This window comes from Adiantum capillus-veneris, chromosome 21 (genome assembly GCF_014529385.1).
Source record: "Adiantum capillus-veneris isolate H3 chromosome 21, ASM1452938v2, whole genome shotgun sequence".
In the NCBI taxonomy this organism is placed as follows: domain Eukaryota; kingdom Viridiplantae; phylum Streptophyta; class Polypodiopsida; order Polypodiales; family Pteridaceae; genus Adiantum; species Adiantum capillus-veneris.
Window position 1 is genome coordinate 20,634,061 of NC_140951.1, and position 72,089 is coordinate 20,706,149.

A 72,089-nucleotide genomic window follows, 5' to 3' on the forward strand; every position below is an offset into this window, starting at 1 on the left:
TGCTTCTCTTTTCCACTCAAGCTCAGCTAAGGTAAGAAGTCGATCCATCCATGCTTCTTGATCATCTTGTGCTACTTTGCCATGAAGTCGCATTGTTGGAGTGTTGAGGTCAATTGGTTGTAAAGCCTCTTGACCATAGACCAGGTGAAATGGTGTAAACTTCGTGGCTTCCCTATATGTGGTTCGATACGCCCACAAGGCACCATCCAAGAAGTCATCCCACAACTTTGTCTTGTTTCTCACCATCTTGCTAATGATGCCTGCAATGACACCATTAGCTTTTTCTTCTAAACCATTTGACTGGGGATAGTAGGGTGTATTGTGACGATGTAGAATGTGAAGTTCTTCACAGACTTCTGTGAGCAAGCCCTTCCTAAACCCTGGACCATTATCATAAACAATCTCCAAAGGTGTGCCAAATCTACAACAAATGTGAGTGTAGACGAATTTTCTCACTGTCCTCTCGTTTACCTTTGCCACACTTTGCGCTTCCACCCACCTAATCGTATAGTCTACAACCATTAGAATGTAGAGTTTACCATTTTTTTTCCTAGGCAGAGGACCCATAGCATCAATGCCCCACTTTTCAAAGGGTCCATTTGCAAGCACGATTTGCCTTGGACCATAAATCAATCTTCTATTCCCATTTACTTGACAATTGTGACAACTTTTACACCAATGTTGGACATCCGCATGCAGACTTGGCCAAACATACCCCGCAAGAAAAATCTTCTTCACAGTTAATTCTTGGGCAAAATGACCACCACATGTTTCTTCATGCAAACCTTTTAGAATGGCTGAGATTTTATCAATAGTTCGTACTCTTCTGCACACTTGATCCTTCCCTCTTTGGTAGAGGGATCCTTCTGGAAAGAGATACGCGCTTTCCTTCTTCATGAGTCTCCTCTTCTGAGCCTTCGTGAAGTCTTGTGGAAAGTCACCCTCCAAAATGTAGCCAATAATGGGAGTCAATGACTCCAATCCCTCGTATCTTGGTTGCTTCACAGCAGTTGCCACCATAATGACCTACACTTCTTTCTCAACACATGTAACTACTTGTTGTGCAAGTAAATCGGCATCTTCATGTTTTCTCCTAGGAATATGATATAGCTGCACTTCTTTGAACTGATTAAACAGCCTACGAATGGCATGAACTATTGTCCTTAGGTTTTCATTCTTGCATGCCCAAATGCCTAAACTATGTTTAACAATGAGAAGTGCATCTCCCTTTACCATGAGACGTTGTATCCCTTGGCTAATGCACATCTTCAAACCATGAAATAGTGTGTCGTATTCTGCTTCATTGTTGCTAGTTGAACCTGGTAGATTGACCTTCTCTTTCATGACCACCTCTCCACTTGGGTTGAGAAATACTAGCCCTCCCCCTGCTTTTCCTGTGGCTCGTCGAAAAGCTCCATCAAGGGTGAAAGCATGTTAACATGCCATGCTTTTTCATGTCCCGGACAATGCTAACTAGCACAATTTTGACATATGCTAACTAGTACAATAACTTAAGCTACATCTCCAAGATCTATGACGTATGATATATCAATAGAAAGCACTTGAAACAAGGAATCCAAATGTACAAAGTTCAAAATTTTTTGATATTATTTGTAAAAAAATTACCGGACGCCCAACTTTTCGAAGATGTGTTCACTTGAAACTGCTAACTAGCACAAAAAGCGCGACAGGTTAACATGCTTTCACCCTCAAAGAACAAGGTAAAAGCATTAGGAATACTTTTAGGTGGTGGCAATGGTAAGGTCTTTACCTCAGGCACCTTAATTTCCTTCTCATGTACCTTATAGGTGAGAAACCTTGCCAATTGTGCACGCACACTATCTTCTACCTTGAAAGAGTATTGAAACTCTTGCAACTCCATAATCCACTTCGAGATCCTAGTACTAAGATTCATCTGAGATGACACCCAAGGGAAAAAATTTTCTGCAGTGAGAATAACAAAAGGTTTTGGTAGCAAGTAGGATCTAAACTTTCTCACTGCAAACATGAGAGAAAGCATGCCTCCGTGTAGCCTCTCTCCAAGGCATTCATGACCCTACTAGAAAAGTAGATGGGTCTCATTCTCGTACTGTGGGGATCTTGTTGTAGCAACACAACACCAATTTTTTCCCTTCCAACACTAGAGCTAACAAAGAATGTGTACTCCCAACAAGGAGGCATGAGTGTTGGTAGCTCTGACAGAATGACTTTAATGTTACAAAAGTACTCTTCAAGCTCATCAGACCATGCAAATTCTACTTGTTGTGTCAACTTTTGCAAAGGATGAAGCAACTCCGAAGCTAAGTGAATAAAGCGTGACATATACTTCACCTTTTGAATGAATGAGATGACCTCTTTGAGATTCTTGGGTGATGGGAGCTCAATAAGAGCCTTTGCCTTTGAAGGATCCACCTCAATGCCTTTATAGGAAACCTTGTGACCAAGCAAGATCACTTCATCCTCACGTATGTGACACTTGTCGGGGTTGAGCTGACCTCCCATGTCGTAGAGCTTCTTTAAACCTTCTTCTACCCTTTGTAGATGCAGTGATTTTGAGCTATAAATGCAAAAATCATCAATAAAAACCCTAATGGACTTTCCAAAGAATGCTTGAAACACCATGTTCATGAAGCGTTGCAAAGTTGCAGGAGCATTGGTCAGGCCAAATGGCATGACTCTAAAAGCATAACAACCCCAAGGAGTGATGAAGGTTGTTTTCAATTGGTCCTCCAATGCAATCCCTATTTGAAAGTAACATGAGTAGCCATCACACACAGTTTACTTCTCATGACCAACTACCTCATTCAGTATCTCATCCTGAAATGGGATGTAAAGAATGAGGATGCAAGAGAGCTACACAAGACAGGCACAAAGCACACAGAGATGGAAAGCTTCTTCTTCTTCTTCACAGAAAAGAGAGTACAAAATGACTAAGTGCTAAAGCTGAAAAGTAGCACATATGTACATGCGGTCACTAAGTGTGAACTCGCTAGAAGCGTACTAGGCTGGCACTATATGTGTAGTCCAACTGTAGAATCACTGGCAAAGATCCTCTGTATCGGTCACCTAACGCGCCAGTGAGTAAATGCCGTAAGCGGCCAAGACCCGTAGTGGATGCCAGCTCAAGGTGTAGAGCTTGACATCTCAACACTCCCCCTCGAGCTCTGCATGTCGTAGAGTCCAAGCATAGTCCGGAAATGTCGAAGATTCTCATCTCCGAGGGCCTTTGTAAAGATATCCGCTATCTTCTCCTCTGTGCTGACGTAGACCAAGTCGATGTCGCCCGCCAACACTCGCTCTCGAACGTAGTGGTAATGGACCTCTATGTGTTTGGTCCTAGCATGGAACACTGGGTCCCTAGACAATTGCATGCTGCTGAGGTTGTCACAATGAATGACAATCTGCTGGTCCACCTGCACTCCCAAGTCCTTAAGTAATGTGCGTAGCCAAGCTACCTCGCACGCCGCAACTGCTGCACCTCTGTACTCGACCTCTGTGCTCGATAAAGCAACCGTAGGCTGCTTTTTGCTGCTCCAAGTAACAGCAGCACTCCCAAAAGAGAACATGAAGCCACTCGTAGATCTCCTATCAACAATGCTACCTGCCCAATCTGCATCTGTATACCCATACAATGCTAATGGTGCATCTGCTGTATAGAACAATGCGTAGTCAAGAGTACCTTGCACATACCTAAGTGTGCATCATACTCCATCCAAATGTGGCTTCCTCGGAAGCTGCATGAACTGACTCTCCAAGCCTACTGTGTAGCTCAAGTCTGGCCTCATGATAATCAAGTAGATTAGACTACCCACAATCTTCCTGTACATGTTGACATCCTCAACAACATCACCCTTCTCTGCACTCAGCTTTGCATTCACATCCAAGGGAATAGAAATTGGCTTACAATCAGCCATACCATACTTTGACAACATGTCCAAAGCATACTGTCTCTGTGATAGCCATACACCCTCTGGAGTCCTGATCACCTCAATTCCAAGAAAGTAGCGCAACTCGCCTAAATCTTTCATTTCAAACTCCTGTTTGAGAAGACCCTTCACATGGTCAATCTCCATAGCATTGTCACCACAATAATAAGGTCATCTACATATATGGTAATGACCACAATCCCCACATCACTCTCACGTACATAGAGTGAATGATCAGCATGAGCTCTCCTAAAACCAATACTGACAAGATACTTGGAAATCCTGTCATACCATGCTCTAGAGCCCTGCTTCAAACCATACAAAGCTTTGAGAAGTCTGTATACATAATCTGGGTAACCTGGATCGACATAACTATGTGGCTGATCCATATACACTTCCTCTTGCTACTCACCATTCAAGAAGGCATTCTTTACATCCATTTGATGCATAATCCATCCTCTAGATGCAGCCACTGCTATGACAACTCTCACAGTCGTCATCTTTGCCACTGGAGCAAAGGTCTGCTCATAGTCTATGCCATACGTCTGTGCATAACCCTTTGCGACCAGCCTTGCCTTGTGAAGCTCAATGTTACCATCAGCCTTATGCTTGGTTTTATACACCCATTTATAGCCAATAGCTTTCTTGCCACTTGGCAATGGCACCAACTCCCATGTGTTGTTTGCTTCCAATGCAGCCATCTCTTCATTCATTGCATCATTCCAATGCACATTTCCAACTGCATCCTCAAAATATGTGGGCTCCACATCCTGTATCACCTTAGCCATGTAGGCTTGGTGATGCGCTAGATACCCATCATAAGTCAATTTCTAAACTGTATTTTTGACTCTGTTAGATCTGCGCGGTCCTGGGTCACTCCTTTGTCCTCTAGCATCTTCTTGTACTTTCCTTACACCAGGTGTCCTGACAGCCGGAATTTCAAATTCCTCATCAAGACTTTGTTTAGAACCATCTGAATCCATGTCTACATGTGAAAAATCTGATGATGCATCAGCCATAAAGGGAGGTTCATCAACCTTTTCCTTTCCTTTTCGTGATACATTCCCTGTACCAGTTGGTGGAGTAACTTGCGTACGTAGTCTACCATTCCATGGTTTCTCAACAGAGCCACGAGAAGAGGACTCTTGTGGTCCACTCAAAACCTGTGACTGTGGCCTCACATTTTGTACAACCACATCATCTTTTACATCAGCCCCAAAGTGCCATGTGCATTACTGTACCAGCTACTCATCTCATCAAAGACTACATCTCTGCTCACTCGTAATTCTCGTGTAGTAGGATTGTAGCACCTGTACCCCTTTTGTTCAAGGGAATATCCCACAAGAATACATTTCTCTGCTTTAGGATCCAATTTCCTATGCAACTCATCTGGTACATGCACGTAAGCCATGCAGCCAAACACTTTCAAGTGTGCCAAATTAGGCTTTGTACCTATAAACTTTTTCTCAGGTGTTACATCATGCACCGCAGCTGTAGGTGTCCTATTCATAATGTACACAGCTGTATTTACGGCTTCAGCCCAGAAATGATGAGGCATGTTCTTCTCATTCATCAATGCATGTGCAACCTCTGCAATGTGCCTGTTTTTCCTTTTTGCGACCCCATTCTGTTGTGGAGTATATCTGCATGTAAACTGCCTTCGTATACCATGCATTCGCAGAAAATCTGAAAAATCATTGGAGAAGTAATCTCCCCCTCCATCTGACCTCAATGTCTTGATTTGCATATCTGTCTCCTTCTCAATCATGACTTTGAAGTCTTGAAAGTGACCAAACACTTCACTTTTGTTACGCATGAAGTAGACCCATACTTTCCTTGTATGGTCATCAATGAAAGAGACATAATACCTGAAACCATGTATACTTGCAGTATCGGTTGGACCCCAAACATCTGTGTGCACCACCTCAAGTGGCTTTTTACATACATTGCGCTCATGTGGAAATGAGCCCTTTGACTGTTTTCCAAACTGGCATGTTGCACACACTTTATGCAAACCATCCACCTTGAATTTTGGCAAACCTTTTACAATCTGTTTTGATTGCATGCTGTGCAATCTCTGCTCATTGACATGGCCAATGCGTTTTTGCCAAATGTCAACATCAGCCACAACACCTATGCCCCGTGCAAATAATGCAGCTTTTACCTCAGGCATGTCTACATTCAGCGTAAACATTCTGCCCACACATTTGCCCTCTGTGATCAGCTTACAGCCATTCTAAAAATCTTCTACATAACAGCCATTTGGATTGAAGTGAACCTGCAAACCCTGCTCAACCATTTGTCCAACAGAAACAAGATTCTTTGTAATGTTTGGGACATGAAGTACATCTGCTAAGTAATTTGATTTCTCACTCTTCGTATTTAGAGGTATGTCCCCTACATGAGCAATGGGGTGAGCTGTGTCATCTCCTGTCTGCACATAGCTTGACACATCTAGTTTGCGCATATCTCTAAACCACTCTCCACGAGACGTCATGTGATTAGAGGCACCTGAATCCACGTACCAAACATCATCTTGGGTGGAATTCTCTGTAGTCATTGTATTCATTACATGCTGCATAACAAACATGCGCTCGTTTTTGCTGTCATCTACATCTATGCTAGTAGATGCATAGTTGCCCTGTTCTCTCTTTCCACTTGCTTTTCCCTTTGGACAGTCACGTGACATGTGACCTCTTTCACCACAAGTCCAACATTCTCTGCTATCTGGAGTATGTTGCTGCCTGCTTGATCCTGCACCACGACCTCTTTGACTCCCCCTGCCTTGAGACTGGTTTCCCCTGCCACCTGTATTGTTTTGATTTGATTGGCCTTCCAAAAATTGGCCCGTGCAACCCCTTGGGCCTCGACCACGACCTCTACCTCTACCTCTGTTGGAGTTAGAATAGAAGGCCTGTTCAGAATTATTTCTGCCATGAGAAGAAGATGTGTCAAGGTTCTTCTCCTCAAGAATAAGCATAGAAATCAAATCTTGGAACACGGGGATGTCGTCTCTTGTATTCATGGAAGACCTAAAATGTACATACTAATCTCCTAGACCATCCAAGCATGCACGGACAATGTCATCGTCTTCCACTGAGACTTTAATAGATCCAAGAGCCTCAATGATACTCTTGATCTTCAAAGAATAATCATTGATGGAGAGGTTGTTCCTCTTAACCTGATTTAGCTCCGACTTTAGTTGAAGCTTCCTGGCCTTGGTGTTCACCTCGAACACTCTGTCTAAGTTTTTCCATGCAATGGCGGGGGTTTCAGCATCCTGTAGATAGCCCATCATGCCATCTGTGATGCTCATAGAAAGCTAATACATCACTTTTCTCTGGCCTTGTTGCCAGTCCCTCAAAGCTTTCCTTTGTTCTACTGTAGCATTTGCCTCGGGAATCTCTGGTTCCTTTTCATTGTCTCCTTCTACATAGTCCCAATAACCTTTTCCTTTTAGGAAATTTGTTATTCTGAACTTCCATGCAGGGTAGTTATTTTTCTCAAGCTTCTCAGTAACAATCTGACTGAAACCGTCAGACATCTTGAAGCACTAAGACAAAATAGATGCAATCTGCAAAAACCTGCAAATCTGTTGAACCTGCTATCGTGGTACCTATAACGCTTTCTACACTCAACGAGTGTCCACAATCAAGCGTACATACAGCCACTGTACTTGTACATTAAATCTCTGTATAGTGCACTTTGGAGACCTGGTCGTGGATTGCGAACGAAGGGATTGTGATGCTCTTGCTCTCTTATCCTCTCTTGCCTGCACCAGGCTTTGATACCATGTAAAGAATGAGGATGCAAGAGAGCTACACAAGACAAGCACAAAGCACACAGAGATAGAAAGCTTCTTCTTCTTCTTCACAGAAAAGAGAGTACAAAATGACTAAGTGCTAAAGCTGAAAAGTAGCACATATGTACATGCAGTCACTAAGTGTGAACTCGCTAGAAGCGTACTAGGATGGCACTATATGTGTAGTCCAGCTGTAGAATCACTGGCAGAGATCCTCCGTGTCGGTCACCTAACGTGCCAGTGAGTAAATATCGTAAGCGGCCAAGACCCGTAGTGGATGCCAGCTCAAGGTGTAGAGCTCGACATCTCAACATGGGAGGGGAAAGTGATCTCTTTTTGTTGCCTCATTGAGTGGACGGTAATCCACACACACCCTCCACTTGCCGTTTTTCTTAGGAGTGACAACAATGGGAGAGAAACACTCTGAATTCTCCACTAGATAAATGAAACCTACTGCTAGAAGCTTTCTTATCTCCTTGAGTAAAGCCTGCTCCTTGATGACTCCAAACCTTCGTACCTTCTGAGCCTTAGGTGTGTCCTCTGGCTTCAACTCAATTTTGTGTTGAACAGCATCTACTCCACGCCAATCGGTGTTGTCTTTAGCAAAAAGCCTAGGAAATTTCCTTAGCACACATTTGAACTCCTCTCTTTTGTCTTTGTAAGTGTTGTAGACAACATACCTTCTAACATTCCTTCACCTTGCACATTGGGTCTCTTGGGAACCTACCTCTTCCAAACCTGGGCAAGAGGTCTCTTGGTTGTTTGGCTTAAACCTTACCCCCATGATTTTGATGGAAGACTCCTCTTCAGTAATGCTGCCGCTACTTTCTCCTTCTGAAGTGCTATCGGTCCAGCCTTCCTCCGTCTCACTTTGAGATGATTCTTCATGGAGCTCCTCTTGGCGTTGCTCCTTCAAGTCAAAGACAACCTTTTTATGATTGTCATTCCTGCAAATTAGCTTTCCACTCTCCCAATCTGTAAAGCTCGCATTTTCATTAGCCATGGTCTCCCTAGGATAAATGGGTAACCATTTCCTTTGGTAGACATGACATAGAAATCCACTGCCTTCTTAATGCCAAAGGCCTCCACAAAAAAATTTTTACAAATGCCTACGCACCTAGCCTTGCTATTGTTTTCCATCTTGACTTTAATTTCAAGTGTCTCATGGATCTGCATGCCTAGTTTTTGCATGAGTCCCTCTGTAATGATGCAAATTTGTGCACCCCCATCCACTAGACCTTTCCTAACTAATCTTCCTTTGATGTAACAATCTAGCACACGTGTTATATCATTCATTTCAGCATGTGCTATATAACAAAGGGAGAAGGGCTCTATTTATAGGTGAGGAGAGCCTTAATTAAAATTATACCTAATCAACATTTTCATAGAAAACCATGTTTATGAAATTTTTTATATGTTCTTATGAGAGTGGGGCTCTCTTGCCTCTTGAATCACATGGATGTGGGCTCAAGAGGAGATAATTATTGAGGTGAAATAGAGAAGATTCTAGAGAGGTGAGCGATTTTTTGTGTGAGGTTGCCTACTCCACTGTAGACTAGAGTGGGTGCAATTTACAAAAAAAGGGTTAGTAGTTAGTGTTAGTAGTTAGTGTTAGTAGTTTGAAGTTAGTAGGATGGGGTAAAATTACATGGAATATGCACTCAATGTGCATTATATGATTTATACAATGATAAAAAGTAAGAGAAGGATGAGAATATACACAATTTGGTGGATGTGCGCTCCTTGCCGCACTGTCGAAGCAAGGGACTTGCCAATACACCGTATGCGAGCCACAAACGGCTCCAAGCACACAACAAGCCTAAACTAGCAAGCTCAAGAGAACAAAGGGTGTGTCACTCACCGCTCTACGCTCGCCTTCGTGGTGGATTCCTCGCCGCGATGAAGAAGAAGCTGCAGTCGTGCCGCGCTCAACCGCTTCGCCGCCGTCGTGCCTTTGTAATGCTCGATCGCACACACACTCTCCCTCTCTCTCTCTCTCTCTCTCACACACACACACACAAGAAGGTGAAGAAGAAGAAGATGGAGATGGAGCAAGAGCACTCTTCAATTGCACAAATGAGAGAATGAGTAAAAATTAGGTTTAGTTGGCTTTTATAGGAGCTCACCCCATTCACACTTGGGCGCCCATGCTTAACCAACTAATCCCTTGAATGTCCAAGTTAAAGTGCGCCTCTCATCGACGATCACTCTACCTTTCCCTATTGGTCCGACAAGCCCGGTACCTGACTCTACCAAATACATAATACACGTCCGTCGTAGGTGATGGGGTGTCCGTGTGCCGTGAGGGTTAACATGCCCCCCTTCCTGATGTAGATTCCGTCCTCGGAAGCTATTGAGTTGAAGCTGGTTCGTCGAGGTGGAAGAGCATTTGAGATGAATGTCCTTAGCCTTCTTCTGTCACTGCAAAATCAAACAACATTGGCACAGTAATGGCATTCTCTTAAAAAGCATATGCAGTTTTAGGTAGACACATTGATTGGTAAAAGAATTTCAAACAATTTGTTAGCAATGAACATTAAATTTCAATGTAATCAAATGCATAAACAGATGTAAAGGTAAAAAATTAAACAAGTCTGGGGTCGCTAATTTGACGGTCGAAAAGCACTAGAGATCGAATATTAATACCATGGGTAAGCTTCTTAACTTTCTGTGGTCAATTAAGTTGTTTAATCGCGAGAGCCAAGTATTCATGTTCGAGGGCTGACTAGAGGCTATATCTAGAAAACTTTGTAGTTAAGCTACCATAAAAGGAATTTCTCATGAAATCATCGCCTGACTGATTACTTTTTCTTTGACCCCCCAAAGTCTTTTCACATTGATTCAATTATGATGTGTGTGCTTATTTTGTATGCCTTGGGTTTTTTGCTTTTCAAGGAAAAGCGCCCACACTGGGAACCTCTAGGGCTCTAGTACCATAGGCGATACATGTGAGTGAAGTACCAAATCAAGCCGAGATTTCTTTTCCAGCTTAAAATTTTACATTGTGGCACTTTGATTTTTTGTTTGTTCATTTTCATCATTTTAATTTTGTAACTTTGGGGGGTCATATAACACTATTACCCTCCCCAGGCTCATCACATTAGTAAACTCCCTTTATAATACTTAAGCTAAAGGTCAATAGGGTTAAGCCCACTAGAAAGCCCTAGTACATTTCATACAATGCTGCCTAAATCGGATTAAGAACCTAAGTAACCATTGTTTATTAGGAAGGCATTCCCCATGGTATTAAGAGAAGATTTCTAATACCTAGCTTGGTCAAACTAGCTTAGTCGGACTGCTTGATTTTTAAACCTAGACAAGTGACTATGACAAAAGATTGCATTGAATTAAATGTTTGATACTAAGCAAATGCGGTGAATATTATGCTACCAATCACAATCAAAGCAGACAAACATGGATGCAAAAAGATAAGGGCAATGCTAATGGACAAGAAACACCTGTTTGTGTTGATGGTAGTGCTTGATTTGAAGGTTCCATGATGGTCCAAATCCTATCAATAGCAACACGCTCCTGTACACACTAGAAAACAAAAGGACTACCTCCAGGAGGCACATTAGTGGGAAAAGAGAACTTCGCTAATCTCTCAACTCTAAAACAGAAACACTCCTATCGTACTAATCTTACCTACCCTCCATCACTCAAGTGATGAGGATCAAAGGTGTTTTATGGCATAGGTTTCTGTTTCATTGTACCAAATGTGACATGTGTAGGTCTGAGTCAATGTTTTGACTTTAATGTGCATACTCGTTTGCTAATTGCTCTTGCTCTCTTTTTTTTTTTTGTGAGTATAAAGCTTTATATGTACATTCCCTAAGATTGGAATTGAGAGGTCAGGGAAAAAGGTTGAGAGGGAAACAAATGAATGATGACTGTCAGCAAACACTTCCCCCTTCCTTGGGTAGATCATACCGTTTGAAATGAGCTTGTCACCCTTTGAAACCAATTGTTCCAGTTGGTAATAGGTGAGGATTTTTGCCAGTAGTTTTCTATTACCCTAGGTGCCTCGTCAAGTTGCAAGGGTGGTAAGGTACTCTCCCAGGATCGAACTTGAAGTGGTTCATCAGGTGATTCTTGAACACTGGGAGGTGTGGATTCTTTTGTAGCTTCATGGAGGTCCACTACTATAGATGGAGGCTGTGTAGAAGCTTTTACCTCTATGGATGTATTACATGAGGAGCTAGAATCTTCATGGGACTCCCCCCTTCCTGAGCTAGGTGGAACAAATCGTTCTTTCTTTGGTACCCAAACTAGCTCGGGAGCGGGTGTGTAGCATTTTGTGATTTTTTTCTTTCCACGATCATTGATTCGTTTTGGAGCTACGGGATTGGGTTTACATGGGTCAGGTGATAGGTAAGAGCACAATCTACGTTTTGGCCCCCAGATTTGATCATTTCCTTGATAATAGCCTTGGGCTTCCAATAGTCGTTTAGGGATCCATCGCAACATTTTCTTACTTTTCTTGGAGCGAGTGGTACGTTTCTTACAAGGCTTCTGTTTTTTAGCACTAGCTATGGTCACTAAAGAAGCTTTAGGGACCCACTTGTATGTTTTCTTTGTTACCTTAGGATGAGTCTTGTCGGAAGCGATATGCATTGCTTGTAGCATATTTAAGGGTACATGCATTTCATCCCCCTCAGGTGTTACCCAGGTCGTCCCCCTATTTCCCCAAGTGTCTGTGAAGGAAAATCACTCACCGGAAACCAAATTTTCACGGACAAGAATCAGGGGCAACTTTAAAGGCCTCGGGGGCGCCGGAATATTCCTTTTCGCCGGAATATTATGGCCGGACGGCGGTCGGAAAGTGGTCAGAAAACAACCGGTCGGTTGGCCGGTGGCCGGTAGTCAATGGCCAATGGCCGGTGGTCGGAAGTCAATGGCCGGTGGCCGGTGGTCGGAAGTCAATGGCCGGTGGCCGGTGGCCGAATTCAATGGCCGGTGGCCGAATTCAAAAGCGGACTTGTCTTCTCAAGGGCGGCCACACATGGGCGGATTGGAGGGTCCGATTTGGACTTATTCGCACAAGGGCGGCTACACATGGCTGTCTCTCATAAGAGAGGGCAACCCTTTTGGCCTATAAAAGGAGGCCATTTCTACACACATTTCATAGTGTGAAGTTGATGCAACAAGGTGAGTGTGAAGTTGATGCAACAAGGTGAGTGTGAGGTGGTGAGAGTGAAGCAAGGCGGGAGCTCCATTAAGGGTATAATCCCTTTGTAAACTACTTTTTGTTTTGAAGTACCAAAGCCATTGAGTGGCTGCTTTCCCGTGGACGTAGCCCACATTGGGTGAACCACGTATATCGTGTGTACTCTCTCTCTCTCTCTCTACACTATAATCTCGTGTATATAAATTTGTCTCTCTCCATTAAGTAATCTACTCAATTATCTATTTAGCTACGTCTTATTTCCTAACAGTATATAGGACATTCTTCCAATGTATCAAGTCCGTAGGCAATACTAGTGTCTATTTCCTCCTCACAACCATCTGCATAAGCATTAGATGGCTCGCAACCCACTTGGTTCATAGGGGCGACTCTTGGATGCGGGGGCTGCAGTCCTAGCACAGGAGGTGGTAACGGTGTAGCTTGTACAACATTTTGAGATCTAGGGACCATGTGTTGCGGTAGTTGCTCAACAGGTGGAGTAGGCATCAATACAGGAGCTCGAGGCGCATCCGCCCAGGCTACAGGTGGTCTATTTGCCATCATACGTTTGATCATTAAACAATCCTTAGCTTGGTGACCATACCTACCACATGCGTTGCAAGTTCCATTAAATTTTACTCTAAACGTAGGGCACTCACTAGTGCTATGTGGACCTAAGCAAGTGGAACACCATTGTTGCTCCCTTCTTGGATACATGTGACTATTTTGAGGGGGTCGATTATCCTTAAGAGACTCTTGGATTGCCTTGGTGAGGTCTGTCAAGAATGTCTCAAATACCTTTGGCTCATTGGCAATGGGCTTTGCAGTCATGGGTTCATACTCAATGGCTTGTGAGCTAGTGGATCTCGTGTCAGTAGACACCCTCATGCCTGCTATCATCAAGTTGTCCTCTAATTGGATTGCATTGGCAGTGACATCTTCCCAGGTTGTGATACCTCTAATCACTAGTCCATTATAGATTCCTTCATTCCTCAACCCTCGAATGAATCGATCAAGCAGTTGGTTATTGTTGAAGCGCTCATTTACAGGGCAACGAGAGTTTAAGTGCTTTAGACGACTAATGAAGTCCCTTACTGACTCTCCTTCCTTACGTTCGGCCTTCTGTAGCTGAGATGCTACACCCCAAAGCACACCTTCTCGTATGTACTCCTTTAGAAACAACCTTCGAAGGGTAGGGTAGATTGTTTTCTCGTCCACCCTTAGGGTCCTATACCAATCTCCAGCCTTCCCACTTAATGTCAAGCTTAAGGCATTGCACTTATGTAGTTCGTTGCGTTCCCCTAAGGAATCACATACTTGTTCAAACACTTCAATGTGTTTTCTAGCATCTTCGTCCCCATTGAATTTTTGCGTGAGTTTGGCAATTTGTACTGCCTTACTTCTAGGCTCTCTATCAGATGCGTGACGCATATTTTCCGCGATAGATCGACCTATGGTTTGAGCAAACGCTGCCAAGTCACCTATGTGAGGAGGTAGGGCCGGTGGAGGTACTCTTGGAATCATATGTGGGAGAGGGACGGGTACCGGTCTTGGCATATGTGTGGATGATGCAGGATATGGAACATAACCGGGCATAGGTCCACTCGGATAAGAGCTAGGGAGCGGCACTCGAGGAGCATAAGCAAGTGGTACAATTGGAGGTGTGGGGGCCATGTGTGCATAAGGGGCTAGAGGCACATACGGTCGAGGCCCCATATTAGGTACTACGACACTAGGTAGTGGCACTGCGCTAACCGTAGATGTCATCGGTACATTCTCTGTCAGGCTTATCCCTGGAGTGAGCACTGTGTTTTCCTTGATAGAGGGTTGAGCCAAGTTAGGGAAGCTAAAGTTGTCGCTCGGAGGCTCAGATTGCATAGAGACCCCAGGTGAAATGACGTAAGATGGGTCCATGGGACTCATTAGAGGAGTCTCCATTTGTGATAGAGTAGGCTGTTGAGCCTTGCTCGTATCCAGAAATCTCATGGGGCCAGTTGAGAGTATATTTACCCCTCGGTTTTGCCTTTCTGATTGAATAATGCCATGAATAACATTACAGATCATTTTCTGTTGATCTTCGATGCTCGTGGCACTAGAGGTGGATTGTACAATCTCTATCCATCCTACATGGTAGGCGTGGCCAGAGTGTAGATCCGTCAACACCTCAGTGTGGAGGTCATATGTCCAATGATCATTAATGAACAATCCTTCTAGAGTCGACGTGTTAACGGTTTCTTGTGAGGTAGAAGCAATGTGGCTCCCCGTGGTTTTACTTGTCAGCAACGGTACTCTAGAGGGAACTTCTGAAGGAGGCAGCTCAACAGGGCCTTCTTGGTAAGAAGTTGGTAGGATATCCACATGGACACTCTTTGGGGGTGTGGGGTCCACGTGCGATGTGAAAGGAGAGTCCACTTCCCCACCCCCTTCGTGTGCTTCATTTGCATCAGGTTCCGAGCGAGTAGCTCTACCTAATGTTTCCATGAAACGGCTAAACATACTAGTATTAGGCTGTGGAGCTTCGGGAGGTGCATGGCCTTCTCTCTCAGTGTTTTGGGTAGGGTATGCTTCCATGATTTCTGAGTCGGAGGAGGAATCACTAGCGGCTATTTTAGGGTCTTGGGTGGTGCTACCTTGTGTCCCCGCTGAGGGTCTAGAGCTTATCGTGGATGGGTAATGGGTGTCCGTATGAACAGAGGCACCCTCAATATGCTCGTGTTCTAACACTCGTCCAGAGCGTAAGTGCATGTGCTTCTGATACCCTAAGGTGTCAAAAAGCTGCTCTAGGAGGCCTTGTGACTAGTTTTTAGCGTGTTTTTTGTTTGTTTTTTTGCTAGATTTTTTAGAGCGTGTCGTGGAATGGGCCGTGTGATAGCTCGAAACGAGCGTATCGGTCAGAGGGTCGTGCCGTGCTTTACAGCCCTCCGTTTGGTCACTCTATACCCTCGGAATCCCTAAAACTGTCAATTTCCAGTAGGGAACTAGGCCCAAACTAGAAAGTCTAAGGGTGCAAGTGGGAAGAGAAAGGAGGAGAGTGGAGGACTTGTCCCACATGCTCTCATTCTCTCTTGAGGGAGTAGGGTATATATATAAGAGTGAGTCTAGTATATATCATAAGACTGAGGACTGAGGCCTGGGCCTGGGCCTGGGAAAATGATCCCGATCTATCTTTTATACAAACCAACCCGTCCGTTTTAAGAGTCACGTTTTTTATTTTCGAAAAATATCGCCGCTCGCTCGCGTTTTTCAAAATTATTTTTTTTTTCCTCGAAAAACTTTTTTTTTCCAAAATTTTTTTCAAATTTTTTTTTTGTTGATGCAGAAAATACAGAAATTGAAAAAAACGCAGAAATGCAGAAATTGCAAAAAAACACAGAAATTGCAAAAAATGCAGAAAAATGCAAAAATTGCAGAAAATGCAGAAAAAACGCAGAAATTGCGGAAAATTGTAGAAATTGTAAAAAAAACGCAGAAATTGCAGAAAATTAAAAAAACGCAGAAAATTGCAGAAATTGAAAACGCCGAACTTGAAAATGCAGAAATTGCGGAAATTGAAAAAACGCAGACAATAGCAGAAATTGAAACTTGACAGCAAATCCAGAAAACGCAAAAAACAGAAATCTCCACACACTCCTTCCCCGCCTTTCCTATGATAGAAATTGCACCACAAGGAAGCGTAAAGTGCTAACCGAGCTTAGTGTAGGGCATATCCCCGGCAACGGCGCCAAAAATGTGCGCTCCTTGCCGCACTGTCGAAGCAAGGGACTTGCCAATACACCGTATGCGAGCCACAAACGGCTCCAAGCACACAACAAGCCTAAACTAGCAAACTCAAGAGAACAAAGGGTGTGTCACTCACCGCTCTACGCTCGCCTTCGTGGTGGATTCCTCGCCGCGATGAAGAAGAAGCTGCAGTCGTGCCGCGCTCAACCGCTTCGTCGCCGTCGTGCCTTCGTAATGCTCGATCGCACACACACTCTCCCTCTCTCTCTCTCTCTCACACACACACACACACAAGGAGGTGAAGAAGAAGAAGATGGAGATGGAGCAAGAGCACTCTTCAATTGCACAAATGAGAGAATGAGTATAAATTATGTTTAGTTGGCTTTTATAGGAGCTCACCCCATTCACACTTGGGCACCCATGCTTAACCAACTAATCCCTTGAATGTCCAAGTTAAAGTGCGCCTCTCATCGACGATCACTCTACCTTTCCCTATTGGTCCGACAAGCCCGGTACCTGACTCTACCAAATACATAATACACGTCCGTCGTAGGTGATGGGGTGTCCGTGTGCCGTGAGGGTTAACAGTGGAAACCACAAGATGTAAATAAAATTTTCCACCTCCTCCAGTGAATGAAGCGGTTGTAGAACTTTGTCGGTGCAGTTCTTGTGACCATGGGGAAGTTGAATTATCCATGACCAAACTCCTCCTTTTGCAGGGATTGAGCTTGGTTATTTGCTGATTTTTTCTCTTTTTATGAAAGGATGAAGAGATTATGGTAATATGAATTTGATTCTAGAGAGAGAAATTGAGCTATAGGTGTGTAGAGATGATAATCTTTTGAGCTATGGAGTAAGGAGAGATAGAAATGGTGAAGAAGATGAAGTAATCCATGAAAGTTGCAGGTTTGGGATGGAGATGAATGAGTGTATGTGTGTGGAAGTGGGAAAGGAGGTGAGAGAAGACTATGGGTTACTTTGTGAGAAAAGTGGGCAGACTGGGGTCCACTCAAAAAATCCTATCTCAACGCTGGTAACTCTAAAAATCATGAAAAAATTTGAGGTGATTACTCGGATCAAAAGCTACATTTTCTTCGTTGATTATGTCTTCAAATTTGGAGCGGAGATAGGTGCCAAAATTCGCACCAAAAAGCATGTTTTTTATGCCTGCCAAAGTCTTTTAGTGGCCCCCTCCTTTGTTGAATTTGTACAATGTATCCAAGAGTGAGCCCCTCCTTTGTCATATCATAATACAAAGCATCCAAGTTGCCCTTTACACATGCATGGAGGAGAATTATTGGTGAATAAAGCAATATATACATGGTGGGACTAGTGTATGGACTATTCATGGATTTTAGCTCAATGAGCACATGGTGTTAGAATAATGAGTAAAAATAATAATACAAATATGAAGGAATTATGGATATGGAAAGAGGAATTATGGATACCTTTTCCTCTTTGTATTGTTTTGGGTGAAAGAGGAAAAGGTATGCAAGTAAATGAAAATAATATAATAAACATGACTAAGAAAGTAGAAATCAATTTTTTTGTTTTCACAAGGGTGAGGATGAAAATGTGGAGGTAGTTTGTATAAAAGAAAAAATATGAGGTTAGAGTATGTACACATTGGCAAAAAATACACTTATGGTGCAAGAGGATGAAAGAAGGCATACATAAGTTTAATAAAACACACACCTAGGTATAAATATTTAAATAAAATATCAAAATAATTATAAAAATCCCTATATTTAGGTCATATATATAATGAAATATTTACACACAAAGAGTCCATAATATATCTTTTTTTAATTATTTTTTTATTTTTTTGGATCAACTAACCTAGTGACTAGCTAATTGAGGTTTTTTAAGGAAATATGGGGAAAGTCCCCTAACTCACACACGCCTATATATAGTGAAATGGTAGGGATAGCCATAGTGTTTGGGTGAATTTGGTAGGGTGAGGTAGCTCACTATCACAATTTTCAATAGCTAAAAAACGTCTATCAGTATATATCCACAAAGTTGCCTTATGAGCTGAAAAAAAATTAGCATTTTTTTTGGAGTATCGATCTCACCATTAACCTTACTCTTGCACAACATTTTTGAACCTAAACTGTGTGAAAAAACGGGTCCTGTTTTTGGTTTTTTTTCAATTTTTGGCAACTATACCACTCTAAACTTCATGTTTGTGACGTTTAGATGGCTAGAGGTTAGGCCTTCATAGTTCTCGACATGTTTTGATGCTTGTAGGGAGAGCTAAGTGTTAAAATTGAAAGTTATGACCAATTTACAGGAATTGCATAATCCTGTTTTTTGGCCAAAATTAGCACTTTTATGAATTTTTTTGGTGGCTTTCTTGATATCCAAATTCAATTTTGATTGTGCAAGTGTAATGTATAACATAAATCTAATCTTCCTTGAGTTTTGGGGGACCTAATATGCTATATAGTATAGTATATGATAATGGTTGAGGTTTTTGATTGATGAAGAATACGATACATTTTAGAGTAGCAAGTATAACTTTCTCAATATTGCTAGTTTCTTAGGCCATTGTGTTTATTTTGTAGGTAGTAACGATATCTAATCATAGACTACAAACTTGGCTAGATATTGAGTAGTTTCTATGGGTTTTTAGAGGTCATAATGCTAAACCCAGTTTTTTCATGTTTGGTGTATTTAGCACTTTATCATTGCCCCCAAGGTTCCAATTGTAAGAGATCCATTATCCTTTTGACATGCTCCATGGCTCCTTTTGAATCCAAAGGCCCAAAGGGAACCAAGAAAACATGTATATAGTATCTGTATTGAGCATGACTATAGATACTTTGATGATAGGTCCGCAGAATGGCAAAAATGCAACTTTTTTGTACCTATTTTTTGTCCCAAAAAAAATTAGTGAGGTAAAAGAAACCATATGTTTTGGTCACCAACCCATTGAAGTTAACGGGTCATTTTGTCTCATGTCCTATAAAAATCCCCACTCTTATTTATATGCAATCAACCGTAAGAAATTGCTGTTTTGGGAAAAATGCACTGGTCCATCAACTTTGGAGGCTTGTACTGACCAAGGGATGAGAAAAATTACAAGTTTCTCATTTTTTCCATATGTAGTAGTTATTGAACTATAAGCTCATGAAAGGATTTTTTATAATGAGTAGATCTACTATGGTTTTGGAATTTTTTCCCAAAACCCTGAAAGAACACTTTTATGTCCTGTTAGGTTACCATTCTAGTGCTAATACATCAAATCCTGTAAAAGCCTAATGACAGTCGTTTATGTCAAGTCTAAGTCAAAGATGTAATTTTTCCAATGATGTATGTAAAGGTCCAAGAGAAGTTGGCCACTGGCCACTTTAGAAAGCCCTAGGTATATAATACACTAAGGTTAGTTGGAAAGGGAGATTATTTTTTGAAGATAAGTGACTATTGCGTTACGCACAGAGAGCTGCCTCTTTGCTCAAACTTGTAATCATTGCTTCTGTGGCTACGATAATACAAATTCAGTTTTGTTTCTTGCATTGTGGTCCTCTTACTCTGCTCTTTCATTCAAGTGTAAGCATTCAAGTTTCGGTGAAGGTTTCAAACGCATCCGTTTAGGCCTTAAATCGCTGTTTTGAGTGTTTATATGCGTATTTTATGTTGTTTTGACGCTAGGAGAGGCTTTAGGGACCCAAAAACGACCCTTTAGGATCATCCATTTACTGTTTTTGCGTACTGTGGGACGAACGATCGCGATCGTTGTACCTCTCCAGAATGCTGTGACAGTGATAGGATATGTTCTTGATAGTCACCTATAGCTTCTCTTCAAGTTTCGTGCGATTCCGATATGATTTGAATCGTGAACGGGCGTGATGACTGTAGAGCTTTGTAGAAGGACATATGCAGATTACCTGGCTTTGGTGCGATTGATTTGGTTGTAGAGTTAGTAGTTGCATCTCTTCGTGTTCACTTCATTAGGGTTGACATCCTAATGAGTTTCCATGACTCATCCGAGTCGCTTCCCCTGTATCGATAGTTTTATGTTGATTCTTGAGAGCTATGCTATGGACGTCCGTCGCGGCGACCCACAAACATTGGCGCCGCTGCCGGGGAATGAATCTTAGGTGATGAGTGTTTTCTTATTGTTTCAAAAGATAATTTCCATTCCATTTACATTTCAGTGAAGCATCTAGACAGGGGTTTAGTGCTTAGTGGAGTCTAGGGTCGGTGGATTGGCTAGATCTACTCTTGAGAGATATAGGGAGTTGTGAGTGAGATTGCTTTAAGCATTTTTTCTCTTCAAATTTCTTTGTATTGATTGAGTACTAATCCATCATCCGTATTTTATTTTGTTTGATTCATTTTCTTACGTTATTTCATTTCTGTACTTAGGAGTAGGATAAGTAAATCACATTCCAGTCAGATTTGGGGTAAAAGTTAGAGTCGAGAAACCAAAAAACCATAACTTTGGCAAAAAGGCCATAAGACTCTAAAATTTTGAAAATCTGACCAAACACAGCTGAAATTGATTCAAATCACAAAGTGGTAGCACCAAACACTAGGAAACACTTGTCAGAGGGAGCAGACAAAATTTCATCAGATTTGGCCCAGGTACTACGATCGTGATCGGTGTACCTCAGTGTCAGAATTATTCAAGATTTGACATGTGCCTTTCTCATAAGATTCTAAACAGGTTTCTCTAAAGCAACCACACCCAAAAACATCAAAAAGCAAGGAAATCAGGCCACTTGGGTAAAACTAGCTTGACAAACCCAGAAACTGCAAAATCTTGACTTTTGGTGATCCAAATGCAAAACGATTTAGGGGATAGCCTTAAAACATCAGTGTCTACAAGCATGCCAAATTTGGTCTAATTTGGGCTCCAAACTACGATCGCAATCGGTGTACCTCAGTCCCAGATTTTGACCAGATTTCATCTGTGGGATTCTTAGGTGTATACAAACATAAAAGTCTAAAGGACCTAGGGTCAAAAACCACAAAAAACAGGTCAAAACCACTGAATATAGATCCGAGTAAAAAACTACTAAACTGGCATAGAAATTGACTTTCAGTAGACCAAAACACATCAAAACTGAGAAGAAAGCATACATAGGGATAGCCTGTACACAGGACAATCCCAAATAGCTTTCATTTTCCAAAACAAACACCAAAATCAAGTCAAAATGATAAAATTGGGAAAACAGACACATCCAACCAAGAAATGGTAGAAACTTGACTTTTTTGAGTCCAAATTCAAAAAGATTTGGCAGGTAGTCTTAAAATAGCCTAGTGAACAAGCTGGTGAAGTTTCATCCTATTTGGGCCTTGAACTACGATCGCGATCGGTGTATCTCATTGCCAGATTTTGACCAGTCTTTACCCACACATACACCTAGGTTATATAAGATACCAAGAGTTTTCAAAATTAAAAAAAAATCACAAAAATAGCCAAAAACAGCAGACAGTCAGGAAACCACTGCAGCAGACCAAGATGTGGTAAAAATTGTGTCTTGTATAGTGATAGCCAAAGCGCTATCCATCTTGCGAAGAACTCAGCCTTTCATTCAAGGACAAAGCACATTGAGGTGAGATATCACTTCATACGCACTCTTTTGGAAGAGGGACAACTAAAGCTAGAAAGGTGTATACAAGTGAAAATCCTGCAGACATGTTTACAAAGGTGATCAACAAGGAGAAGTTTAGCTTTTAATCATCTTCAATCGGCATTCAAGGATAAGAAGCCAGAATGGAAAGCAGTCACAGGTTTGGTTTGGATATCAGTCTCCAAGTGGGAGATTGTTAAGTATGGAGCCTGATTTACCCTTGTAATTTTCTGTGGTAAAAGTGCACATTTGTAAGGCCCCCATTATGAGGAGAAGCCATCGTGCGTGAAGGAAAATCACTCGCCGGAATATTATGGCCCGACGGCGGCCGGAAAGTGGTCAGAAAACAACCGTTAGTTGGCCGGTGGCCGGTGGTCGGAAGTCAATGGCCGGTGGCCGGTGGCCGAATTCAAAAGCGGACTTGTCTTCTCAAGGGCGGCCACACATGGGCAGATTGAAGGGTCCGATTTGGACTTATCTACACAAGGGCGGCTACACATGGCTGCCTCTCATGAGAGAGGGAAACCCTTTTGGTCTATAAAAGGAGGCCATTTCTACACACATTTCATAGTGTGAAGTTGATGCAACAAGGTGAGTGTGAGTTGGTGAGAGTGAAGCAAGGCGGGAGCTCCATTAAGGGTATAATCCCTTTGTAAACTACTTCTTGTTTAGAAGTACTAAAGCCATTGAGTGGCTACTTTCCCGTGGACGTAGCCCACATTGGGTGCACCACGTATATCGTATGTACTCTCTCTCTCTCTACTCTATAATCTACTCTATGTAAATCTGTCTCTCTCCATTAAGTAATCTACTCAATTATCTATTTAGCTCAATTATCTATTTAGCTACGTCTTATTTCCTAACATGATATGGTGAGCCAACATTTGAAGTCAATATCCTCACACACTGCTAAAAGCGCAAGCAGCTAGCTGCACTAATGAATCCGCTGGCTTGATTACTTGAGGATTATAACCATCATAAGCTTTTTTTCCCTCATGTCCAATTTGAAGTTTAATCATATTTCTTTGCCCTCTATCGTCTGCATTGCCAACAATGTAATGTACCCAACATTTATCCATATAAGTCATTTCAATTATTTTGCAAATTAATTGAGATTCTCAATTTTGTGAGTCATCATGAGTTTATCAGAGCAATTGGATTGAAAATCGGGTTGAGAATCCATTTATTTATGATCTTTCTTTATGTGGAGCAATAAGTTTATGTGGGAACCTAATCTATGTGTGAAGAAAAAGCTTAGAGATAGTATTTTTAGGAAAGAAAGAGAGGTGAGTCAAAATTAAGATACTTCTTTCTTTCTCTCTTTCCAAATAGAATGGGAACTTGTAAGTATAGAGCTTTTTAGAATCGCCCATAGGATTCGCGTACCCAAATTGTTTAATTTATTATTATTATTATTTTTTTAGAGCCGCGACGATGCGCGAGCTTTCTCCTTCTCCTATTCTTGAAACCTCTCAGTATTCTTAGCACCCCCTAGGGCCTATATAAAGGACCCTTCTCCTCTCACTTTGAACATACACATCTACAGAAGCGGAAGATCTCTCGCAACGACGCGCCGAAGGAAGCCTCTCTCCCTTAACCTCTCACCTTCAAGCCATCTCCATCTCCAATATTTGACGTGCCTTCACCCGATTTGTGAACTCTCTCTCTCTCTCTCTCTCTCTCTCTCTCTCTCTCTCTCTCTCTCTCTCTCTCTCTCTCTCCAACAACGTGCTTTTCTTTTATCCATTCCGAAGCTATGGCTCCGAAACGTGTAACGCGAAGTTTTAAGGAAGCCCATGCCATTGCACCACCAAGGAAGGTGGGAAGAAAGGTGTCAACTCCAAACGTATCTTATGCGGAAGCATGAACCAAAGAAGAAGTCGAAGCCGTACAAACTCTAGCACATGAGTTAGCCGCACGCGCTTCAAATCCAGTACGACAAATTTATAATTATGCATAGTTGACCGATAAGATGAATTTAGACCTTAGTCTAAACCGACCGGAAACGTGATTGTTCAATCACATGAAACAAGCATATGTTTTCATAGATTAGTAAAAGAACTGTTTGATAAATTGTCACTGTTGTTGGATTGTTATTGTTTAATCAATTGTTATTGTTTGATAAGCGGTTTCTGATTGATATGAAGAATTGGTTGTTTGATGAGTCATTTAATGAGAAGAATTGTTGAAAGAATATATTTTGTCCTCACGGGTAGCGGAGATTAAGATGAGGCTATCAACTCTCTTTTGTTCCTCACGGTTAGTGGGATGCCTCGGGGTTAGCAAGATGCCTCGCGGTTAGCGAGATGGAAAGGTTACGCGATTTGCGGTTAGCGAATAAATCCTTTGCAAAGGCTCTATTGGTTAGACAGAGAAAGTCCGCGGGTAGCGACAAAATCATGAGAAATCTAAAAAATTGTTGTTGTTGAATAATAGGGTTGCCTTCATTAGCATTGTTTGAATTGTTTTGGTATTGTCTAAAGGGCTATATAAAAGAACCTGTGTTTGGAATTAATTAAGGAACACTGTTTGTATATGTAAAACATTGTGGAAAAAAGTGTGCGTGTGGGGTGGAAAGTGGGGAATGGCTCAGGTTACCAGTCAAGGATGGGTGGACTTGATTAGTCGAGTACTTTTCACTTTGTCTCAGTTAGTTAGAGATTTATCCCATGTCATATTTTGGATTTAAGGATGGCGGCCGTGCCTCTTGAACGCGGGGAAAAAGGCGTTGTTTTTGGATCGTTAATATGTGAAAGGGATTTCTTCTCTTATAATGTAAGATCTAAATTCCATAGAACCTTTAACCTCATCGACCTGGCTTGTGGCGTAGGGTCTTGTAACTATGAATACATCAGGTGGAAGTCTTCTTCTCTTTCGTTGCTCGTATCCTTGCTTCGCATTATCGGAGTAGGGTGTCGTCAACGGATTTAGAGGATAAAGAAGGCTATCTTCCAAGTCGCCCCGATCTTTTAGGATGGGGACTTACAGTTGGTATTAGAGCCTAGGTTAAAAAGATTTAATTGGCTACTTCAAGCTTCCTCATGTGCATGGTTTTCTATCCCATTATGAAACTTGCAGGGATATTACAATATGCCGATTGATGTGTATCATAGTTATGGTTGAAACCTCTATTATGTTTGCTCTTGGAGAGATCTTTTGTAGACTACTATATGACATTTTGATGACTTTATGATTAAAAGATTGAGTTTTTTTCTACAAAGACATTGTTTGATTGGTAAGTCATGTAAGTGAGTTTTTGTGTAGATTGGATGACCCATGACTGGTTAAGTCATGTGATTAAGATAATCATGACTGGTTAAGTCATATGATTGAGTTGACAGATTGGATAAGTCATGACTGGTTAAGTCATACGAATAAGTTTTGACGGACTGGTTAAGTCAAGATTGGTTAGGTAATGTGATTGGGTTTTAATGAATTGGATAAGTAAGGATGGATTAAGTCATACAATTGAGCTTTTAGTGGACTGGATAAGTCTAAGTTTCGAAAGTACCCCATTGATTTGAGTTATTACAAACATTGATCTACACTCAAGGGAATCCTCAAATCACTTCTATGTTGGAAAACCCTCAGAACAATGCTCTCTATACGGAGATTCAGAAGAAGAAGTTGTTGCTCAAACAAATGCAACCACTTTCTTTTAAAGGAGAGGGTGATGATATTGAGAAAGAAGCAGAAGTGGCGATAGCTCGCTTGCTCTCGACGGTGGAGTTCGATCGCGGAGTTTCACGGAGAGCGATTTTAGCTTGAGGGGCATTGTCTTTGGAGCTTAGGAGCTTGGTGTGGTCAAGCTTGGTCGAGGAGGCGGTTGCGGCTTCCTTGGTGAGAGGAGCTTTTGAGCTCAGTGGAGCTCGTTAGAGAAGTGCTCGGCGGAGGAGAGCTTGACATTCTAGTGCTTGGATGCTGTTGTGGCAGAGATCTTGCGTTGGAGCTTGCATTGATAGGACATTGCATCACGCAGAGTGGAGCAGGAGCAGGTTCAAGACTGTGTGCAACTCGTTTTGGCCATTTTCGGGCTCTAAAACGCAGTTTTTTGCATAGCTTCGTCATACAGAGTCAGATCTGCATGATACAGGAGTCTAGGTCAAAGTTTTGGCATGCTCCGAACACGATGGTGATGTTTATTTTCTGAAATTATGCTTTGAATTACAGCAGGTACAGCAATAGGTTTATTTGTGCACTTTCGGGTCCCAAAAACACTGTTTTTGGTATATCTCACACACACGGAGTATTTTCTGTAGCAACCAACAAATTCATAGTTGTACACAGGTTTTTGGATATGCATTTGTCCAGAGAGCCACTCATGCAAGAGTGAGCTATGTTGCCATGGTCTTGGCAGTTTATGTATGCCATATATGGATTTGTGTATTTGTTTATGGCTAAGATTATTTGAGATTTGTCTCAATTTATAGAAGAAACTCTGTTGGATTTTATCCAGGTTCTCGCCATAGCTTCTACGTATCCGTAGGTTGCTCTTTGACAGTTAAGTGGTTGAGTTTACTCCCACTTTGACAGGTGATTTTCAGTCATCATTTGGTTGGAGTTTGGAGTCACTTGTGTATGCCCTTGTGTGCCGTATTTCCCATTGCGAATAGCGACAGATCTTGCAAGGTTTTGCGAAATGTTGCTATAGTTATCTGGCGGACATTTGGTCATCGATTGAAAGGTATTTTGGCAGCAATCATCACTCACATGTATGTCATTTGCGGTGCCGTTGAGTGGTACTCCGGCAAGAGCGGGTATGCTCATATGTATGACTTTGTGAGGTGATTCCGGTCGAGTTTATTCCCGGATTGGCCATTGTGTCATATATTATTGTCTCTTTGAGGTTTACTGTTGAGATTTTGCTCCAGTTACAAAGGAGACTGCCAAAATTTTTTCAGATATTTATGCGCGATTGAGTCATAGACTTGTGATTTTGTGCAAGGTTTTGCACGGTTATTGGTGCAACTTTGCATCAGGTTTTAAGCCAGATTTGCAGACTTTTGTTGATGCGATTCGAGCCAGTTTATGGCTGATTTGGTTGACATTTGCTACTCATTGTTGATTGCTCTTTTGCGAGCATTATGGCTGATTTTTCATTTGACTTCCAACGTTATGGTATGACACAGTTTGATGGTGTAGATTTTGTTGCTTGGAAGGAACGTATGCTCATTGCATTGGCGGATTTGGGACAGGATAAACCCTTGCATGGTTTATCAGCGAAGCCCAATTCTATGCGTGATGATGATTGGCAGGATCTTGATGAGTTAGCCATGTCTACGATTTGTTTGCATCTGGTTGAGTCTGTTTACTGGCAGGTCTCGAGGGAGACTACAACTCATGCTTTATGGCAGAGTTTACATGCTATGTACGCGACATCCATACCTACAGGGGAGTCTAGTCCCACTTCTAAGTCCATGGGAGAGATTGGTCCCACACGCAAGTCTCGACGGCATAGAGACTTGACATGTTGGCATTGTGGACATAGAGGGCACATTAGGCGTCGATGTTTCAGGCGTTTGAGACAACGGAGGCGACAGATGCGTGATGCAGATTTGGGCATGACAGATGCTAGTGAGATCAGTACGGTGGTTACTGAGTATGCTTGTGACGGCGATGTCACATTTACATCTAGCTTGTCTTCAGACGATCTTATGTCTACAGATTGCACATTGTCTTCACAGTGGTTACTAGATTCAGATGCTACATTCCATGTCACGTCGCATCGTGAGTGGTTTAGCACGTTTTCTAGTGGGAGACTTGGTTGTGTGCACATGGCTGATGGTGTTGTGTATGACATTGAGGGTGCAGGAGACGTATGTTTGTCCTTGCCCAGTGGTATTAGATTTACCCTACGTCATGTGTGTTATGTGCCAGATCTGAGACGGGATTTGATCTCAGTCAGACAGCTACGGGATAGTGGATGTCGGGTATCGCTGCTTGAGCGATCTTTTGTGATGCATTTGGGTTCGCTAGTGATTGCGAGAGGTGCCAGGAGTGGTACAGGTTACCCATTGCATGTGGATCACTGGAGAGACGGTGTTGTCTCTGTGATCATGCAGCCAGGTAAAGAGCGAGAGAGCAGGCGAGTCTCTTTTGCTCATGGGTTGCAAGATGCTTTGCATGGAGTGTAGAGCAGTGACCTTGTTGTGCAGGTTGCATCTACGGATGCACAGGTAGAGCGGGACAGCTCTAGTGAGTCACAGCAGGATGAGTCATCAGAGGTGATGACAGAGATGACTCACATGGATGCTGAGATGTCAGCTATTGTGGAGTCATTTCTTGATATGATTATGCCAGAGCTTGATGCAGATTCAGGACAGATGGATACTCTTGGTACACATGTGATATGTGGTGGGCACGAGGAGTCACTCCAGAGCTCGAAGTCAGAGTGCCATGGTCTCTATGATAGGGGACAGGATTGCCATGAGTTGAGTTCTGAGTTGGAGGTGGCAGAGGTTGCCAGGGTTGCCTCAACGTTCGGTGTCCTCATGTACGAGATGCTGATCTCGAGGCCCGACATAGCAGCTGCAGTGGAAGCATTTGCAGTAGGGTTGATTAGTTGTTCGATGACTGATCTCGACATAGAGCATAGGGGAGGTTTGCAGGTATTGGACCGATACTTGCAGGAGTGCATGAGCTCTTGTAGACTCTTTGCAGAGCTTGGAGCTAGCTTTGTGTGGCTTCCTCAGCGGGACGTTTGTCTATCAGTAGAGCCGGATGCACTAGCTCATTGAGAGTCAGTGGGCATAGGTTGAGAGAATATCTCACCTTCTATTAGTTGTATACTAGTAGATCTTGCTTAAAGGCACATTGGCCTTTAAGTGGGAGGTTGTTGGGGTTAAGGCCTATGTGCCTTCACCGGTCGCCCAGGTCATGGGCGCCCGCCCACTGTTACCCTATACTTATAGTGAGTATACTGTATAGGGGGAGCGGCCACTTTCAGTCTCCCCACCCATATCTGTGTGTCGTGTGTCGTGTGTCTCCTTCTCTCTCTCTCACTCTCTGTTTGTGGTGCTCCCCGATCCCCTTCAGATGGAAGTAGCAGCAGTCGGGACGGATGGTGTTGGTGATGGTGTCAACTGTGAGGAGATGGGTGCAAGAGGTGGTGCAGGAGTGTTGCCGATTGGCTGTGCATGAGAATGCGGGACACGAGGAGGTGGATGGGCGATGAGGAAAGGCCTTTTGATGGTGAAGGGAGGCTCAAGATTGTTCCTAGAAGGGTGGAAAATTTGCATGGGTGTGTGTGTGGGTGAGGCCATCAACAAATATTGATGAGAAAAGTGGACTGGTGATGAGAATGTAGGGTGCAATGGTGGAGAAGATTTAGCTGAAATGTTGAATTTTTCATCAAAGACAATGGTGCGGAAAAAGATAAACTTGTGATGGTCTGTGATATAGAGGCGGTATTCCTTGATGCCAAAGCAATCACCATAGCCAACAAAATTCATGCGTTGAGCACGTGGTGATAGTTTTGATAGAGGTTGCATCACAAGTGGGTATGCAATGATGCCAAAGATGCGAAAGTGGCTGACCATGTCAGAGGGTGTAGTAATAGGATTGCGGGTGGATGGAATGCGGTTTTGAATGTAGCACGTAGTGGCGGTAGCTTCTTATCAGTAGGTGTCTGGGAGGTTAGCTGAAGAAGCATGGCACGAGCAACTTCAAATAGTGTGCGATTCTTGCACTCGGCACAGCCGTTTTGTTGTGGGTGGCCGGTGATGGAGAATTCATGTCGAATGCCAACAGAAATACATAGATCTTTGAATGCATGAGAAGTATTCCCCACCATGATCTATGCGGAGAGTTTTAATGTGGCAGCCATGTTTAGTCTCCACTAATGCCTTGAATGTGCAAAAACGAGAGAACGTTGAGGATTTCTTGGCCATGTAGAAAGTAGTCGTGTATTTTAAGAAATCATCTATAAAAGTAAGCATATACTTATTGCCAGTGAGGGAGTTGATGGGCAATGGGCCACAAACATCAGAGTGGATGAGGTCGAGAGGTGCAGTGGATCGTGATGATGCAGTGGGGAATGGGACATGATGTGCTTTAGCAAGAATGCAACCCTCACAAAGTGTGGTGCGAGTGAGGTGCTTGGGAAGACCTAGTGCAAGTTGGCGGTGAGTGAGTTGGTGAAAAACATATTGAGAAATATTTCCTAGTCTATAATGCCATTTGAGTGTGTTTTCTTGTGTTTTTATGGATGATGCTGATGCATGTGCAAGCGATGAGTCACCCAATGGATAAAGACACCCAATTTTGGGGACCAAAGGCGTGACATACTGACCATCTTTGTTTAGTGCCAAAATGTGGCAGCCTTCTCGCATGAATTTGATGATGATGCCATTGTCGGTTAGCTCGCTGACAGAGACGAGATTTTTCTTGAGACCAGGGACATAATATACATGAGAAATAGTTGTGTGTAGGCCATTAGGTAGGTTAATGACAGCATCTCCATAGGCTTTGGCGAGCTGGATGTTGTTATCACAGGCATACTTCTAGAGGGTGTTCTAGATAAGTGATGTTGGATAGCCAGTGTAGGTGATATGTCATATGATGGGTGGCGCCCGTATCAAGTAGCTAGATATTGGGATATGAAGTAGCTATAGTGGTGGCATATAGTTGCAAAGGATAAGATGGGCTATCATAAGTAGATATGTCAGCATAATGAGCTTGACCATAAATAAAAGGAGATGGCTGGCCATGGCGTGGCCCCCCTTGAGGGTAAGAAGGATATAGATTAGGGTGAGAGATAGGACGATTACCTTGATTGCGTGTGGGATTGCGTGGTTGCCGACAGTCCTTGGTGAGGTGTCCAAAGCGATGACAGTTGGCACATTGCTTTTAATTTTGGTGATTGTGGTGGCTTGAAATTGCGACTTTCTTCTAGAATTATTGTGTTGTCGAGGAGGGCACGAATGTTGAGGGTTCTTGCCATTATAAGGGAGTGAGTTTCTTGTCATAGTGACAAGTGTTGTGGACTAATGCGAGCTGCTAGTGTGGTCGCGAAGCGTTTCCTCCTGATGGATCTTGGCTACAAGATTTTGTAGCTGCAAGTTAGTCATGGTTTGACTCTCCATGATGCAGGTAGACAAGCCAATAAGAGCATACTTTGAAGCTCTTCAGGGATGGCAAGCCCTGAGATAAGTACTTCATCTAGAAGTATTTGCCACGTTGGAAAGGGGGAAATGGGAAAACCACCAGCACATAAACTCGATGCCTCTATATAGCTCAGTGGAGTCTCACAACACCCCTATCCCCTAGAAAACACACATCTAGATACACAATCTGCAAACAACTAATGCCCAAGCCCGACCAAACCTGACTAGATAGATCTGGTTGCAAAGCATGTTATGATAACCTCCATATAACACTCTAGAGCACCATGCAACATATAGGAAATTCAATAGCAATAGATACTAAAAAAACCCTACCGAATCTTTGACACACCTGTTTGTCCTCAAGCTTGCAGACTTGTACACACCAACATCCGTATAGAAAGCATTTATACAACCATCACCCTTGGGAGATATACATATACGAGACCATATTAGACGAGACAATGAGAGAGAAAAATTGAACAGTGCAAGGATAGAGGACATCAAAATTAGATAGAAAACACTTCCAAAAAAGGGCTACCGCCTTCTTCCTATGCAACTTCCAAAGTCAACCCCTGGCAATTTCTTCCTGCAGCACCACCTCTTTTGGCAGCCTCCCTCGGCCTCCTCATGCAACTTGTAGCGCCCCCTTCCTCATCTTTGGATATGGCAGCCCTTCCACCCCTTGACTGGCAGCCCCTTGAGGTCCCAGACCATGCTACTCCCTCTCTCACCTCGTGTGACCCCCGGCCACCTCTTCTCCCACTTGCAACGCTGCCCTCCAGTGCTCAGGCCCGCCACCACTGCTGTACCCAGTTGGTGAGACCCCTCAGCCCCTGGCGGCCCTTCACTGTCCAACCCCGCCCCTCAAGGAACCTTCTACGGCCTCTTGATGCCCTGGCGGCCACCATGATGCAGCACGCCCCTGCTGTAGCCGTAACTGGCGGCCTCTTCAGGCCCCCTCAGCCTGTACTGCAGCCACCCCGTGGCTCCTCTTCGTGTAGCCACCACCACCACACAGACTCTCGGCCCTCCTTGCCAACTCTCCTCCTCCCGTGACTGGCGGCCCCTTGTGTTTGTAGCCGGCCCTCGAGCGGCCCCCCGTCTGCAAACCTCTCCATTCTCATGCGCCCCCCAAGTGGCCCTTCTCACCCCCTCGTTCGCTCGTGCTCCCCTCCAAGTGGCCTCCACCACTCACATGGCGTTTTTTTACCTTCACATTGCTCGTCCACTGCTTGCAACTCGCCATCTTTTTTATTAATACCTTTTAAAAGCTTTTGGGCTTGACCCCCTTTCACACGCCAAACATAGCCACCTTCGGTCGTGCTACGAGTGAATGCACATACCAGAGTATACCAACTGAAAGCAACCACATTGCTTGTTGACGAACATCAAGCGTTTAGTACCTAGCATAAAAAGAATCCCTCAATTGTCATGCTTCGATTAGAGGTTCCCAACACGCCTATCACGATTGTTTGTTCCTTGGAGCTTGATGCGATATCCAATGGATGAATGGCATAGCACCTTCACCCGAGCACATGAAAAACTTTGAAGCGTTGACCTTGATCACCCATCCAACATAAATACCACAACTGCACCACCTTTAAGCTTCTTGATTCATATAGCTCAAAACCCACGACTTTACTTGCAAAGGACCGCACTTGGCATGCAGACCACTGTGAGGCCCGGCTCCAAAATGCAGTTGAGACCTGCCCAAGCCCGATGTCATCAATATGTCTATTGCCATGCACCTGCTGACTGGCTTCTCCCTGTGTCAACCAAAACTGACTGCAGCATCATTGTCCACCCCCTCGTTGAGCATTCATGCTCAACCACAGTATTAATTAGGAAAAATAATTCTGTATAGAGAGAATGATATAACATAGATCTATAGACTGCATAAGAAAAATGATAGTGGCTATATAGAAAGGATAGATATAGAGAGAAAAGCATCTACTATTGCATCACCGGCCAGGGTCAAATGGAAAGCTCACAGCTCCCCAAGCATGACAGAGTCCACCTGGATCAAATGGAAATCCATAGTCTCTCCCAAGCATAGTGTAAGGTCCACCTGGATAAAAAACATGGTTTTGATCATCGTCATCCGTCTGTAAAACATAGGCAAGTACTCCTTGCTTTGCACTTGTAACTTTGTCAGCCAACCAGTCTCGTAGAACTTCATAGCAACACCCTTCAAAAAATTGTATACATGGACCATTTCCACACCCAAAACAAACCTGCACACCCTGCATATCTTCTGCATCCTATGTCTCCCAGCCATCGGTTAGCGAGCTCTCCATAGCTTCATCGTCTTTGAAAAACACAACTTGTAGCAAGCAGCATAGTGGTGCTTGCATAACAACCTTTATCAACAGATCCATCAGCAACATGACACCAACCTGCGGCATCCGATCATCCAAAAGAAACATTGGCAAAACCTCATCTGTAGGCTCTTCAAGCGATAATGGAGCAGGCACACAACCTCGCATATCTTGTATCCTCGCCATAGCTTTAGCAACCAAAACCTGCGACTCGTCATCAACATCGACCACCGGCTCATCGAACCCCCAATCATCTTCATCAAGACATTCTTCTTCAGTCAACATGGCCTAACCACCACAAGGCACGAGAGAGGATTGTCCAACCCCCTAGTTTTCGCAAATTGGCTCTTCACCTTCAACCTACTGTTCTTTGACCAAACTATCGACATACATAACATCATAGGTCTCATACCTTGAGAAAGCAAACTCCGTTTCCCATGTGCTATCTGTATCCAAGGCACTACTATAGCTCAAACACAGCTTGGATTTCTCCACAAAGCTCACTGACTTTGGCACTTCAGCTATCTTCTCCCTTGCTTCTTTTTCATAAGGCACTTGGTCAAGCACATCAGGCGGTACTCGGTAGACTTCTCTTTGCAACTGCTGAGCCCTGGTTGGCACTTCTTCTACCTCTTCTACCCTGGCATCAGCTTCACGTGCTTTGATCACATTCACATCAACAAAAAAAGGATCTTTTACCTCATGATGCTCTTCAATCTGTTTGGGCCTAGGTCCACTGGCTACTATTATTGCCGATTGTATCAATCATACTTCCATCTCCTTCTTCATCTTTTGGCTCTTTGCTCTGGCAACTTTGACGGCTTCATCATAAGTGCTTGGATCTTCATATTCCACCCTCTCACGAACATAGGGATGCAAACAGGATAGAAACCTTTGGAGCTTCAAATATCCCGCATTGGTTGCTTGGGTAGCAACAGCCAAATCCCCCCAATAAGCTTCAAATTTATCAACAAAAGCATCAAAATTGGCACTTATGTCCTGTTGCAAACCTTTGATCATCGCATCTGCTTCCGAAGTCGACACCACCTTTCTATACCTTTGTAGAAATTGCTCTCGAAATCCTATCCAATTTAGCTTGTGCACATCTTCTAAGCCATCGAACCAAGCTTTTGCTTTACCTCACAACTCCAAAGGGAGAGTCTTGAGCTTCGCTTCATCACCTGGCATCCGCAGTATTGTCAGCATAAATAGCTCAAAATCGGCTATCGAATCGTCAGCATCTCCATCTCCTTTGAACACTGGACCAAACTCCTGCTTCATTTTGACTCAGGAGCACCTTATTAGGAAGCAATCAGTGGCTCCTCAGGTGGGGGCACCACAAGATGGAAACGGGGAAATGGGAAAACCACTAGCACATAAACTTGATGCCTCTATATAGCTCAATGATCTCACAACACCCCTATCCCCTAGCAAACACACATCTAGATACACAATCTGGAAACAACTAATGCCCAAGCCCGATCCCGACCAACCCTGACTAGATAGATCTGGTTGCAAAGCATGTTATGATAACCTCCATATAACACTCTAGAGAACCATGCAACATATAGGCAATTCAATAGCAATCGATACTAAAAAACCTCTACCCATTCTTTGACATACACCTATTTGCCCTCAAGCTTGCAGACTTGTACCCACCATCATCCGTATAGAAAGAATTTATACAACCATCACCCTTGGAGATATACATATACGAGACCATATCAGAAAAGACAATGAGAGAGAAAAATTGAACAGTGCAAGGATAGAGGACATCAAAATCAGATAGAAAACACTTCCAAAAAAGGGCTACCGCCTTCTTCCTCTGCAACTTCCAAAGTCAGCCCCTGGCGATTTCTTCCTGCAGCACCACCTCTTTTGGCAGCCTCCCTCGGCCTCCTCATGCAACTTGTAGCGCCCCCTTCCTCATCTTTGGATATGGCAGCCCTTCCACCCCTTGACTGGCAGCCCCTTGAGGTCCCCGACCATGCTACTCCCTCTCTCACCTCGTGTGACCCCCGGCCACCTCTTCTCCCACTTGCAACGCTGCCCTCCAGTGCTCAGGCCCCCCACCACTGCTGTACCCGGTTGGCGAGACCCCTCAGCCCCTGGCGGCCCTTCACTGTCCAACCCCGCCCCTCAAGGCACCTTCTACGGCCTCTTCATGCCCTGGCGGCCACCCACGCCCCTGTCTAGCCTTAACTGGCGGCCTCTTCAGGCCCCCTTGACCTGTAATGCAGCCACCCCGTGGCTCCTCTTTGTGCAGCCACCACCACACAGACTCTCGGCCCTCCTTGCCAACTCTCCTCCTCCCGTGACTGGCGGCCCCTTGTCTTTGTAGCCGGCCCTCGAGCGGCCCTCTGTCTGCAAACCTCTCCATTCTCATGCGCCCCCCAAGTGGCCCTTCTCACCCCCTTGTTGGCTCGTGCTCCCCGCATGCAGGCTCCAAGTGGCCACGCTCCTTCTGCAATCGATCCCTCTACCACCCACATGGCGTTTTTTTCCCTCTCACGCTGCTCGTCCACTGCTGCAACTCGCCATCTTTTTTATTAATAGCTTTTAAAGGCTTTTGGGCTTGACCCCCTTTCACATGCCAAACATAGCCACCTTCGGTCGTGCTACGAGAGTGAATGCACATACCAGAGTATACCAACTGAAAGCAACCACATTGCTTGTTGACGAACATCAAGCATTTAGTACCTAGCATAAAAAGAATCCCTCGATTGTCGTGCTTCGATTAGAGGTTCCCAACACGCCCATCACAATTGTTTGTTCCTTGGAGCTTGATGCGATATCCAGCGGATGAATGGCAAAGCACCTTCACCGGAGCACCACCTTTAAGCTTCCTGACTCATATAGCTCAAAACCCACGACTTTACCTGCAAAGGACCGCACTTGGCATGCAGACCACTGTGAGGCCGGCTCCAAAATGTAGTTGAGACCTGCCCAAGCCCGATGTCATCAATCTATCGGTTGCCATGCATCTGTTGCTGCTGGCTTCTCCCTGTGTCGACCAAAACTGGCTGCACCAACGTCTCCAAAAACTTGGAGAATGATTGACCCTCTTGCATGGTAGTGTTTACCAATTTCTTGATCAAGGAAACTTAGGGTAGACGAGGTCAGTGTGCTCATAGTTCTTCTTGAAGAAATTCCAAATGGCGCTAGCAGTAGTGAGATTTTTCACCATTTGGACTTGCCGATCTTGTCAATGGAGAATGAGCTCCATCTTGGCACTATTGTGTCTACTTTGCCAATTATTATAGGTGTCGATGAAGTATGTTGAATCTTTGTATTCGGGGTCTTCGGGGTGGTCAAGTTGCTCTTCGACTCCTGACGTGACGTCCCAAAGTTGCAGCTACGTGATGTAGAGTTCCATCCGAATCTTCCACATTTGGTAGTTGTGTCGTTAAGCTTGTGGATAATGTAGCGGGGCTTGTAGGTGGACGCGGAAGACGAAGAAGCCAACTCAGCCATCTTTCGAGGTTCCAGATTCCTTGAAAAGAATGGAGAGTGAATCTTCAAGTGTGGGCTAGAGAGATGGAATACTCTTAGTGCTAATTAGAAAACCTAATCTTAAGTTCTATTACTCTAATACCATGTGAGAACTTAGAAATTAACTTAAATGTGATTAATATCACTGTTTTTTAATATGTTAATGTCAAGACATAAGAGAGTGCAAGATAGAAATAGAGCAATGACAATAGATTGCACTTGAATGGAGAAAGGAACACCTTGTTACAAATGAGGGCAGCTAATGGGATCTATATACAAGTTGAGGGAGTGAGGATTACCCATCACATGTGAATTATAGGTTGGTGGGAATAGATATATGTTGAGACTTACATAGGTGGAAGGGGTCCATGTGGGAATTAGGTGTAAGGAGTTTGGGAATAGGGGTAGGTGGAAAGAAGTCCACACTTAATAAAATAATAAGTTACTTTTATAGGACAGAGGCTCAATGCCAATTAGAGAGTCAAATGTGGTTGATGTGATTGCTGCAGCAGAACAGACAGGTTCAGCATCACGTCCAAGGGTGTGCTTGTGGGTCTGGTAAGAGGGGCCCAAACACTCTTCGTCAATTGCAAGAGCATAAAATCTTTCGAACAGGGTGAGGATTATCTCAGGAGAATGATGCACAGTGGTTGCAAGTGGGCATTCGGCCCAGACCACTTGAGAATTACAATCAAAATGAGCCACATCACAAGCTTGCTCATGGAGATGCTTTTCAGCACCGCAAAGAGCATGGCTAGAGGAAGTATCGTCATTTCCACCAGAGGGAAATAATTACAAGGCTGCAAGTTTAGCGTTAATGCGATTGTTGAAGCCTTGTGCAATATCTTTGATAGATGTAGTCTGCAGGTCTCAGACACGTACCCGACGATTGATACCATGTGGGAGTGAAAGGCGAGGAGGCCTCCCACTATCAGAGGCACAGAGATTGTGCATTATATGAGAGATCCCGTTAGTGTGTGTGTGTGTTACACAGAGAAGGATAAGAGAGAAGGTAGAGAGAGAGAGAGAGAGACAATCCATGCAGATAGGTGGTTAGGTGTTATTGGATTGCGATGATATGTGTGGATACATAGGGTAGTTAAATAGGATGATGATGAGTGATCTGAATGGATGCTTGTACCCTTTGGGTTCTCAAGGCATGATAGCTGGCATATTTTTATTTTATTCCAACAGTATCTAGCACCAAACGAGGGTTAAATCCTCTTGTCTTGATCCTCGACAGTCAACATGTAACGCACCCTCGTCACGTATTATGAGCGCCAGTATTGTGGAAAAATGTGTCTTAGCTCAATATGGTGTCATTTCCCATTTTAAAACTGTCGGTTGGGAAAAGGGAAAAATCCCCCCTAAAATAGAAAAATCTCCCCTAAACCCATTTTTTCAAATCTCCTCTTAGCTGTGTTGAGCTATATATTGTATCTCTATATATAGTTCAACATTAGAGAATTCAAGGAAAGGAATTTTGTATGTTTGAGAAAATGATTTTTTCCTATCATTGATGAGCGTGTTCTCACACAAGCCGTGCAATGTGTTGGTGACTAGAGAGTTTTTTGGCTGCTTCTATGAAATGAAGTTCTTGCCAGTGTTTGCAAAAAACATTTTTAGCAGCCAATGGGAAAAAGCATTGGTAATCTCCCGGTTAGTGATGGTTTTAGTGCATTTACCAGTTTTTACACCAAAATCCTAGTCAATTTCCATCAAGTTGATCCTCCTTCCTAGCCATGAATTTTCAGTTGTCGTTTAAAACAACATTAAAGGTCAATTTTTTGTGAAGGCTGGCTTTTGCAAGCTAACTCTATTAAAAACAACAGAGTTAGTTGGAACAAGGATTCGTTTAGCGAGAAAACATCAGTATATTTTTCCATGTTCAATTTATTCAAGGTCAAGGAAAGAATGTAGCTCCCGTCTGCTTTACCTTAGCCATTCACACATGTGAATGTCCTCTATGTTGAATCTAAATCCCACATTAGGTGCTGTAATGTATAGAGCACTGAACGAGGTGTGTTCGTTCCACTTCTCCCATCGTCGTTATCAATACGACAATACAAAACAAGGATGCATTTAAATACCATCCTTATAATATGTCTTCTCTGCAACCACTCCATTCCAAGCACTTGTTAGAGGGATCGCATCTAGCTAGGGGAGGCTGTGCTAGCCAGGAAGGCTCATTCTTGAAGAGATACCATAGTCCTTTGAAACTTTTGATTTACCCTTTCTAATCATATATTTTAGGGTAATTTAGAAGGGCGACTTGTAGATTTTATTTATCTCGTGCTTATTTTGAAGGGGTACCATTTTGTCTTACTATTCTCTTTTTTCTTTGGAGTGCAATGATTCAATATTGTTCTTTTGAAAGGGCAAGGGAACTGGAACATGCTCATCACCACCTAGCCATGCCCTATATAGGCCCTTGGCCGTGCCTGGTCCTACCATTGTCATGACATTACTCCCCCCTTGGAGAAGCGTTTTCATCCTTGAAAACACAAGTGATGGATCTTCATAAGAACACTAATGTTTTCTACCGTGACATCCCTCATAGATCCAATGGTTCATTTGAGCAGAACCCGGTTCAGTAAGAGGTTCAATGAAACCAAGAGTAACATCTTGATTTGCTACATTCTTGTCCGTTTGAAACCATCTGATGGTACCGGTTCTTATCCAAACATAGTGTGTAGACTCCATTTAGAACGCTCATGAGCATGGTGAACGAGTTTATCACAGCAAAGATGTACCAAAAATAGTACCTCTTGTCACTTTCCATGAAAGTAACTTGCTGACATAGCTCATCAGCCAAGTTTAAGCCCTTCACTTGTTCCCAACCCCACCCTAACGAGTGTTCAAGGTTGAGAACCTGACTTATACATGAAGAGACTAAACCTAGTCGCAAACATGCGTTAACTAAGAGTAAGTAAACTCCAAGAAGAGCAATAAATGCTTATTAATTGGAGTGCTTGGTCCTAATGTACTCACTTTGCATATCCTTTAGCCCAAGATTACACTTTGTAATCTGCTTATCCCCTTGGATAACTGAGAGTACGGAGGTTTTTTCCCCATGATTTACAGACAGTCTTCCCAGATGACTGGTAAATGGGAATCACATTATCGTGTAACATTGTTAAGGAATCAACAATGTCCGGAGTAACCATCGTGGTTAACTAGAAAAATCCACAAACTCCCAAACCGAGCCATGACCTCTATTGGTGATTAGTAGACCCAAAAGTAATCTCATAGAGATACTGCACATAGAGTGCAAAATGCTTCATAAGCAACAACTTGAGGAATATGCATGCCGTTCCAAATCAGCCTTTGCTAAACACTAGGACCCATAACACCTACTGTGCATGAATTTAGCAAAAAACAGATCCGAACCTGTATATCCATGATCATCCTTGCCATTACTTATGGCGAATGTGATGTGCGTAGCACACAGTAAGGAGGAATGTAAAAAGGTAATCATTTTCAAGCCTTGTTGAAATGTTTGAACCATAATAGAAGATGAAACATTAATCACTTCTAATGACAACAATGAAACTTTTTCATTAACCACTCAGAGCCTTGCTATATGTATAAACAACCATCTATAATGTTGTTTAGTAATACTTGTAGAGCTGAACAAGTCATTCTAAGTATCCGACAATTTCTAGCCACTGAAATTGCTCCTGATATGTTGTGCTAAAAATGGTCTAGAAAACAGATTTGACCAGCACCTAGGGACTTTGTCGTGACACATATTTGAAATAGCGGACGCCAGTGTTAGTCCCAGAGACTCATGTTTGCCACACATGGAATATGTCTCAACTAAGGATGTCTGAAAAAAGAACATCCTTCAAGTACAAGATGTACTTGTGTGTGGAGGTAACTCTAAACACTCTGTGATAAGAGTGAGAGGGACCCTCATTCATTGCTCCACAATGGCTAAACCAAACTCCTTGAGTCCCTAGACCATGTTGTATCCCATGTGACAACATGTGCCAAATTGAATCCGACAAGTGGATTCATAACAACATAATGTACATTGGACACTACGGCCCAAAATATTTGTTTTGACATGCCCTTGGCATGCTGGGGATGGAACCGAAAATTCAGTTACTCATATTCAAATGCACAGGAGTGTGTCTCCCACGTGTGAAAAAATGAAGCAACATTGTACTGGAAACCCTGGGTGTTGCCTTCGCAATCCAAACCCATTGGGTAGAATCCAAACCCTGGGTTTTGCCTTCGCAATCCAAACCCCTTGGTAAGACCCTTTGTAGAAACTGCTAAACTAGCAGGTAATGGTAACCAACATAGTTAACCGTATACAGAATGATTGGAATCAACTTGAAAAGTTGAATTTGTCCGCTACCCCATGGTAGAGTACTGGCTTCTTTCCTTGAAAGTAGAACTGGGATAGATCAAACTATGATCCTCAATGCCTATGGGAGATGTAGCAATCATCCGCTGGGTCTTACCCTAAAAAAGTATGTCCATAGACAATCCATAGTGCTATATAGGAAGCCGGAGATTCACACAAGTGAAATGCCTAGCTCTTATGGACAGCCATGCTGTGTCAACCTATTGCTGCATCTATACTCCCTGGTAGAGATCTGTTGATGGGAGTTTAAGGTTATCAAAAACTCAATTCGAGCATCGCACTGAAAACATTTAGTGCAAAATGACGCACTAAACATCCGTAATGACAAGACACTTGCTTGTCAATTAACATCAATGTGTACTCCACTGGGTAGAGCTGTTCGATCTTGAGAACAATCATCCAAGGAACACCAACAATTGGGTCTTACCCTAGATTTAACAATGGCTCTTAGACAGCGTGTGTGGCTCATAGACCTAATGGCAATTAGTGTTCAATCGTTCAACCGATGAAGACTAATGTGGATGGCATCTTTCCCAATTTCTAGTTGAGGGTTAGAGCACCTTGGCTCAGAAGGACTCACCAGCAAAACATGTAGCAAAAGCTTCTTAGAAAGTGTGCATTATTCTTTGAGAGAAATAAGAGAGAGAGAGAGAGAGAGAGAGAGAGAGAGAGAGAGAGAGAGAGAGAGAGAGAGAGAGAGAGAGAGAGAGAGAGAGAGAGAGAGAGAGAGAGAGAGAGAGAGCATGCAACACCATGCAAGGTTCCCCCTTTCTCCATGGCCCCTCTCGTCCCTAATCTCTGATACCCGTGAAAGGGCAAGGGAACTGGAACATGCTCATCACCACCCAGTCATGCCCTGTATAGGCCCTTGGACTTCTAAATATAGGGACCCCCTTGATTGAATGTCCGTCCCGGCCCTTGGCCGTGCCTGGTCCTACCACTGTCCTGACATATTCATTCACTGGTATGGAGAACCACCATTGATTTACATCATTGAAAGTGCACCGTTTTTTCCTGCACATGTCATTTTCTATGTTTACCTTTTGACACACGCACATACACACACATGGGTTTCGCTCGTTTTTTTGTTTTCTTGGTAAAGTTTGCTCGGTTTATGGTTATAAGACTCCCCAGAAAGCGGCCATTCGCCCATGTGCAGTCATAGAAAAGTATGCTTGAAACTCATCCACCAGCCATTGAATTCGGCCACCAGCCAAAGACTTCCAACCACCGACCACTCGCCATTGACTACTGGACACCAGCCAATCGACCGGCCGTTTTTCAGACACTATTATGCCGCTGTCCGACCATAATATTTTAACAAAATGAAATATTTTGATAGGCATGAATTTTTGGTTTTTCAAAGACTGATTTTTATTATGCACGATGGCTTCCTCTCATAACAGGGGCCTTACAAATGTGTATTTTTGAGATTAATAGTTACAAGGGGTGAATCAGGCTCCAAGCAAAACTAAATCTTACCTAGCGCATATAAAAAATGTGTGATTGTCCTTGAGAGAGTTCAAACAAAAGTACCAAACTGGCACACTTCATGTACCTAACATTACAAAGAACTTGGTTTCTGTTGTCCATAAGTTTTAGCAATTTTGGCAGGACACACTCAGTTCTAATTATCTATATGTAGAGAAATACAAGAAGAATGGATGGCTGCTAGAAAAAGGAAAGAAGGTGGGAGAAATACAAGGAGAATGGATGGTTGATAGGAAAGGAAAGAAGGTGAACAACATATTCACTCTTGATGTAGATCGGTGTCATGTTTTCATAATCTCCAAGAGTTATTGCAAGCAGTGATATTTGGCATAAGAATGCTGGGCTTGTGAATGTGCACAAGTGGAATGAGCTGATATCTTTAGGTAGCTATTCTAGTGTGGGAGTTTAGAGCTTAGTTGTGAGTTCGAAGAATTTAGATGGTGCATATCAAATCAGACAACTGGAATCAAAGTACTCAACTGGAACAGAGAACTAAACTAAGATAGAAATTTGAACTGGAAAGACTAAAGACTGGAACACTGGAACTGATAATGTATATTCAGGCCAGTATGTATAATACAAAAGTACAAGATAAGCATTAAAGTACAAATGGCTCCAAGCCCAAAATGTTCCTAATATTAATACAAAAAATTTAGAGATAGTTACAAAAGGCTACCAACAGTACATGACAACCAACCCGCAACAAACCAACCAACCCCGTAGAATGTGTAATGGGTCCTATTTATAGGATTTTGTAGACCTACTACAATAACTACTGTAGTTATTTCCCGTTGGATACTTTTGGAAGTTATTGTTGGTGATTCCTAGCAAACTATTTCCGTCTGCTACATCTACATCCTTCCCTTCTTTCTTGAATTTTGGTATGAACCAAAATTTATCATCAACGAGCCAAAAGGAGTCTTCTACCTTCAAAAGTCTAGGGTCATTCTTGATGTGTGTATCTAGAAAATTCACCTCTGGATTTTGATATCAAGAAGTGGACTACCCAGTATCCCTCCACTGACCCCGCTTCCTCTTGCCTTTCCTCTTTGGTGTCTCAAAAATACCAATACTCGCATTTTCCTTTTGGATGAGTCTGTAAATAGCCTCTTGTTCAAGGTGATCCTTCCTTGGTGTAGTCCTCTCCATAGGGTGGGAGAGGGTTGTATGTTTTGGTGTCAGGGTCATACAAGGTTTTTTTGCCTTTAGTGAGATGGGCTCTGGCCAGCTTATGACAATGCGAGGCAGTGTGTATCCATCCTTCTGAGAGAGGCTGAGTAGTCTTCACTCTGGCTTCAAAAACAAATTCAGCCATCTCTCTGTATTGTGGGCCTAAGGATTCCTTAGCAGTGATGTGTTTTTCTAGAATTTTGAAAGATTCCATTGTTAATTGAAGGAGTTGATTTGTGATCTTTGTCAGTCTTCAAAGCCGGACCCGCCATTGACCCATGCAAAGCTTGAAGTACTGGATGGTAGCTTGTAAATCAGGTACAATGTATTTCTAACGTATTGTCTCTACTACTAATTTCCAAGCTCTCCATTCAACATTGGGTCTTTCATATCAATCACGGATCTCATTTGTAATTGTGATGACCCGATTCTCTTGCTGCATCATCTTCCTAGTAATCCTTACAATTTGGAAGGCATGTCGAAGAACAGTTGCTTGAGATCTGAGTGTGGTGTTCTTTGCTAGTGGTAGCCTAATCCTCAATCATACCTTGCACTCAATGGTCTAAGATTCCCTTTGCACTCTGCATTTGAACTAGAAGTTGTTTGAGCCGATTTTTTGATCTCTTTCGTACATTTGTATGTATGCCAGCTTCCTAACAGTAGATCAAGTTCCAGACCCAAATATTTCAAATCAACTGTTGAATTACTTTGCAAAAATGGATTAATAGCCTTATCATCTATTGTCAGTGTCCATTCAAGGACTCTGTCTAGCAATTGAATACTACTAGGATGAGGGAGTAACTGACAAACTTCTTGATCATGGAAACTGGATGATTTCCAGTTCCGTATCATCTACCTAGCCCCAACATAGAGCATCTGGAAGCATTCTAAATTAGAGAAAATAGTTTTGTATTAGAAACCTTCTTGTGATGGGCGTTGGTTGAGCCTTAATCCTTTTTTGAGTGTAATCAGCTATAGAGAATGCTGATCAGTGGTATCAGACTCTTTATCTTTGCTGGTTGGTGTTGTTTGATGATGTAGTTTCTGTTGGTCCCCCGGTAGTGTTTTTCAGGGTTTCATGAGTATGTTGCTAGACACAAGTCTAATTCTGGTCTTCAGCAACACCAGTATTTCCTTTATCAGTGCCATTGTCCCTAGTCGGAGCCGACCCTCCAGCTCCCAAGCTTAATGGTGGGGAAGAGGGAGTATCATCATCATGGTCATCAGGTTTATCTGGATTGTTATCTAGGTTTTCCCTTGTATCTTCCTTCTCCTCCTCTTTGTTAGAATCTTCTTTAGGATTATTCTGAGTATTGATATAATCAATTATGGCCTAGTTCACCAGTGTTGTGTTGTAATCATTTACTTTGTCCTACAAATTGCTTTGAATGGAGTCAATCACTGCTTAAAGATCTTTACGATTTTGTGTAGCACGACCCTCAGGATTGATTATATCAGCAATATTTTAGTAAATATACTTCTCTAGTACAGATTGCTTAAACAACATGGTGTGTGCTTTGAATAGCTCTGTATAAGCGGATTGCTTCATGCTTAGCAGGTTTTGAAATTTGTCAGCATCAGTTTGGGATTTTTCCTTTGCTTCAAAAATCAGATGTTTTTTAGATTACAACCTAAGAAGCTTAGTCTCCAAAGTACTCATGGTCCGAGTTGTCTAGGCTTCTTTAATTTGATGGCGAAGACCTTGGTAAACAAGTTTCCTTTGAGCTTGTCGAGTCTCAGATTTAGCTATGTCCAGTTCTGCTTTGAGGTTTTCTAATTCAGTGTTGGACATTGATGCTTCCATCATTTGTCTCAGGGAGTGTACAATAGTATTCTAGGATGTCTGAATAGTAGAAGGGAATCCATTCGTAATAGTGGCTATGTCCAAATTATCTGGCTCATAAACCAACACAAGAGTTGGTTATGGAAGGGTTTCTCTATTTGGTTTCCGCAGTACCATCCTACCCTTCAAAAGATTTTCCTATAGAATTTGGAGCAGGTCACACTTTACTACTAGTAAATTTGACTCACTGCTTTGCCGACTTAAAGGAATGGTATATACTTTATCCTTTCCTTTGTCAGTCTTCTCTACAGGCACTGAATTCTCAGTAGACTGGGTTTTAGGAGGTACAGTGGAAGATGTTGGTTCACCAAATCTTTTGTGCAAATCCTTCAGTACCTCAGAGCTTTTAGCCAAATTGGTCCTAGGTTTTGTAGGGATACTGGCCTTAGTAGCTTCACCAGTTATTTTTTGACCCATAGCAATCAATTTCTGGCCTAGATGTGTATCTTGGTCTGGTTCTTCCTCATCAAAAGATACTGCAACCTTTTTAGGTGGTGCACTAAGTGATGTTGTCAAGGCTTGTTTGGATTTTTGATGAGGATCTAGACCTTGAGCCTAGTAGAGAAATTGCTAAACACACCAAGCTTTGAGCAGATTTTGTGATTTTAGCTTGGTAGTTTGCTGCAACACAATGGTAGCCAAAAATTGATTGCGATTGATAGGAACATGAGGGTTCAGTATCTTTGCCAGTAGCATGGCAAAGAGCTTTTCAAGGACGACCGATGGCTTCAACAGTAAAGAGATATACTAAAGGGAATTTCAATGCTACTACTAGAACCCCTTGGCCACTGGCTTTTCTCTTCTTTCTATCATGCTCATCTACCTTCAGTATCATACCGACCTGCTCCGATATAGCTGGACAGTTTCCTCTCATGAGGTAGTAAAAAATAATAAGAGATTTCACCAACTGTGACTTGCAATTGGAAACCACTGATTGTAGCAGTACCATGGTCAAAATCAAATGTATCTAGCACCTACTTAATGATTTTTGTGTCAAAATTGAGTTTTGTGGCCTCAACCACTACCTGCAAATCCCAAAGTTGTAGAGCTTTATTGCTTGGTCCGTGAATACATATTTGTGAGTCTTGTTGTACTGACTGGAAGAAAGACCTTCTATGATAGTACTAATCGTTGTTCTAGCTTCATCCATTTACTCTTGCATCCTTCTGACATCTTTTGTCTTCCCATACACTGTCTCTGCATAGAACTTGGTGGAGAGGAAGAAGAATCACTTGTATTCTCCAAGTCGTAGCATGGTGTGTCAAGTAAATTAGGATGAGGTGTTGCACAAGACAATGGTGAGGTTGCAAGTAGTATTGTGGGAGTCTTAGATCTTGGCAATGGTGAATGGGCAACAACAAAAAGTTGTTGTGCAAGAGACTTGTGCGTGCAAATGCTTACACGTTTCATTGTTATACGGGTCCGTGCCATAAAAGCTCAACTACTTTTCGTTTCTTTGTTTATCTGCACCGGATTTGACGTGGCACACATGCATTGGTAACTTTTGCCATATTTTTTTGACATAATCCCCTTAATCATTTGATCACTAATTCCCTTTGTATCGTGTCATATATCTGGGGACTTGCTGTGCACTGTGTGTGAGCCACTAAGGCTACAAACACGCAACCCATGAGTGGGGAATCTTGAGAATGCGAACGATGTATCACTCGCCTCTCTCTTTCTTTCATCGCAGGAATTTGGTATTGCCATGAAGAGAGAGATCATTGACAACCACCTCGCTACCCCCCCCTCCCCCCCCCCCCCCCCCCCCCCCCCCCCCCCCCCCAACAACACACACACACACACACACACTTGTGAGCACGCAATGGAGAAGGAGATAGAGATAAGGCAAGAGCACTCTCTTTAGCATGCACCTCTCAAAATGAGGGATTTAGGTCACAATGACCCTTTTACATGGGTTTGGCCCATTCACACATAGGTGTCCATACTGGCCAATCAAAGTAAAAATTATTGTCAATTGAGATATGTGGTGGGCCTCTTCAACAATCACCCAATCACCTATAGAACCAACAAGCCCGGTCCCTAACTCAAAACGATGTGATATCCGTGGAGGCCGACATCCAAACTCATATTCTCTCGGTGCTGACTCCACTGCATGACCCATAAAAACATCATTACACGGGTCTTTGTCATCGGTTAACATGCCCCCCTTCCTAGTGTAGATTTTGTCCTCAGAAGCTTGTGAGGTGAAGCTCATTTATCGAGGTGGTAGAGCATCTGGGACATATTGTCTGCACAATAAATTCTTTGTGTTTTGGGTGTGTACCCCCTTCCCCCTTTCCATGTTTTGGTGCCCCCACGGAGGAGCAGGCTGATTGCTCCATGGTCAATTGTCTGTGATCAAATATGTGGTAGAGTTAAATGGTGATGAAGATGCAAACGAATAGTTGGTAGACTTTGAGCTACTTATGCTATCATTGCACATGTGGAGTGATGAAGAAAATCTAGAGACAGTGCTTCTATCGCTGCGAGGTAAAGTAAAGGCCTGGTGCGCTGGTTTAGAAGCTGCAATAAGCAAGATTGGGCTTTTTTTTAAGAGCAGTTTCTCTACAAGTTTTGCAAGGTGGTGTGGGCTTTTGAAGCAGATACAAAGATTAAAGAGTTGTGACAAGAAGTAAGTGGAGATTTTGATGCTTTCGTGGATACGTTTGAAGCATATTGGACAGATCTGGTGGCTTTCACCCAAGTGGCCAATGCAGAATTCTTCAAGTGAGAGAAGTTTTGGCTTGTATACATCCATATGTTCGAGAGAAGGTTGGCTATGAATATCCGAGAACCTATGCCAAGGCTATTAGAGTTTCCAAGGTGAAGAGTAGGAAAGTGAGAAAGAAAGCTGCATATTGTGTGCCAATTGAAACAACAGTGTGTTATGTGGGTCCGTCAAGGATGGTGCCAGTGATGCGAAGTGTGGAGTTTGTTAGGGTAAGGCCAATGAATGACTATCCTCCGTGGGAATTACCTGTTGGTGAAGCATCTACGCCAGTTTTGGAGGAGCTCATCAATGAGGATGAGCCTTTTGTTGAAGATAGCCTATGTGTAGAGGAGTTAGCAAATGGCAAGTGTCAAGTGCATCTTGAAGAGGTGGAGCGTATTCTTGTGGAGTACTTGTACAAAAGGGCAACAGATTTGTGGCCAAGTTGTAGGTACCGAGAGCTTGGGGTTGGATGATGAAAGCGGGAATGATGATGGTCCAGCTTTTGTGGAGCAGCTAGAGGATGATGATGCTGATGTCAAATTGACCTATGGTGAATATGATGAGGCTACAAGCTTGAGTTTTTGGGAAACAATCGAGGAGGATAGATATACAAGCTAGGAGACAGAATTAGAAGAGACGATGATCATAAAGGTAAATTTACCTTGCTATATGCATGAAGATGTGGTGGTTGACACTATGAATGAAGAGTAGGGAAGAGTGTCGGAGCTTGGGAATGAAGACATGCAGGTGAGGATGTTGTGCCGAACCATGTTGATGACGATGCTCATCAAGGTAGTTGTGGAAGGTTCTTTGATAGTATAGCAGGTACAAGGGTTTCCCAAGAGGAAGAGAGTTGTTGTGGCTAAGGAAGAAGAGCAGGTTGAAGAAGATGGCAGGCAAGAGGTATTGGATTCTCATCAAAGGGAAGAGCAGTTGCAATTGCATATGTATTGCACAAGAGGTGCCCTGGATATAGGTTCCTTTGGTCATGAATGCATGGAAAATGAAGCTGACGTGGGATTTGATGACCCAATGGGTGAAATGGAGAAAGGATCACACGTACTTGTTGAGAAGTCTTTAGCCAGGTTGTAGGTTGGAGTTGGCTTTGTGCTTTGTCCACTGCTAGATGAGAAAAAACTTGAAAAGCAGCTACAGGTGGTTGATCTACAAGAGGTAGTGGTAGACCCCTTTGAGTTGGATGGTACGAAAGTGCATGAGGATGCTAGAATTGAGTGCATGGTAGGTGAAGAGGAGAGCAGGGAGCCAAAGATGGAGCTTCTAGTGTTACAAGTGTGCTCCATGACAGGCGATGGAGATTCCTAGGTTGGGGCCAAACTTTTAAAGGAGGTTTGTGTATGGTGGTTGAAGGGGATGCTAATAAATGCAGCTATGCAGAGGGCTGTTGAGAAGGTACATAATTTTCTTGAGAAGGATATCACTTTATATGGTTGGGAGGGAGGGCATTGTATGTTCCATGTCAGTGATGGCATGTCAAATTGGAGTGGTTATATGTTTGGTGATTCTTTGTTTGAAGTATGTAGTTTACCAATGGATAGAGGGGAGTAGTGGAAGCATGCCAAGGGAATCTTGTGTGGATAGTTGGCTAGATGCACGGGTATGGAACTATGGTAAGGTGTTGCATGTGGATGGAAGTTATCAGAGTCAGGTGTTTGACCCATGTGGATGATGGCAGGTAAAGCACGGGGTTGGGCAACTCGCTTGAGCAGGAGTGGTAGGTGAAAGGAAAAAGGTTTTTGTACATATGGTTGTGGTTTTGGAGAGCTTTTGGTTGCCAGTTTAATGTTGCAATTTTTATGTGCAATAAACAGATGTTTGGTTGAACATATATGTTCAACTAGGGGGTGGGAAATGATGGTGCAAGCAAAGTTTATCCGAGCCAAGAAGGGTGACAAGCAATGCTATGGATGCCAGCAAGTGCATGGCAGTGAGCTAAAGCAGGTGGGAAAGTCCTTGGAAAGCAAGGTGGAACTGAGGTGTATGCTTGATTGGGTGTTTTAGGCCAAGGATACTCCATGATGGTCTATATAGGATGGAAGGTCCAAAGGTGTGAAATACTCATTTTTTTCTCAAAGATGTAGAGCTTGAGATGTTGAGTCAGCTGGTCCAGACGACTTGTCAAACAGAGCCCCAATCTGAAAGATATCAAAGTTCTAATTTAGAATCATTTGCAGATCCTTGACGGGTAGAGCAAATGGGTTCAAATGGTTAGAGTTGATGTCAGCATATAGGCATGTGAAGCTCAAGTTGTGGAGGATGTGGTCTTTTTGGATTGCCGATTAGAGTCCAGATGGGAAAGTTATGGCCATGTGAAAAGTTGCAAGGGGGTAGTTATGTGCCCGCTTGGTCGTATCAGAGAACGTTCCATCTGGAAGTTTTGCAGCCTTGCCAAGGTTCCCAGGGGTGGTACATTGCATGTGGATTTGATGGAAAGTGACAGGTCGTATCGGAATCCAGATGTGCAAGTTATGGGCCAATGAACATTTTGTCGGGGGCCAATTTTGGCATGGTTTGACCGTCCCACCGGGTGCACCATCTAGAGGTTTCTTATCCTTGCTAGGGTTCTGGGAGCAAGTGTGCACTATGTGGAGCCAACCGAAAGTGATGGTGCAAAGATTGGATTTAAGTTTGCGGACTTGGAATAGTCAAAGTGTGGACGAAATGCTGGGAGTTTGAGACCGACACGATGAGTTTCCCCTTTGGAATTCATATGCCGATCATTGAGTTTCAGAGAGTTGATGGCATGTGGGGCAGAAGTCGACTGCCGGGGGCCGGTTTTGGGTGGTGCCATTGAGGCAAGCAAGATGTTGACGTAACAGCAAGTTCACGAGGGCGCATTATTCGAGGGCGTGTGGGACCCTCCTAATCCTTTTAAGGAAAAAGAAGAGATTCCAAGGGAGCAACGCCCTGTCGTTGCCCCGTGAGTGTAAAGAAGAGAGGAAAAAGGTTTCTAAAAGAGGCTAATGAAAAGGTAAAGAGAAAAGAGGGAGAGGGCGTCATCCAGGGAAAAGGGAAAGGGAGGAAGAAGAAGAGAAGAAGGAAAAGGAAAGGAGAGGGAAGGAAAGCGGAAGAGAAAAGGAAAAGCAAAAAAAGGAAGACGGGAGGGTTGTTTTTTGGACGAGGAGCCAAGCCAAAAATATAGTGTTGAGCTTCTTCTACTTCTTCAATTAAGGAATGTGTGAACCCAAGGAGGGGCTCGGTCTTTTGGGCGACAGGGGCTCCAAGGAAGAGGGAGTTTGTGTGCGTGATTTTGCATCAAGGATTGAAGGAGGATCTCAACCATCAGCCCTTGGCAAGGATTTTTGGGAGAAGGTTTGGGATTGTTAGGGTTCCTACGAGGGTACTATCAAGGAGAGTTTTTGTGCCGGTCTCAACAAGGAGATCTATTGGAGGCAAAGCCAAGTACAATGTTTTTTGGGTCCATTGAGGCTGTGTCGAGAGAGACGGTTGTACTTGGGTGTCTTGCGTAAAGAAAAGAACATCATTGCCCGTAGTTTTTTTGGTGTCATTTCCCCTTCCCCCCCTCTGTTCTACTGCTCTTGTGCTTGTGTCCGCCGTGTCGGGTGTGTGTAGGCAAGTGTGTCCCCCATCGAACCTATGGTGTCTTGTGGCAAAGAGAGGGAAAAAGGATTTTGGTGTGTGTGGGAAGATTATTTCATGCGGTGCGTGTGCACTGGATCATGATCTGATACAGTGTGGTCAAGTCAAGACGTGTGCAAGTGGTGGTTTGCTAGCAGGAAAGAGGATTTTGAAGGTGAATCCTAGTGGATTGGGGTGTTGTGTTTACCTTGATCTGTAGAGAGGCAAATTGTTTGTGTTTTGGGTGTGTATCCCCTTCCCCCTTTCCATCTTCTTTCCTTGGTGCATTCTGATTATCAGAACATTGGGCAATCAAATGATCTATGCCACATCGATTACACATGAGTATCGCCATTCTAGATGTGCTCCCTTGATTGGTATGCACTAGTGTGGTAGTCTTTTGTAGTCTAATAGGACACTCAACTACACGATATGGACCTCCACACTCATAGCATTGAAGAGGTGGTCTCTTGGCAGTGAGATTGATATTTTGGTCTCTTATTACAAGAACAGCTACTTGATAAACAAGTTCTTTTTTCCATGGCTTGTTGTAAGTGTGGAACGTTATAACATTTGTTTTCATTTTTCTTGTTTGAAACTACCAAGTTGACCCTTCACCTTGTTACAACTTGCTCATAAGATTTTTATGGATTTATGATAAGGGTGTTGGGAGATTTTTAAAAATTCAAATTATTTTACCATGTAAAATGAGCATTATGTTAAGAAAGTGATGAAAAAGTTGACCTCTTGATGTCTCAGTGATCCCCTTAGATTTCTAAGGCAGGAAGCATCATGTTGAGGAGGGAGGTGTCCCGAAAGACAAAGGACTCCATCAATTGGGCCAGTTTTGGGACTTCAATAGTAGTGACTAGAAATGATCGGACTGTCATAAAATCTAATATCTAACCAACCCAAATTATTTTCTCATATTAAACTAATCATTTAATATGGGAGAATAAACGGGAACAAGGGTTAAAATATAGACATGTGCTTATGGATCCGTCTCAACACGGGGCCAAGGTTAAAGGGGTCCAAATGAGAGATGGCCTATTAAAGAGAAATACTATCTAATGGAGCTTAAAGACCTCAGGGTTATCTTCATCAAAGAACTCAAAAAATTAGTGTTAAAATGTCCTTTGATCTTAGGCAATCTAGAGCTGACCTTGAGGTGGGAATCCTACCCAAGCATGAGGTGCTTATCGGCTTGCTAAGTGTTAGTGGGAACCTTGCCCAAAAAATTGAGGTGCTTCTCACATGATTAAATGAGTACGGTTCTTGAAGTGTTCAATTCAAAGATAAACTCTCAAGAGGTATCATTTTTTCCATGCTTGATTGACTAAGTGCTTGAAGTAATCAATTCAAACCAAATGACTTAATAAGCATAAAAGACACATGTTCAAACGATCCTCTAGATGTGGCCCTCATGATGTGCTTGAATGCTATTGGATAGGTTTTAAAGGATCGAGTGAGAATTTAGATACATAAAAATAAATAATTAAGTTCTTTCTCTCAAAAAGAAAAAAGACAACACATGTCCGAATGAAATAATTAAATAATACAAGAGAGAGAGAGAGAGAGAGAGAGAGAGAGAGAGAGAGAGAGAGAGAGAGAGAGAGGTGGACCAAGCATGAGATGTCTTGCAACCCATATGATTCACAGGGGTGACTCTTGGATGTGGGGATTGTGGTCCTAGCACTAGAGGTGGTAGTTGTGTAGCTTGAGAAACATTTTGAGCTCTAGGAACCATGTGTTGCGATAGTTGTTCAACAAGTGGGGCAACCATCAATGCATGAAATTGAGGTGAATCCATCTAGGCCAAGGGTGGTCTATTCTCCATCACACGTTTAAACATTATACAATCCTTATCTTGGTGATCGTACCTACCACATGCGTTGCAATTCCCGTTGAGTTTTACTCTAAATGTAGGGCATTCACTAGTGCTATGTGTACCAAAGCAAACTGAGCACCATTGTTGATCCCTTCTTGGATACATATAATTGTTGTGTGAGGTACAATTATCTATAAGACTTTCTTGAATGGCCTTGATGAGATCTGCTAAAGTCCACTCAGATATCTTTGTCTCTTTAACAATAGGATTTATGGTCATTGGCTCATGCCCCGATGCTTGTGAGCTAGTAGATTTAGGATCAATAGACACTCTTTCTTTTTGGATCATTAAATTGTCCTCCAAATGGATTGCACTAGTGGTGACTGCTTCCCAAGTGGTGATACCTCTAATGACTAGGCCATTATAGATATCCTCATGGCGTAGTCCCCTAATGAATTTATCAAGCAATTGGTTATTATTGAAGCGCTCATTTGGCTTAAAACGAGAATTCAAATGATTCAAACGACTATTAAAGTCTCTCACTGACTCCCCTTTCTCTCGTTGGGCTTTTTGAAGTTGATATGCTACACCCCAAAGCCCTCCCTCTTGTATGTACTTCTTTAGGAACAATCTTCAAAGAGTAGAGTAATTTGTTTTCTCTTCCATCCTTAAGGTCCTATACCAATCCCCAGCCTTCCCACTCAAATTCAGGCTTAAAGAATTTATCTTATATAGTTCGTTGTGTTCTCCTAGGGAATTACATATTTGTTCAAATACTTCAATGTTCTTTCAAGCATCTTCAACCTCATTGAATTTTTATATAAGCTTTGCAATCTGTACCACTTTACTCGTAGATTCTCTTTCAAGTACGTGATGCATATTCTCCGCAATAGATCGACCTATTGTTTGAGCAAATGTTGCCAAATCACCTATGTATAAGGAGGTATGGTCGGTGGAGGCACTCCTCCTGGCATATATGTACCCGATGTAGGATATGGAATATGACTGGTCATAGGCCCACTTGGATAAGGTCTTGAGAATGGCACTTGTGGAGCATATGTTGTTGGTACACTCAGAGGTGTAGGAGCAATGTGTGCATAAGTGTCTATAAACACATATGGTTGGGGCCTAGTGGTAGGTACTACGCCACTAGGTAATGATACTGCACTAGCCTACAGGCCATAGGTGCATTCACTTCAGGTTTTTCACTGGAGTAGGCAGCGCGGTTACTTTGAGAATAATTTGAGCCAAATAGGAAAGCTAAAGTTGTTGTTCGTGGGCGCAGACTGCATCGGGACTCCAGGAAAAATAACATATGAGGGGTCCATGGAATCATAGGAGTCTCCATTTGTGATACAGTAGGTTGTTTGGCCTTGCTCCTATCCAAAAATCTCATGGGGCCACTTGAGGGTACGTTCATGCCTTGATTTTGCCTCTTCGAGTGGATGATGCTATGGAAGACATCATAGATTCTTCTTTGTTGCTCCTCGATATTAATGGCACTAGATGTGGACTGTATGAGTGGCCAGCGTATAGATCCTTCAACATCTCAATGTGGAGGTCATATTTCCAATTTTCATTAAGGAATACCCCTTCTATACTTGATGTGTTAGAGGTCCTTTGTGAGGTGAAAGCAATGTTTCTCCCCGTGGTTTTGCCTTTCGTGGTCGGTACTTTAGAGGGAGCTTCCACGAGAGGTAACTCAATAGGGCCTGCATTGAAGGAGGTAGGCAGAAAATACACATGAAAACTCTTGGGGGGTGTGGGCCCACATGAGATGGGAAAAAAGAATCTACTTTCCCACCCCCTTCATATGCTTCATTAGCATTGGGTTCGGAGTGAGTAGCCCTGCTAAATGTCTCCATAAAACGACTAAACATGCTAGCACTAGGAAACCCAGTGGGTGCATGTAGAAGGAGATAGAGATAAGGCAAGAGCACTCTCTTTAGCATGCACCTCTCAAAATGAGGGATTTAGGTCACAATGACCTTTTTACATGGGTTTGGCCCATTCACACATAGGCGTCCATACTTGCCGGTCAAAGTAAAAATTATTGTCAATTGAAATATGTGGTGCGCCTCTCTTTGACAATCACCCAATCACCTATAGGAGCTATAAGCCCGGTCCCCGAGTCAAAACAGTTCGATGTTTGTGGACGTTAGCTGGGCCGACGTCTAGCCTCATATTTGCCCAGTGCTGACTCCACTGCATGACCCATAAAAACATCATCACACGACCCTCAGTCATCGGTTAACAAAACCTTTACCTAAGAATGACTTGGGATGTGTCTGGTCCTGAATATCTACTGGCTCTCAAAGTGATGCTATTACTAGCCTCATATGAAAAAGATTCAGAGACTCTGCTTCTGGTTCATATTGGTCTACTGGTACCAATCTCTTAGAAGGACTAGTACCAGCAATCTCTAGAACCCCTTCACTACTGGAATACTAAAGCTAAAGTTTGGCCCCATTCTACACTCCAAGAAATAGTAATCCAAACAGATCTTGTAGTCTCATTGTGTCATTGGAGAATATCCAATCTACTTCATATGGCCCATACCAGGCTATCTTGAGCTTTTGTTTTTTTTCCCTCCTTAAAACGACTAAACATGCTAGCACTAGGAAACCCAGTGGGTGCATGTAGAAGGAGATAGAGATAAGGCAAGAGCACTCTCTTTAGCATGCACCTCTCAAAATGAGGGATTTAGGTCACAATGACCCTTTTACATGGGTTTGGCCCATTCACACATAGGCGTCCACACTTGCCGGTCAAAGTAAAAATTATTGTCAATTGAAATATGTGGTGCGCCTATCTTTGACAATCACCCAATCACCTATAGGAGCTACAAACCAGGTCCCCGAGTCAAAACAATGTCATGTTTGTGGACGTTAGCTAGGCTGACGTCTAGCCTCATATTTTCCCGGTGCTGACTCCACTACATGACCCATAAAAACATCATCACACGACCCTCCGTCATCGGTTAACAAAACCGTTACCTAAGAATGACTTGGGATGTGTCTGGTTCTGAATATCTATTGGCTCTCAAAGTGATTCTATTACTGGCCTCATATGAAAAAGATTCAGAGACTCTGCTTCTGGTTCATATTGGTCTATTGGTACCAATCTCTTAGAAGGACTAGTACCAGCAATCTCTAGAACCCCTTCACTACTGGAATACTAAAGCTAAAGTTTGGCCCCATTATACACTCCAAGCAATAGTAATCCAAATAGATCTTGTAGTCTCACTGTGTCGTTGGACAATATCCAATCTACTTCATATGGCCCATACCAGGCTATCTTGAGCTTTGGTTTTTTTTGTCCGAGTTTAGACTGGTAAAGTAGAACCAATTCTCCTCTCTTAAGTTATCTTACTTTGACTCTACTATGATGCCAGTGCTTCCTTCACTGATGAACCACCTCTTGCTCCATCATTTCTCGTTGCCTTAACTCATCTAGTTGTAGCAATTCTTCCAATCTTTGCTGAAGATTGTGATTGAAGTCCATGCCATGCTCCACTGCTAGTCGGAGATAGGGAATAATAAACTCCATTGGCATTACTCCTCCTGTTCCATATACCATTCAGAATGGTGTCATTCTAGTGGTAACCTTATAAGCTGTTAGGTATGCCCATAAACCAATGAGGAGTTTAGCATCCTAGTGGTGTGTCTCCTTCTGAACTAACTTTGTCAGAATATTCTTAATGATTTTATTACTGCTCTCTTCTTGAACATTGCATCAGGGATAACATGGAGTAGATTTTCTATGTTAGATTGAAAGCATGTCCATCAATATTTCCATAGTATTATTAATGAAATGTGTACCCTGGTCAGATACAATTTTGATAGGGTAGCCATACCAACAGAGGATATTTCACACATGAAAACAACAGTAGATTTAGCATTATTGTTTGGAAGAGCCTTGGCCTCCACCCATTTGCTAACATAACAGGTAGCCATTAAAATGTATCGATTATTTCTGGGAGTGACTTTCTTAAATGGCCCCATAAAATCTAGACCCCATTTCATAAATATCCCCAAAGGTTGTGCTGGAGTGAGAGGAGTCATATCTATTGTTGTAGGTCTGCCCATCCTTTGGCATGCATCACAAGTTTTGCAAAATGCCCTTACATAAGCTATCATAGTTTTCCACCATAGTCTTGCTTGCAATATCTTCTTATAAGTGATGTCAGTAGAAAAATGTTCTCCTAAATCACCACTGTGGGCTTCAGTGACCTGCGTTCTTCCATGTATCGGTACACATCTTTGGAGAACACCATCCACACACAACTTATAAAATAAACCCCCAATAAGAGTAGACTTCAAACTTTTGACAATCAATGCCTTCTTTTGATCTGAGACCAAGTGTTTGAGAATCCTCCTTCTGAAGAAAATCCTATACTCTTCTTGCCATTCTGGATCTGAAATTTCTTCAGAGAAATCTTGGAATAACTCAGCATCCACTGGCTCATCTCTCAGGTACACTAATAGTAACCTTCACTGCTTCTTGAAAAAAAGTCAATGCCATAATGTGCCTGGGTTTGTGGAAAGTGCAAAATTTAAATTCCATCAAAAACATCATCCAATGAATCAGTCAGCCTTGAATAATGACTTTGTTGATAAAAAAAATAATGCTTGATGATCCACATAAAAATGAAATAGTTTTCCGACCAGATAGTGCCTATACTTAGTTGCAATGAACAGCATTGCCAGTGCTTCTCTTTACGTAGTGGTGTCTCCTTGTTCAACAATATTGAGCTTGTGACTCAGAAAGTAAACTAGGTAGTCGACCTTTCCATCAGGTTGGGCCAGTATAGCTCCCATTGCCAGTCCTGAAGCATCCACATGGACATGAAAAATAAGATCCCATTTCAGGTGTCAAAGGACTAGTTTGCTGATAATCACATTTTTCAGACACTAGAAACATTCCTTACACTTAGTGGTCCACATAAACTTACTGCTTTTCTTAGTGAGCTCATATAAAGGTAGGTCTTTGGTTGCAAACATATGAATAAACCTTCTGTAGAAGTTGATATAGCCCAAGAATGAACTTAATTTAGACACAATTTTGGGTACCTTAGGTTGTTGGGCACATTTCACCTTATCATTGGCCATCTCAATACCATTCCAGGACACGATATGTCATAGAAGCTGACCTTTCCAGACCATGAAGACTAGCTTGAATGGATTCAGGAAGATTCATTTTTTCTTGGACTTTTCAAAGATCATTTCTAGGAATGAAAATGCATCTCATCCTTAGAAAAGAATATAAAATCATCCATGAAGTTGGCTAGAAACTTGTGGAGGAATTCACTAAATATTTCCATCATATAGCGTTGAAATGTTGTTGGAGTATTGTACATACCAAATAAAGTTACTAGATACATAAATGCTCCCCATTCAGTGATAAATGTAGTCTTGAATCTATCTTTAGGTGCTATCTTCAACTAGTTATAGACACTATATCCATAAAGATGTACATTTCATAGCCTACAATTTCATCCAAAAGCATATCTGTGAATGGTAATGAGAATGGATCTTTAATAGACTAGGCATTCAGTTTTCTGTAGTCCACACAAACCCTCACCTTATCATTCTTCTTAGGAACCACCACTAGCAAAAGTAACCAATCATTATTGTCCACTTCAGGGATGAATCCTTCTCTAAGAAAATTGTCTATCTCCTCCTTGACTTTCTTGGAATAATTAGGATTTATTATGTACCACTATAGTCATACTTGTTTGGCATTTGGTTTTAGTGGTATTCAATGCTGACAAACCTCTAGATATACACCTTTTAGATCAGTGTGTTCCCAAGAAAACACATATTTATACTTTTGGAAAAGAGCCTTTGCTTTCTCATTCACCTCTAAGTTCAGGTGTTTGTTGATTTTGATCATTTGGGGTTTGTCTTCTGAACCAAGGTTCCATTCTGTACCTCTTGGTCATTTGGAAGTAACCAGTTTGGGCCACCTCTCTTGTGTTTGGCTAATGACTGCTTTCTTTTCAATATGAATTCCAACAACATAATCTTTGAATGGATTTCCTAATTCCACAGTTGCATCTTAGACTTCAGTACCTTCAGTTGCCATCTCAGTGCCTTCTTGACTAGTGTTTACCGTTGATCGGAAATCAAATTTGTTCAATTCAGATTCAGACTGGTTCATTGTCTAGCTATCTATTTGGATTTTCCTTTCTCCAGCAAGCAGTTTAGTGAACTGTTCTAGGAACTATCTCTTCTGTTTGTCAGCTTTCACCTTATCCATTCATATTGCATTCAGATCAATCTCTCCTAATGGAAATATATTCATTGCTGCAATCATTCTCTCTATCTTCCTAGCATTGTACTTCTTTCATAATTCTTCAAGTCTTAAGACTTTTTTTGAGCTTCTAGTATTATCACTTTGGATCTAAATTTGCCAACTAGCTCCTTGAATAGTGACCATCTGATTTGCATAATCATGAATGGATCCTACAGTTCTGCGCCAGGGTTGTCCCAGTAGCATTCCATATGCTCCTTGGACATCTAACACAAGAAAGCTAGTTTTGAACTTTTCCTTACCTACCTATATTTGCATGTTTTTATCAGACCAGTAGCCTGTACTGCACTATGGTCTTCCATTATCACTTTGAATGGTGCTGGCTTCAAATTAGTGATGCTCAGTTTCTATAAGAGATGTTCTCCCAATATGCTACCTCCAACACCTCCATCCAAAATAACACCAGATAAAGGTTTCCATTGTTTTCTCAACTTATAATCAACCGGAATGATTGGTGCTTCATCATATTTACCGATGAGAGGTCTATTGCCCTTGCCGAAAATTCACTTTTCTTTTCTCTCTGATGAACTTTGTAGCTTCGGTGATAAACTTTGTCTGATATCATCTAGCTCCACTGTCAACTTCTTGATACGTTCACAGAACTTGACATAGATCCCATCTCTCTCTTGCCTAGAAATGTTTTCAGAACTGGAGGATTCATGACTATCCTCAGAACTCCATTAAGCTCCTTTGTCTGATCTGGTCACTTGCTGACACTGGGATAGACACTGATAAACCTTGACCAACTCAGTTGCTTCAATCTCGGCCAAGTCTGGTCTAACTTGCCAGACTTCTTCCATTGGGATAGGCATTGATCCTTCATTAGTTCAATTGCATCAATCTCGACCAAGTCTGATTTGACTTGCCTGACTTCTTCCATTAGACCTTGTATTGCAACAATCATAGACTCTTCAATTCTAGATGTTGAGTGCTTTGTCTATCCCTTCTCAGAAGACTGGGCTGGGATCTTCTAGATGGTGCAAGCCTCAACACACTCTAGTTGTTCTAGTAGATTTTTAGCTAGATTCTCTGTAATCTTGGTTGTTAGATCTCGCTACTCCTGCCACTCATCCACTAACTTGGCCTTCCAAACCTCTCTCTGCTATTCCCACTTCTTGGCCTCAATAGTTACTAGGCTACTGGAGCTCCTGTAGAATTTCTTTGATGATTACACCTTTGCTTCTATTAATTACCCAAACCGGTAATGATTTTGGTGCCTTCACATCAAGTGCTTCAATTTTGTCTGCATCTGGCATTGAGCTGCAAAATGCCCATACTTTTCGCAATTGTAGCAGTCAAAACTTTTGCACTGAAAATTCCCATACCTTCTAGCTCAACCAGTATCCCCTAGGTATTTGCCTCGGCCATTACCAGTCACACTGGTGCCTAGATTTTTTGCTTTGGACTCACTGGCTCCTTCCGTTTTTACTGGTTTTGTGTTGGTTAATTATGCTATCAAGGATAGATATTTTCCTCTCTTGAAGTGATGAATCTGAATAGCACAGTTATCCTAGAGATGGCCATAAGCCTTACAATAAGTGCATTGTGGACATTCATTCAAGACGTGACCTCTAGATTTACATTTGGAGCACTAGGTTTCCATCTTTCTCACAGAAGGTCTAATCTAGGCGACCTTAGCGATCTATCTGGACATTTCTTCAATTTTGCATGACCAAGATCGTTTCTTTCCTTTACCCTTGCTTTTCTCATCAGAATCATTGTCACACATACTAGAGCTATTATTGGAACCTGAATTTGTAGTGGATGAACCAAAGCTACTGGATCTTCTCTTCTTGTGTTCTTTTTCTTTCTTGGCTTGTTGCTCTAATATGAGGGCCCTCTGCACCAAGCCATTGAATTTCTTTGTTGGTTCAGGTACTTCTTGTTCTCTGAAGTTCCTACTACGGAAGCCATTTAAGAACCATGCTCTCATTATCTTTTCAGAAGGAGGTTCTTGCAATTGTCTGGTTAACTCCTTGATTTTCTCCACATAGCATTTGACAGGCAATTTCCCTTGTTTAATATGATCCAACTCACAAAGTATATCCTCATCCCCTCTATTGTTTGAATACTCCAGTCTAAAAGATTTTAGTAATTTGTTGTATGACTTGAGCTAGCAAGCTAGGTAATGGTAATACTATTTTTTGGTTTCCGCTTTCAACGTTTGGGGAAAATATTCCCCCCACTCATCCTAGTCAATGTGCTTCAGCTCAACATACTGCTCAAAAACTTGGATATAAACATTTGGATCAACTTTTTACTGGCTTCTTCTTTTTTTTGCCATGAGTTTCCTTGGTTCCCTTACTTTTGGTGTGCTTATTTGCGGACCTAGACCCTTGAGACCTGGTTCGGTGTTGCTCACGTTCAGCCCGACGTCGCGGCCTGGAATGAATAAAGTGCTGAGAGTCCCTTGCCTCTTTAGCAATACCATGCTTGAGAAGAGCGCCAGTTTCATTTCCAAGCTCCTGTTTTGTGTCAAAGCCTTTCTCTTATTCTTTAGGAATGGTATTGACCCGCTCTGCTTCACCACAAAACCTGGTCGCGCTGGCTTTCGGCTACGCGTAACTCTAGGCGACATGACTACAACTTAGAACACCAACGTGGGGAGAGCTCACTGGTGAAAGATCACTTCAACTCTAGCCACGGTAATCGCCAAAATGGAATGAGTTTGTCTCTTTTACGTAGTTATTCTAGTGTTGGAGTTCAGATTTAGTTGTGAGCTTAGAGAACTGACATGGTGCAAATCAAATCAGACAACTAGAATTGAAGTACTAAACTAGAATAGAGAACTGCACTAAGATAGAGTACTGAACTGAAAAGAGTAATGAACTGGAAAGACTGAAGATTAAAATACCAGAACTGATAATGTATATTATATGAGTATGAATAATACATATACAAATGGCTCCAAGCCCAAAAGGTTCGCAGGATTAAAACAAGACCTTTAGAGATACGTACAGAGGCTAACAACAGTACATGACAACCAACCCACAACCAACCAACCAACCCTGTAGACTCTGTAATGGGTCCTATTTATAGGATTGTGTAGAGTTACTATAGTAACTATCGTAGTTACTATATGTTGGATACTTTTGGAAGTTACCATTGGTAATTCCTAAGGAGCTGCTCTTGCCTGCTACATCTACAACAGGTTGTAAACAATGTAATTTCAATAACTTGTTAAAAGCTTGTCCATTTTAAGGTTGTTGAAATGCATAAGGTTTTCAATGCTTTTCTGTTAATGGATAGAAAGAAAAGGCATCTTTTGCTCATGACAAGCATGAAAGTAAAAATGGATTAGAGTCCTAGTACATACTGATGTATAGTGTGTTGTAAAGAGTTCTTCTATGGGTGAATCTAAGGTTTATGTAACTTTCATTGGATAACCATACAAGCAAAGTATGGGTGTCTTTCATGAAGGATAAAAGTGAGATGTTTACTCACTTTCAATATTTTGAGCCAATGACTAAAACATAGACCAAGAAATATGTACAACGTCTGAGGTAAGATGGTGGGGTTGATACTTCGTCTAATGTGTTTATTGGTTTTTTGAGAAAGCATGGGAATCAAAGGCCATAGGTTTCATGTATGTAAACTTGCCAGAAAAGTGTTGTTGTTGAGTGAAAGAGTGGGAACATTGCAAAGTCGCAAGAGTAGTGATGAATGATATATCTCATTGTTCTTGAGATGAAATAGTCAATGAGAGAAGTATGAAAGACAAAAATAGGGCATCTAGCAATGACCTTGACCATGTATATATGGGAAAGTGAGAAATCCAATGCAACAATTGATGCATGGCAAGTATGTGGCTTGCAATTGGGAATCTATGCAAAAGTTGTGCAAGATGTAGAACCCACTTGTTTTGAGGATATTGTTGGAAATGCAAAGTGGGAGAAAGCTATGTAGATTTTGACGCAAGTGAAACTTGGAATTTGGTTCCATTGGAACAAGGCAAGAATGTGACTCAGTGAAAGTGGATCTACAAGAATGTGACTGAGTGAAAGTGGATCTACAAGGTGAATCATAATGCACATGGTACTATGAGCAGGTCCAAATCTAGATTGGTAGCGAAATGTTAAGCATGAAATTGTGGCATTGTTTATCAAAAGACATTGTAGCCCTATGTCTAGGATGGCTACCATTCCTTCTATTATCACATATGTTGTTTCAAAGGGTTGGATTTTGCATCAAATTGATGCAAAGAATGAGTTCTTGTATAGTGACTTGCCAAAAGAGGTGTATATGGAACAAACACATGGGGATGAGAGTTTGAGTCACCTCAAATATTTATGTAAGATAAACAAACCATTTTAAGGGATGAAGGAAACACCTAGGACTTGGCATGAAATGGTTGCAACATATATAGTAGTCGTTGGTTTTGTATGGTTGATGTGGATCACTCAAAGGTTGTATGTGCAGAAGAATGAGGCAAGTATTGTAATTGTATGCATCTATAATATGGATGAATTGATTGTTGTAGCAATTCATGAGGTTAAATTTGAGCTTGTAAGAGCCTCTTAATGCAATACTTTGAAATGGAGGATTTGGGGGAGTTATGATACTTTAGATATCATAGAGGGGTATGTGAAGATCATGTGTACCCACTTTTAATAGTTTATGCACATTTGGACTACCTAGAAACATGCATTTTATGCAAATAGAATGGCATGTTACCATAGTTGTGCTCATTTTTTAGAGTAAGAATTAGTGTCCACACATAACACATGGCAATAGCACATATGAAGCCTTGATTGTCAATTGATCTCACAAATGGGAGTACTTTCTATGTGTAAAGATTCTTCCACTCTGACTAGTCATGCATTGTCACATCATTGTGATCCTAATAAAGACTTGAATGTAAGTTTATTCTCACTCTTAAGCTATTAAAGTTGTCTTTCACATTAATTAATAACATGATGAAGAACTTAATTTAATTTATTGGTAATTTTTCCCGCTTGTGTAATTATTATGATATATCCTGATAAAAAGAATCTATTTATTAGACTTTCATTTATGTATACAAGATATCTATAGGCACAAAGCACATTTTGCAAGGACCTATGAGTATTTTCCAATACATATCCTTACAAAGAATGTGATCATGTCAAACAACACAAACTTCAACGGTTTAATTGTAGCAGATCTTTCTAAGAAAAAACCTTATCCTATTATAATATTTAAATATAATAAAAATATTATATTAATTTTTGGTCAAGTTTTTTATTTATCTTTTATAATGTATGGTGCAAGTTTCTCATAGAAATACATTAGATAAAAGGTAAACACCATCTCCCACCCATTTCAACTGATCTATTTCTTTACTTCGCCTATGGTGCAATCTTAGGGTTGTGAATGTGCCAAAGCTAGGATTTTAGCTTTATGTATCATCCAAGTGTTTTCTCTAGCCTCTCAACACTTATTGTCAAATGTCACACTCAATACCAAGATGTTTAAAGTGGGTATTCTCAATCTAATCAGAGGCAACATGGGGATTTTATTTTTACAAGATTTTTCTTTCATGCTTTTGCAATCATTTTGTGGTTTTCGAGCTTTTCTATATAGTTCCTTGACCGGTATTCCAACATGGTTAAGATAGCCATATTAAGTTATTGAACTAGTAAGAGATTATCCCATAAAGTAAATTTAGACTCGATAAAGAGATTAGCTCATAAAGTAGATTCATATTGGATAAAGAGGGTAGCCCATAAAATAGATTCGGATTTTAAAGGCATAGTCCCCAAACCAAGTCATACCGCAAATTACTACTCTACATAGCAAAAACTTACCAAAGATACGTAAGGCACATTTAACTTTCTTTGCTAGAGTCCCCTTTGTCCAATGGTATGTTTTTCAATACATAAACCAGCCACCCTAGCATTGCTTCCACATGGAATTAAAAGAAATTCTTAGCAATGTCTAAAATAAGCACCCACCATGCAATACTCATAGTTTAAAGTTTTAACGTATTGTCCAAAGAAACTTGTACCATAAATTCCTCATTTTCATAGCAAAAACTAACCACACCACGTAAGACATATTCAAATGTTTTTTGCCAAAGTCCCCTTTGATCAACGGTATAGTTTTCACATAAACCGACCACCCTAGCATGGAGAAATAGAGAAATAGAGAAGATTCTAGAGAGGTGAATGATTTTTTGTGTGAGGCTGCCTACTCCACGGTAGAGTAGAGTGGGTGCAATTTACAAAAAAAAAGGGTTAGCAGTTAGTGTTAGTAGTTTGAAGTTAGTAGGATGGGGTAAAATTACATGGCATATGCACTCATGGTGCATTATATGATTTATACAATGATAAAAAGTAAGAGAAGGATGAGAATATACACAATTTGGTGGAAACCACAAGATGTAAATGAAATTTTCCACCTTCTCTTCCAGTGAATGAAGCGGTTGTAGAACTTTGTCGGTGCAGTTCTTGTGACCATGGGAAAGTTGAATTCTCCATGATCAAACTCCTCTTTTTGTAGGGCTTGAGCTTGTTTATTTACTGATTTTTTCTCTTTTTATGAAAGGATGAAGAGGTTATGGTAATATGGATTTGATTCTAGAGAGAGAAATTGAGCTATATGTGTGTAGAGATGATAATCTTTTGAGCTATGGAGTAAGGAGATATGGAAATGGTGAAGAAGATGAAGTAAGCCATGAAAGTTTCAGGTTTGAGTGAGGGATGGAGAGGAATGAGCGTATGTGTGTGGAAGTGGAAAAGGAGGTGAGAGAAGACTATGGGTTATTTTGTGAGAAAAGCGGGAAGATTGGGGTCCACTCAAAAAATCATAGCTCACCGGTGGTTGCTCCACAAATACCCAAAATGTTTGAGGTGATTATTCAACTTTTGTTCCACATTTTCTCTTTTGACCACCGCTCCAAATTCGGAGTGGAGATGGGTTCCAAAAATCTCATCAAAAAGCCTGTTTTTTAATGCCTTCAAAAGTCTTTTAGTGGCCACCTCCTTTGTTGAATTTGTACAATGTATCCAAGAGTGAGCCCCTCCTTTGTCATATCATAATACAAAGAATCCAGGTTGCCCTTTACATATGCATGGAGGAGGATTATTGGTGAATAAAGCAATATATACATGGTGGGACTAGTGTATGGACTATTCATGGATTTTAGCTCATTGAGCACATGGTGTTAGAATAATGAGTAAAAATAATAATAAAAATATGGAGGAATTATGGATATGGAAAGATATTGGAATCATATGATATGGTCCCTCTTTGTATTATTTAGGGTGAAAGAGAAAAAGATATGCAAGTAAATAATATAATAAACGTGACTAAGAGAGTAGAAATCAATTTTTGTTGTCACGAGGATGAGGTTGAAAATGTAGGGGTGATTTGTATAAAAGAAAAATATGAGGTTAGAGTATGTACACATTGGCAAATATATACTTATGGTGTAAGAGGATGAAAGAAGGCATACACAAGTTTAATAAAACACACAGCTAACTATAAATATTTAAATAAAATACAAAAATAATGATAAAAACCCTGAAATTTAGGCCATATATACAATGCAATATTTACACACAAATGGGCCATAATATTTTTTATTTTTTTGATTTAATTTATTTATTTTTGGCTCAACTAGCCCAGTGACTAGCTAAGTGAGGGTTTTAAGAAGATATGGGAAAAGCGCCCTAACTAGGTAAGAATAGCCACAGTGTTTAGGTGATTTTGGTAGGGTGGGATAACTCACTATGGCAATTACGGAGAACCGAAAAACGGCTATCATTAGCCATCCCCCAAGATGATGGTATATTCATGTATGATCATAAAGCATCTTTTCCAAAGAGAGTACTTCAGAGTCCTTGACAAGATCTTCATTGTTTGGCCCCTCGGCATTTTGACTGGAGTTACATTCATACTTCATGGAGCAATATTTACATGAAATAGCTGCCTTTTGGCAGATCTTTGGTAGATCCTCTGGTAGAAGGCGACTCAAATAAGGCTTCAAGCGATACCGTTTACCTTGTTGGAGTGTTGTTTCCCATTCAAGTCCGTAAGCTGATAGTAACTTGAGTTGAAAACCTTTTTGACTATGTATGGCCCCTGCCATCTAGTTTCAAATTTGGCATCAAAACGATTATCGAGTCGATTGTCATACCTTAGCACAAGATCTCCTTCATTGATGCCTTTGTCCTTTAGTTTCTTGTCGAGCTTCTCCTTCGCCTGCGTAGCTTTCCTCTTGTAGCACTCATATGCTGCTTCTCTTTTCCACTCAAGCTCAGCTAAGGTAAGAAGTCGATCCATCCATGCTTCTTGATCATTTTGTGCACCTCTGCCATGAAGCCATATTGTTGGGATGTTGAGCTCAATTGGTTGCAAAGCTTCTTGACCATAGACTAGGTGAAATGGTGTAAACTCCGTGGCTTCCTCCGATAGGCCCGCAATGCTCCATCCAAGAAGTCATCCCATAGCTTTGTCTTGTTCTTTACCATCTTTCGGATGATTCCTGCAATGATGCCATTAGCCTTCTCTACCAAACCATTTGATTGAGGGTAGTAGGGTGTGCTAATCGGATGTAGAATGTGAAGCTCATCACAAACTTCCGTGAGCAAGCCCTTCCTAAACCCTAGACCATTATCAGAAAAAATCTCCAAAGGTGTGCCAAATCTGCAACAAATGTGAGTGTACACAAACTTGCTAACTGTCCTCTCATTTACTCTTGCCACACTTTGAGCTTCTACCCATCTCTTCATGTAGTCTATGGCCACCAAGATATACAATTCCCCATTTTTAGTCCTAGGCAATGGACCCATAGCATCAATGCCCCATTTTTCAAATGGACCATTTGCAAGGGCTAACTGACGTGGACCATGTAACAGATGCTTGTTTCCATTAATCTGACAATTGTGACATCTTTTACACCAATGTTGAACATCAATGTGCAAGCTTGGCCAAACATATCCGGCAAGAATTTTTTTTTTGCAGTGAGTTCCTGTGCAAAATGACCACCACACGCTTCCTCATGTAAACCTTCAAGAATGGCTGGAATCTCCTTGGTTGTTGGTATTCTCCTACAAACTTGATCTTTTCCCCTTTGGTAAAGGGCACCTTCCAAAAACAAATATGAACTCGCCTTCTTAATGAGCCTCCACTTTTGAGCCTTTGTGAAGCCCCCTGGAAACTCGCCCTCTAAAATGTAGCTCACAATGGGAGCGAATGACTCCATCCCCTGGTACCTTGGTTGCTTTATCACTATTGCTGCCATGATGACCTGCACTTCACTCTCAAAACATGCAACTGCTTTTTGTGCAAGTAAATATGCATCTTCATTTTGTTTCCTAGGGATATGATATAGTTTCACTTCTTCAAATTGATTAAACAACCTACAAATGGCATGAAATGTTTTCCTTAGATTTTCATTCTTGCATGCCCAAATGCCTAAAATCTGCTTCAAAATGAGAAGTGCATCTCCCTTTACCATGAGACATCGTATACCTTGGCCAATGCACATTTTTAAACCATGAAGTAGTGTGTCGTATTCTGCTTCATTGTTGCTAGTTGAACCTGGTAGATTGACCTTCTCTTTCATGACCACCTCTCCACTTGGGTTGAGCAATACTAGCCCTCCCCTTGCTTTTCTTGTGGCTCGTCGAAAAGCTCCATCAAAGAACAAGGTAAAAGCATTAGGAATACTTTTAGATGGTGGCAATGGTAGGATCTTTACTTCAGGCACCTTAATCTCCTTCTCATGTACCCTATAAGTAAGGATCCCTGCCAATTGTGCACGCACACTATCTTCTACCTTGAAAGAGTATTGGAACTCTTCAAATTCCATAATCCACTTTGAGATCCTAGTGCTAAGATTCATTTTAGATGAAACCCAAGGAAATAAATTTTCTGCAGTAAGAATTACAAAACGTTTTGGTAGCAAGTAGCATCTAAACTTTCTCACCGCAAACATGAGAGAAAGCATCATGAGTTCTGCCTTTGTGTAGCCTCTCTCCAAAGCATTCATGACACTACTAGCAAAGTAGATGGGTCGCATCCTGGTACTGTGGGGATCTTGTTGTAATAAAACTACACCAATTGTTTCCTTCCCAACACTAGAGCTAACAAAGAATGTGTACTCCCAACAAGGAGGCATGAGTGTTTGTAGCTCTGACAAAATGACTTTAATGTTACAAAAGTACTCTTCAAGCTCATCAGACCATGCAAATTCTACTTGTTGTGTAAACTTTTGCAAAGGATGAAGCAACCCTGAAGCTAAGTGAATAAAGCGTGACATATACTTCACCTTTTGAATGAATGAGATAACCTCTTTGAGATTCTTGGGTGATGGGAGCTCAATAAGAGCCTTTGCCTTTGAAGGATCCACCTCAATGCCTTTATAGGAAACCTTGTGACCAAGCAAGATCACTTCATCCTCACCTATGTGACACTTGTCGGGGTCGAGTTGACCTCCCATGTCATAGAGCTTCTTTAAACCTTCTTCTACCCTTTGTAGATGCAATGATTTTGGGCTATAAATGCAAAAATCATCAATAAAAACCCTAATGGACTTTCCAAAGAATGATTGAAACACCATGTTGATGAAGCGTTGGGAAGTTGCAGGAGCATTTGTGAGGCCAAATGGCATGACTCTAAAAGCATAACAACCCCAAGGAGTGATGAAGGTTGTTTTCAATTGGTCCTCCAATGCAATTCCTATTTGAAAGTAACATGAGTAGCCATCATACACAGTGTACTTCTCATGACCAGCTACCTCATTTAGTAACTCATCCTGAAATTGGAGGGGAAAGTGATCTCTTTTTGTTGCCTCATTGAGTGGACGGTAATCCACACACACCCTCCACTTTTCGTTCTTCTTGGGAGTGACAACAACAGGAGAGACCCACTCTGAATTCTCCACTGGATAAATGAAACCTGATGCTAGAAGCTTTCCTACCTCTTTGAGTAGAGCCTGCTCCTTGATGACACCTAGCCTTCATAGCTTTTGAGCTTTAGGTTTGGCCTCTGGCTTTAGCTCAATATTGTGTTGAACATCATCTACTCCACGCACGTCGGTGTAGTCTTTAGCAAAAATCTTAGGAAATTTCCTTATCACACCTTTGAACTCCTCTCTTTCGTCGTTTGTAAGTGTTGTAGATAACATACCTTCTAGCATTCTTTTATCTTGCACATTTTGGCTCTCTTGGGAACCTACCTCTTCCAAACCTGGGCAAGAGGTCTCTTGGTTGTTTGGCTTAAACCTTACCCCCATGACTTCGATGGAAGACTCCTCTTCAGTAATTCTACCGCTACTTTCTCCTTCTGAAGTGCTATCGGTCCCGCCTTCCTCCATCTCACTTTGAGATGATTCTTCATAGAGCTCCTCTTGGCGTTGCTCCTTTATGTCAAAGACAACCTTCTTATGATTTTCATTCCTGCAAATTAATTTTCCACTCTCCCAATCCTGCAAAGCTCGCATTTTCATTAGCCATGGTCTTCCTAGGATAAATGGATAACCACTTCCCTTGGTTGTCATAACATAAAAATCCACCGCCTTCCTAATGCCAAAGGCCTCTACAAAAACATTTTTACAAATGCCTACACACCTAGATTTTCTATTGTTTGCCATCTTCACTTTGATTTCATGTGTCTCATGGATGTGCATGCCTAGTCTTTGCATGAGTCCCTCTGTCATGA

The 72,089-nt window shown here is 42.0% G+C and overlaps 1 protein-coding gene across 1 annotated transcript; it reads right to left on the reverse strand.

Annotated features, from left to right (window-relative positions):
• Nucleotides 1-31,686: 31,686 nt before the first annotated feature.
• Nucleotides 31,687-33,919, reverse strand: LOC147430632 (uncharacterized). Its single transcript, XM_086493226.1, has one exon. The coding sequence runs from the start codon at nucleotides 33,899-33,901 to the stop codon at nucleotides 33,560-33,562; it is 342 nt and encodes a 113-aa protein (XP_086349352.1). The 5' UTR covers nucleotides 33,902-33,919; the 3' UTR covers nucleotides 31,687-33,559.
• Nucleotides 33,920-72,089: the final 38,170 nt, after the last annotated feature.

What these genes read in the sequence shown, in the direction of transcription:
- LOC147430632 (XM_086493226.1), bottom strand. Translation starts at nt 33,901, where the DNA reads ATGTTGACTGAAGAAGAATGTCTTGATGAAGATGATTGGGGGTTCGAT.